The sequence below is a fragment of the Hibiscus syriacus genome, unplaced genomic scaffold, assembly GCF_006381635.1.
Source record: "Hibiscus syriacus cultivar Baekdansim isolate YM2019G1 unplaced genomic scaffold, ASM638163v2 tig00110895_pilon, whole genome shotgun sequence".
In the NCBI taxonomy this organism is placed as follows: Eukaryota; Viridiplantae; Streptophyta; class Magnoliopsida; order Malvales; family Malvaceae; genus Hibiscus; species Hibiscus syriacus.
The window spans coordinates 3,750,312-3,811,966 of NW_024062903.1; the positions used below are offsets into that span (position 1 = coordinate 3,750,312).

The 61,655-nt window shown below is 33.9% G+C and overlaps 2 protein-coding genes and 1 pseudogene across 5 annotated transcripts; 1 reads left to right on the forward strand and 2 right to left on the reverse strand.

The window, feature by feature from the left end:
• Window positions 1-6,866: 6,866 nt before the first annotated feature.
• On the reverse strand, window positions 6,867-11,845 carry LOC120146018 (ubiquitin carboxyl-terminal hydrolase 7-like). 2 transcript variants are annotated; one of them, XM_039159682.1, is made up of 10 exons: window positions 11,768-11,845; window positions 10,775-10,921; window positions 10,562-10,597; window positions 10,352-10,459; window positions 9,587-9,687; window positions 9,366-9,489; window positions 8,889-8,947; window positions 8,743-8,810; window positions 7,474-7,524; window positions 6,867-6,957 (listed from the first exon to the last, which is right to left on the reverse strand). In XM_039159682.1, exons 2-9 carry the CDS (start codon window positions 10,796-10,798, stop codon window positions 7,505-7,507), a joined length of 540 nt encoding a protein of 179 aa, XP_039015613.1. In that variant the 5' UTR covers window positions 10,799-10,921; window positions 11,768-11,845; the 3' UTR covers window positions 6,867-6,957; window positions 7,474-7,504. The 2 variants fall into 2 exon arrangements, with proteins under 2 accessions (XP_039015613.1, XP_039015614.1); XM_039159683.1 differs by lacking the exons at window positions 6,867-6,957; window positions 7,474-7,524 and adding an exon at window positions 7,607-7,899.
• A 7,668-nt stretch (window positions 11,846-19,513) lies between these two features.
• Window positions 19,514-23,410, forward strand: LOC120145834 (calcineurin subunit B-like). Of its 3 annotated transcripts, XM_039159562.1 has the most exons (7): window positions 19,514-19,600; window positions 19,926-20,014; window positions 20,112-20,236; window positions 20,422-20,518; window positions 20,702-20,811; window positions 22,138-22,212; window positions 23,232-23,410. In XM_039159562.1, the coding sequence occupies exons 2-7, from the start codon at window positions 19,945-19,947 to the stop codon at window positions 23,280-23,282; spliced, it is 528 nt and encodes a 175-aa protein (XP_039015493.1). In that variant the 5' UTR covers window positions 19,514-19,600; window positions 19,926-19,944; the 3' UTR covers window positions 23,283-23,410. The 3 variants fall into 3 exon arrangements, with proteins under 3 accessions (XP_039015493.1, XP_039015492.1, XP_039015494.1); XM_039159561.1 differs by lacking the exon at window positions 23,232-23,410 and having other exon boundaries at window positions 22,138-22,349; XM_039159563.1 differs by lacking the exon at window positions 23,232-23,410 and having other exon boundaries at window positions 19,536-19,600; window positions 19,926-20,018; window positions 22,138-22,349.
• Window positions 23,411-24,168: 758 nt separating this feature from the next.
• Window positions 24,169-56,663, reverse strand: LOC120145966 (annotated as a pseudogene).
• Between the last annotated feature and the right edge of the window lie 4,992 nt (window positions 56,664-61,655).

The following is a 61,655-nucleotide window of genomic DNA, read 5'->3' on the forward strand; positions in this document are numbered from 1 at the left end:
CTTAGCTTGATTTGGAGTCCCAAGAAAAATGAAATCTCCCCCATCATGCACATCTCAAATTCACCTTGCATTAGTTTAGAAAATTATTGGCAAAGAGCATCATTAGTAGAACAAAAAATTTTATCATCAACATAAATTTGTACTATTAATAAATCTTTACCTTTTCGTTTTAAAAACAATGCAGTGTCAACCTTCCCTTTTGAAAAACCTTTTTCAATTAAAAAATTTGACAATCTTTCATATCAAGCTTTAGGAGCTTGTTTTAAACCATATAGAGCTTTTGTTAATTTAAAAACATGATTGGGAAATTTTGAATCCTCAAAACCATGAGGTTATTCCACGTACACATATTCTTTTATAAAATCATTTAAAAATGCACTTTTAACATCCATTTGATATAATTTAAAATCATGAAAACATGCAAATGCCAACAACATTCTAATTGCTTCCATCCTAGCTACGGCACCATATGTCTCATCAAAATCTATTCATTCTTCTTGAGTATACCCTTGAGCAACAAGTCTAGCCTTGTTCCTCACTATATTGTCACTCTCATCTAGTTTATTCCTAAACACACATTTAGTACCCATAGTAGATTTATTACTTGGCCTTTCAACTAATTTTATACTTTACTTCTCTCAAATTGATTTAACTCATCTTGCATAACCATAATCCAATTTTCATCATTTAATGCTTCTTTAACGTTCTTAGGCTCTATGCATGAGATAAATGCAACATAATTATAAATATTTCTAAGAGAAGATCTAGTAGTTACCCCTTTGGATGGATCACCTAAAATCTCACCATCCTTGACATAGTTGTACTTCCTTGGGTATGTGACTTCCCTTTCTTCAATGGTTAGATTCTCTAAGGCATCTTGAGTTTCCTCATCCTTCACTTCTTCTTTTAATGATGATTTTCCCACGTCATTTGCATTCAATATACTTACGTCATCATCAATATAAGTATGCTTCCTCTGAAGGGGATTATCATAGAAAACATGGATAGACTCTTCTACCACCAAAGTTCTTTTATTAAACACACGATATGCTTTAGAATTTAAGGAATAACTCAGAAAAATTCTTTCATCACTTTTAGCATCGAATTTGCTAAGATTGTCTTTACCGTTGTTTAAAACAAAACATTTACATCCAAAAGGATGAAAATAACTAATGTTAGGATTTTTATTTTTTAAAATTTCATATGGTGTTTTCTTTAAAATAAGCCTAATTATTACTCTATTTATCACATAATAAGCGGTATTTGTGGCTTCCGCCCAAAAATATTTTGGCAATTTGTTTTCACAAATCATGGTTCTAGCAATTTCTTCTAAAGTTCTATTTTTCCTCTCAACAACTCCATTTTTTTGAGGGTTCTAGGTGCTGAAAAATTATGGCTAATTCCATTTGAAATACACTCCATTTTTTTGAGGGTTCTAGGTGCTGAAAAATTATGGCTAATTCCATTTGAATTACAGAAATCAATAAATCCAATATTTTCAAATTCAGTTCTATGATCACTTCTAACACTTGAAATTGATTAACCTTTTTCATTTTGGATTACTTTTGAAAAAGTGATAAAATTTTCTAAAGTTTTATCTTTAGTACTTAAGAAAAGAACCCAGGTAAACCTAGAATAGTCATCTACCAATACAAAAGAATATTGTTTTCCCACCAAGCTAGTAGTTTTAATTGGCCCAAAAAGATCTATATGGATCAATTGTAATACTCTACTAGTTGATACATCATGAATAGGTTTAAAGGAAGTTCTCTTATGTTTTCCTTTTGCACATGCATCACATATTTTATCATGATCAAATTTCAGTTTTGGCAAACCTCTTACTAAATTGCCTTGATTAAGTCTTTGCAAAACACTCATACTAGTTTGTCCTAGCTTCTTATGCCATAATCAACAATCATGCTCATCTTTGGCTACTACGCATAAATTAGTCATGTTGATCTTATCTAAATGCACCATGTATATGTTCTCTATTCTATGACCAATAAGCATAATCCTATTAGATGCAATGTCAATAATTTTACACTCATTTGATTCAAATATGAAATTGTATCCTTTATCACATAATTGACTAATACTTAAAAGATTATGTTTTAACCTATTCACATATAAAACATTTTCAATTTGTATGGAAGAGGTATTACCAATAGTACATATACATTTTATATGACCTTTTGAGTTATCACCAAAGGTTACTACTCCTCCATTTTTTTGTTAAGCTCTGAAACCCGGCTCTTATCTCCGGTCATATGTCTTGAGCATCTACTATCAAGGTACCATGAATTTGATATTATATTTGGTGCCTTGTAGCAATGCACCTTTGCCTACAAACATATATTAAATTTTGATTTTTGGTACCCAAATTCTTTTGGGTCCATATTCATTAATCCCTAAAAGCTTGGTCCCCTTAAGTATCCATTTACTTAGGATATCATTTTCTTTAGTAGCAATGAGTCTTTTAAGGACCCATATACTCTTAATGATCTTACTATTTGAATTTCTTTGGGGACCTCTATGATTGTAAGATTTAAAATTCTTTCTAACAGAGTTGGAATTAGAATTTTGTCCTTTTTCAAAATGTTTTGTTCCAACTCTATCAAAAGAAACTTTAAGATCATCAATTTTCTTTTGATGATCATTATTAACACTTGAAAGTAAGTTTTGCAAATCAAAATTTTTCTTTTCAAAATCTTTTATTTTGACTTGCAAGTCTTTAATCTTACTTTTGAGTTCACTATTGGTCTTGGATGAGAGATCTTTTTCATTTTTCAGTTTTGAAATACTTTTCTTGTATTCTGAAAATAAGATCTCATACTCCAAGGCCAACTCATAATATGCCTCTAATAATTCATCAAAAGAATAATCTTCTAACATGGATGAGTTAAAGGTTACCTGAGATTTCTCCTCGGTAGCCATTAAACACAAGTTAACTACTTCTTGTTCCTCTTCATCGGATGATTCATCATCACTCCAAGTATCCACGTGTGTTTGATGTTTCTTCTTGGAAAGATCTTTTTTCTTCAATTATGGGCAATCAAATTTAATATGCCCAGGATTTTTGCACTCATAGCATATTATTGGGTCCTTCTCCTTGGACTCATTTTTGAAGCCTTCATTTCGTTGGAATTTTCTTCCTCTATTTGACTTCATTAAGCTTCTGAGTCTTTTGGCAAATAATGTCATTTCTTCATCTTCATCATCATCATCATCTTCATCATCATCAGAATCACTCTCATCTTTTGTGGATTTGAGAGCAACACCAATGTTCTTCTTCTTCTCTATCTCCTTCTTTGCATCGTCTTTCTTCTCTTGAACTTCCTCGTCTTTAATCATCATTTTGTGAGTGAAAAGAGAACCAATTAGCTCATTGAGAGTTAAAGACTTTAGGTCTTTAGCTTCGATAATTGGTCTTCTTTGATTGCCAAGATTTTGGAAGAGAATTGATCATCTTCCTTACGAGCTTCTCATTGGGAATTATTTCTCCGAATCCCTTGAGACCATTTACAATTACAAAAAATCCATCCGTCATAGCTTTGATATCTTTGTCTGGTTTCATCTTGAAATTTTCATAGCTATGATTAAGAAGACTTATTTTGGTTTCTCTTACCTCGTCAGTTCCTTCATGTGTGACTTGGAGCTTATCCCATATCTCATTTGTGATTGAACAAGATGATATTCTCCTGTATTCATCAGGTCCAAGTGCGCAAAATAGAATATGTATTGCTTTTGAATTTAACTGTAATTGTCTCGTCTCTTCTTCACTCCACATCTCCGTGTTTGTGGATGGTGCATAGTAACATTTCATCATGATGTTCCATGCTCCCAAATCACTAGCTTGAATGAAGAACTCCATACTATTCTTCCAATAGGCATAGTTAGCTCCATTGAAGAATGGAGGCTTATTGACGGGTTGAGAATCAAGAACGAACTCGAAGTTTGATGTAGATGCCATAGATGATTTAGATAACAATTGAACTCTTCTAAGATCTTCTCAAGATGAGGTAAAACCTTCAAATGTGTAAGGCTCTGATTCCAATTGTTGAGTCAATATTGACGGGTTGAGAATCAAGAACGAACTCGAAGTTTGATGTAGATGCCATAGATGATTTAGATAACAATTGAACTCTTCTAAGATCTTCTCAAGATGAGGTAAAACCTTCAAATGTGTAAGGCTCTGATTCCAATTGTTGAGTCAATCGATCGGATGAAATAACCAAGAGAAGGTGAATTGGCAATTAAAGATTTTGGTGGAAGCTTGACAGAAAATAGAAATAATTTACACAATGATTTAGAGTGGTTCGACTTTCTCAACCAAAGTCTACGTCCATTACCTTAGCTATCCACACTAAGGATTTCTACAAATTCATTATTTTTTCTTTCTTTTGAGGACAAAGAGTAACCTTACAACTCCCTCAAGAATTATACCACAAATTCTTGAGACACTCTCTCTCAAAGAGAAATTTACAAATTTTGCAAACTTAAGGAAACCTCACAAGGAAATATGTTTGCACAATTCAAGAACAAAAAAGAACACTCAATAAATAAATACAATAAGCACAAGTAGTGTTCTTTGGAAAGCAAATTGAATATTGAATGAATGTTGGCTTGATTTGCTCAAACAATAAGTTTAAGGCTTTCTCTCTTGTTTCTCTTTCAATTCTTGTGTATCTCTTGGTCACCAATGGCTTCAAAGCTTGTTTAAATACTCTTCAGATGATTTAAAAATGTTGGAGATGTGGGAGTCAATGAAGCCGTTGGGATGTGTTTTCCACTCAAAATAGTTGTTGGGAGCATCTTGGTATCGGTACTCCACTAAGGGGTATCGATACTACCTGTTATAAATTCAAATATTTTAACTGTTGCAAGCCAGTGGTATCGATATCGTCCAAGGAGTATTGATACTACTATGTATAGTAGTATCGATACCGAAACATGGTATTGGTACCATTTTGGCATTCTGTTAAAATTCGGAGTCAAAACCAAACGAGTAGTATCGGTACCGTGTTTATGGTATCAATACTACTATAAGGCAATACCGGTACTACCTCTTTGAAAATCCATTTTTGACTTTATTCAAGTTCGAAACACTTTGTAAAAAATATTTCAAAAATATTTTTAATGTGAATCTCAATTTATCATTTAATAAGGAGTAAAATTGATATTGTAAAACTTTGAGTAATATTTGTAATATTCAAATAATTTAATCAAATATAAAATCTTAAAATTCATTAACACATTTATTTGTTATCGAAATATCAAAATGTTTTCAACAAGAAGTTTCAGTCATGGTTTGATTTTGCTTTGTCATACCAATTAACAAGCTGCTAGGAAGAGTGGAGAGTGGCTCTGGATACCAATTGTTATAGCTAGAGAGAATAGAGAATTAATCGAGAGAAAGCAGAAAATAACTAGAAAATTCAGAGGAAATGGAGATTTCATTCATTCAAGTCATATGAAAAATGCCTCAGCAGTACAATGTTTTATTTGTTTACAATAGTATTGAATCCAACAGCTCTGCTAGCCGGTTGTCTTGGTCATAACAAATTCTAACGGTCATGTATTGTGCCATCTATTTCCTTTGGGCTGGAGGATTACATGCATGTTCTTTTTTCTTCTTGCTGAATAGGTAATGGACTTCCCTTTTGTATCTATTGTTTTAATAATCAAGTGATTCCTACGTCTCAAATTTCCTCATTGATTTCCTCGCAATCCCTAACCCTTCCTTAGTAATTCTCAAATTCCTTTCCTCGAGTCTAACTTCCTCTTCTTTGCCTTCTCTCTTATGCATGACAAGAACTTACTTATACTAGGGATCTCTGTTGCTCGGACTCGCCAAAATGAGAGTTGCATCCAAGTCAACACGGCATTACAAGTATATGGGTACAAAATATGATTCGAATTATCGGACTGTCAGTGATTGGGAGTTGAACATTACAACCTCTTAGTTTTGGGTTTGAAGCCCTAAAGCTTGTTACTTAAATCCATCCAAATAATAAACATTATGGTAACTATTATATTTGTTTTCAATATTTATTTGCAATTACTAATGGTTAAAAAATAAAAATAATATTTTAGATATAAATATTGGTGTATTATAGACATATATCATATTTAAGTATATATAAAACGAGTCCCAACACCCATGTCCTCTTGGATCCTTTTGTGTCGTATCATCGTGTCTTGAGTTTAACTCAATTGATGAGTCCGACATATAGACACGTACCCGAGTAAGACACCCGTACTCATGTTTGAGCAACATAACTAGGTCACACAAAGATTTAATCCTAGCCCTAGATTTAAGACCCTAAAGATAACTAATAATCCTAGCCCTATATTGAAACCATAAAGATATCTTATAATCTTAGATGTCATGTCTGGTAATTAAAAAATAAAACTGAAACAATAAAATCTTATGAAATAATTAAACACTCATGCATCACCAACACATGTTAAATTTTTTCCAAGTTTTTTCATGTAATTGGGGGATCCTCTAAGTGTAATATATCCATACCATGTCTGGATATGTGTTGAACACAAGTTTCAAACATGGGTACTTCAAGCAAAATGAAAAGTTCAAACAACAAAGGAATTATAAACATTCTTTATTAGGATGTCGATGTAACTACAGAAGAATGAACAATAATAGACATTATCATAAATTTGTAAAATGATATACATGATAAAACCCTCGACAGAAAATTATTTCAGTTTGGCCACAATGTTAAAGAACTTTATATAGAACAAACAATTGAATATAGTTAATAATAGATAGAATAGGAACTGTAAATAACTAAATAATCATGTATAGACCAGAAAAGAAGGCAGCAGATATAACCTACACGCTTTAGACCTTCATTCACTTCTTGTGAAATGTGGCATTTTAGTGAATAAACTGATTCCGTCTCAGAACTTTCTTCACCACTCTCTTGGCAATGAATCCTAGTAATCGAACACGGTGGATGATGCAACAAGTGTACTTTATCAAGAACCAGATGAAAAAAAGCAGAAAAAATATGAAAGCAAATTTAACAATGTATTCTAGGTAATACAAAAACTTGAGCACATGGAACTGTGGACAAATCAGCCAAATATTGGGTAAATAACTATCTTAGAAGTAACATACACCAAATAAAGAACACAAAAATCTTAACATCCCTTGAACTTAGAAACTGCAAGAACTACTCCAATGTAGGCATGAAAGTAAAGCGTGTTCTGGCTTTGCTTGTCTAGTGTAGTTGAAACTTGATATTCTTCGTCGTTTTTCCCAGTTTGCAAAAGATGGCTTACTTTTATACGTAATTCTTCCATGAACCAGTAGTATTTGACATTTTGAATAGTGGAAACAATCATCGAACAATTATAGAACATGGCATTGGAGCATATAAACTGCCTAATTTGATAATGTCAACAGTAAATAATAATAATAATAAGACCATCAAATTGGTAGATATCTACCTGCTTGCAAGTTCAACACCAAAAAGGTCATTTACAGTATTGATATTTTCACTGTAAAAAGAAGAGAGATTAGTATTAATTTTCTAAATAGATAAAGGATAATTATTTGAAACATTGGTAAAGGTTTTAAACTCAGTTAAGAAATGGCAATGTGTCCTTAATGGATATTTAAAAAATAAACATAAATAAAGGAGTCACATGCCAGTTTCTTAACCTTGCTGGTAATGTCAAAAACACTCCAAAGCTAGTAAAAAAACATAATCTTGATGAGCAAGTTTGATACAATGAAGTGACGGCTTTTGTGAAGCTGTTTTAATTACCAAGTGCACCATAACTTGCTCAAACTTACACCAATAAGTATTAACTTTGTATTAGCAAGGTTGTCACAGGCGCTAGGCACACTCAAGGAGCAAAGACTTCTTTAGTCTGAGGCACAACATGCAAAAGAAAAATACTCGCCTCAGTAAAATAAGACACATATATATAAATAAGATATATATTATATATATATATATTGTAATAATAATTCATTTTATAAAAAATAACTAGTAAATTAAATTTTATAATATTTAATGCTAATAATTCATTCACTAATTAATTACAAAACATAATGTGATATGTAATTAAAAATTGACACTTACTAAATTTATTTCACTACCATGATCTCTTGAATAGTTTATCTTAGGTCCATGTTTTTTAAAAAAAAAACTCTAGTCGGGTCTCAGTTCTGATCTATCTATTTACAAATCAATGTCGGGTTCAGGTGTCTAAAATTTGAGATTTTGTTTTCTCCAATTGTCTAATTACCCATTTTTCAAACATGCAAAGTGGCTGACAGTCTACGATGACAGATTGCAAAAGTAATGAAAAAATTACTAGAGAAGTTTTAAAATAGACATAGAGCAGAAAAAGCAATGACAAAAATCTACAAGAAATTTTTTAAAAACGTGGCAGACACAGACGTTCTGTTTTTTGAAAACTAAAACAGAGTAGCTTCTCTGTTTTTAAACAATGAGAACAGGCTTCAAAGAGGGAGAAAATAATTAAAAGAAAAGGGTAAAAGAGATATTTGGTTGTAAGATAATAAATATGGAAATCAAGAGTAAATACCATATTTTAATTTTCAAAGTCAGGAAAAAAAAGGAAATTACAAAATTGAAGCTAGCTTTTCTGTCGCCTTGGAGGCTTTGAAGCATTTTTACATTTTATGGCTGCGCCTTGACAACCTTGAGTATTAGTGATCCAAATGGAAAAGAACAAGAAAATTACCTGGAACCTGGTGATCGAAGAGACTGAGAGATGGTATATAAAAGTTGGGTCCAACATTCTTCGGCGTCCTGAAGAAAATTCCAAATTATATATCAGAATATAAACAAATCTAGTACAGGAGTATTATGTACAGTTGTGTAAAAAACCTGCTGCATGAAGACACCATTATGCAACTGGACGAATTGAGATACTTTTTACGTAACACCTGAAACCAAGATACATAAAAATAATAAATTTCCATGCTTTTCAGACGAAGTGCCATATAGCAACAAAAATCAGAAGAGAAAATCTTTTAATGAACTTTGGAGTACGGTACAACAATTCAGTTGACAACAGCATAGAAAATATTTGCATGAAGATCCGGCAATAAATGATAAGAGAGATTAAATCACTAAGGAAATTCAACAGAATCGGCACAAAATGTAAGATAAGTCACAATATCACACAGTTTTCATGAACTTAACCTTGTGTAAATATTTACTGAATATAAGTGAGTACACCGACAAAAATCTCACATCACTAGCAGATATGTTTCTGCCACCTAGTCATATTCCATGAGCTTCACAGATTAGATAGAGCAGGGGGATCCAAATAATATATAACTAGGAAAAAGGGAAACAAACCATCCAGAATTGCATTGGGGCAACTGACTTCACACTTTTATCAAGTTCACCAAATAAATCACGAGTTGCAACAGTCAACATATGAGAAGTCTGATCATCAGTGTTTCTTCCATGATGTGAATATCTGATCACAGTTAAGACAGTAACATTATGTCTACCTCATACAAACCTAGTGCCATATTCTCACATAATGCATTGTTAGGTACAGATAACATACTTACTTTACCAAAGCAGACTTCAACTCTGGAACAGAATGCAGGCATTGAACAGTAGAATTCATGTAGCAGGTATTTCCCATATTAAATAGCCCAGCACTATGACCCTAAAAGTACCAACAAAAAAAAAGAAAATAGGTAAGAGTCTTCAGTTGCAAGGATAAGGAAAAGGAAAAAATTATACTAACACAAGATGAAGGAAAAATAATAGTAAAAAAAAATGCATAGTCAAGTTATTGCAACCAATCCGTAACACCCCAAAAAAGGAGACATAATGCTATCAATAAACTTCAGGTCAGATAACTGAAAGTCAGGCTAGCCTAATATGAGAATATTAATAGTTAGCAAATAATAATAGGCAAATCCATCGCTATTATTTTGATATGAGGAAGAGCTACTTTGTAGCCATATTTCCAGGACAACAAGAGTGGTAAAGCTAAAAACAATGTAGAGGATGATTTCATCCAAGTCTCACTATAATCTTTAATAGGCTCCCCCATTAACTATAATCTTTAACAAGTAGCCGTTGACTAACAATTAGCACGTAATCATGTTCAATGAAATCAAAGGAAAGATTCCAAACACTTGATTAATGCGTAGATCACAAGTAAACAATTCGATACAAGCTGGACTTACAATGAAATCAAAAGGCATCCATGACACTAAGGCATACTACAATAATGACATATTATATTCTTTATATAATCCCCAATGCAAGAACCTATATTTCATTTGAAAGGGGAAAAAACATGGAATTAAATTGGCACTTACTAAAGATACCGCTTGCTCTTCTTCTGGAAGATCTTCCATAAAAACAGGGCCCTTTTCTGGGGCCTTAACAATCTCATCAGCAGTTCCCATCATCATCAGCTTTTGACCCTAGCAAATACATTATTGCAGAAGGTGCGGCATTCTCATTTGAAAACTGTCGATACGCATGAGATGAAAGGGAAAAAGGTAAATAGTACCAAGATTGCTCACCTGTTTCAGTCCAACTGTAGACCAATCAGCATCATCCTACATTGTCAAGGGTAAACTTTAGAAATTCATGAATCACACTGAAAATAAATATGTTAGAAAACCATAACTTGACAAATAAAGGATAAGCAGCACTCAACTTTGCAATAAATAAACAAAGCATTTTTTACAGTAATTATGCCAGCTATTTAAAAAGAAAAGAAAAAAAACAAGTACCATCAGCAAGCCACCTTTAACCATTATTTTTCTGCCTTTCAGGAGGTACTCCAGTCAGATCATACAATTGACACTTGAAAACATATGGAGGCTGACTGGTGTCAATTTCCACAGCCTTCAAGAGTTCCTTTTGCCGTTTCACACTAACTACAACATTCAAAGAGTATACTTCAGAGTAAAATAATTATAATATCAAATACAAACACCATGACTAGTAGGATAAAAGGGAACCATGGAACTGGTAGTCTGGTAAAACCTCAACAGTGATAGTTGATTCCTTTCCTAACTAACCATCAGGCAAACCCATGCTGTAATTTGCAACCAAAAGCATCAAAGTTTGAATGTAGTTCATAGTTTTCACCTTTTCTCAAATACCATCTACCTAAATATCCCCATAAAACTTATAAAACTAATTATTTATACAGTTAAAAATATAGGCTTATGAGCAAAACTCTGTTGATAGAATTAAAGAATTAGATCTTCTCAAATGTTCAGTGGATCTAATGTCTGCAGAATTCAAGTATATGAAGCTCATTTTTTTTTAACGAAATATAGACATCTTAATCAATCGGTTTACTTTAATATCCAGAACTCAATAATTTAATTCCATCAAGCACACTTTACTGTAAAAATATATATGAAGATTACACCCCTCAAAATTAAACACTGAGACAACGGAAACCCGGATAATCTTTATTCAATATCAGATAGTATAATCCTAACATACAAAAAAAAACACCGAACTCAAACATCAAATAAAGGGACAAAAATAGAACAAAAGAATCGAACACCGCCTCCAGGAAGAAAAAAAATAAAAACATATCGGGGGTAAATTGACCCATTTAAAAAAAACAAGTTGAAGTCCAAAAAAAGCTGCAACAGTTCCATTCAAAAATAATAATACTAAACCGAATTGAAAGCCCTTTATAGTTAAATCAAAACGAGGCATTAACTATGGGCGACACTGTAAGAAATCAGCAAAGAGTAAGGAACCTGTCAACATGATTGGATTACTATTGAGGACGACCGAGAAGAAACGATAAATTTTGGGGGGAGGTGGGGTTAGCTTGGAGAAAGTGAAATGTATTTTGTGTTGGGTATTTTGATTTTATAGAGGAAACGTCTACAAACCCGGTTCCAGTTGGTTCGGGTTGGCTCCGGCAGTTGTGGATCCAGGTCGGTGCTTTTCAACAGCGGAAAGTTTTATTTTATTTTTGACTTAAAATTTGTAATTTACCCATATTTATAAGAGAAAATAACCTCAGTGACCAAAAATGTCTTATAATATACGATTTTAACTAATTTTTTTTAAATTTACCAAAATGACCAACTAAATCGCAATGCGATCGATAATTCGCAACGCGATCTCCGGTATCGCAAATCAGTTTCCAGATTCGCAACGCGAACTTCGACTATTGCATTGCGAACTTGGAGCGAACTTCGACTATCGCATTGCGAACTTGGACTATCGTAACGCGAACTTCGACTATCGCATTGCGATTTACATATTCGTATTGCGATAGTCCAAGTTCGCATTGCGATAGTCGACTATCGCATTGCGATAGTCCAAGTTCGCATTGCGATTTATTCCAAATTCGCATTGCGATTTATTCCAAATTCGTTGCGATAGTCCAAAATCGCAACGACTGGTGGTATTGCATTTGTTTCTTAAAAATTTTTCTCTAAAAAGATAGTATTCGCGCGGACGTGTCGAAGACACGTATTACCACGACCACGACCACGACCCAACCCGAGACGAGACGAGACGAGACGGACGGCGGCGGCGGCGGGCGCGAGAGTCCCCCTTGTTCTCTATCACTCAACAAGGAAGTGGGAAAGCCAAGCCTTAAATACTATTCCCAATAGTGTTTCCAATACTATGTGGAATTGAACATTACCAACACTTGTTTCCAATACAATGTGATTATTCATGAAACAATTAACAATCATGCACCTTAAAACAACTGAATCAGCAACCAATTGCATTAGTATTATACGATTAAATATGTCATAATTAAAAGTCAATCTACAATCAATCGTGATTATTGCAATTTTAAGCAAAACATTCAAAAATAATATCACTATTTAAGGCTCAATCCCACATAGTATTGGGAACAAGTGTTGGTAATGCTCAATCCCACATAGTATTGGAAACACTATTGGGAATGGTATTTAAGGCTTGGCTTTCTCACTTCCTTGTTGAGTGATAGAGAACAAGGGGGACTCTCGCGCGCCGCCGTCTCGTCTCGGGTCGTGGTCGTGGTCGTGGTCGTGGTCGTGGTAATACGTGACTTCGACACGTCCGCGCGAATACTATCTTTTTAGAGAAAATTCTTAAGAAACAAATACAATATCGTCGTTGCGATTTTGGACTATCGCAATGCGAATATGTAAATCGCAATGCGATAGTCGAAGTTCGCATTGCGATAGTCCAAGTTCGCATTGCGATAGTCGAAGTTCGCGTTGCGAATCTAGAAACTGATTTGCGATACCCGAGATCGCGTTGCGAATTAACGATCGCATTGCGATTTAGTTGGTCATTTTGGCAAATCCAAAAAAAGTTGGTTAAAATCGTATATTATAAGACATTTTTGGTCAATGAGGTTATTTTCTCTATTTATAATATAATTTTATGAATATATTAATTTTACGTATTATTTATAATTATGTTTTTAAAATAAAAAAATATCTATAATATACATATATCAAATTTATTAATATATATAGTTAATATAAAATATATTTGTACAAAATTTATAAATAATTACTAAGCACATTTGGAGGGAAGCAAATATAATCATGGATCAAATTGTGAAACTCATCGTATCCATTGTTGATAGCTATCGATTATTTATGATAATTTCTTTAGTTGATGTTAGTTATTTACTTGAAAGATACTTAAATACTCATGGTTATATTATATATAATGTAACACCCCAATTTAGGGGCTAAATTTAAGAAATTATAAAATGGTGAATTTAATTGGTTTTTGGAAGAAATTTGGGGATTAAATTGTAAGATTTCAAAGATGGCAGACCGTTTTAAGAAGTGCAGGAAGTTCAGTGGCTAAACTCTTGGTTTAGCCATTTTTAATTATGAGATGTTATAAACCCCCAGACTGCCGTATGTTTCTGGAAAATTTTCCAGTTTTCCTCTCCCGTTCTCCCTACTTCGAACTCCGATCTACTCGTCGTCCGACCTCCAAACGACGAGCCAAAACCACCATCGTGTTCGTTGTTAACCGAGGAACAAAACCCCACAAACCTTTCGTCGTGAATCATCGCCGTTCGTCGTGAATTTCAGTCGGAAGTATCGTCGGTAATAACTCGGTTTTAGTTGGTTTTTCATCGATTCACGACGATCGGGTCATCCGTTTACGACACCTCCCGCACCATCGTGTTCGTTGCATCGTTCCGAGTTTGCCGGTGTCATCCTTGGTCTCCGTCCACGGCGGCGCGTGAGGAGGTGAAGCGGTCAAAGTTTCTGATTCGTTGAAATCGAGCTCTCCGCCGTTCAAAATTATGAACCGAGCTTTGTAAGTATCTCGAAATTGCTCAAAATAATTTTTAGAAATTTTTCCAGGATTTTATCACTGTTCACGCGCCCCCACGCGCCGCCACTGCGCGTGGGGAAGGGAAAAGTGACCGGTTTGACCGGTTTTGGAACTGTTTTGACCGGTTTGACCGGTCATAACCCGACCCGACCCGTTGACCCGACCAGACCCATTTACCTGACCCGTTGACCCCACCCGACCCGTTGACCCGACCCGTTGACCGTTGACCCGTTGACCGTTGACCGGAGTTGACCACTGTTGACCAAAACTTTGACCGGCTTTGATCGGGCATTAAACGACCTTTGACTTCGACCGAGTATACCTATCCTGACATTTTTTGACGTTCCAAATCCGATTCCGCTGTCCGTTTTTCGAAATTCGAAGCCGAAGGCCTCGAAATTGTTAGTCAAACCCGTTGACTTTGATTTTGACCGAAAATTCCAAATTTCCAAAAAGTCATATTTTATGCTTTCGACGTCCTGAATCCGAATCCGAAGTCCGTTTCGCCAAATTCGAACCCGGTAAGCCGTATTTCACTAATTTATCACCCGATTCGATCCGTTTATCGTAATTAAGATTCGTTTATGATATAATTTATGTTGATATGTATCTGAGGAATTATTGGAAGCTGAATTGAGGATCAAAGGCATTCGAATGGAATTTTTATGGTCGATCAGTATTGCACAGAAATCGAGGTAATACTTTACTACCTCTTTATGCTTATGGAACATGTTTATATTGATAAATGCATGAACAAGATAATGTTGGACACTTTGGTGGAGTTGAATAATTTACACTCGATGATGTGGTAGAATTCTGTAACTGATTACGGTTTGAATGACTATATAAGAGATTGAGGAATTGTTAGATTAAATTACAAGTTTGTGATGTGATAAAGAAATCAGCCCTGTATCTGCAATTATAATTTATTTCATCAAAGGTTAAATGTTAAAAAGTACTTGGATGAGAAATTGTGAGAATAATCTGGTAGGGTAAAATTACGAAAATACCCTTATGTGTAAGATGATAAGAATTATCCCTGGAAGTTGGTTAATAACTCTGAAAAGACATATTGATCTGGTAAAACTATTGATGTGCATAAGAAATGCTAGTTTTGATTAGGAAATGCGGATAACCGGTTTTTAGTCTTATGAGGGTTTTTGAAGGATATTAGAAGTCTGTTAAGGAAATCATTTCAAGATCAGAGAGTGTTCACGAAATCAATTAATCATAGGATCTCTAAATTATAATTATTTTCGTTAAGAGCTAATATCGAAATTATCTGGTTAAGAAATTACGGAAATGCCCTTAAGAGATAGAATAGTCTGAGTTGACTCTGAATGAGAAAATACTTAGGGGATTCGTACTTAACTCGATTAAGTACAGATTTAATTATTAAGATCATGACTTTGTATAGAAAATTCATGATTTCCGTTTGTAAAATATGAGAAGACACTTGACTCGAAAAATCCGAATAATGAGCAATACTTGAAGAATAATTTATAGGGGGTATTCTACTGTTAGAAATTATTCGAAAGGACTAAAGTAAATGATAAGATTGAATTAAATAATAAGACCGGATGGAAGGAAAAGATTGAAATACCGTAGATCTGTAAAATGACCAAAATACAATGGAAATGACCCAAGAATATCACCAAGCTCAGGAATGATTGGATATCCTCGAGCTCTGAAATGATGGAATAAAAATGGACATCAAGTTACCAAAATACCCTTTTGGCCTAAATTAAGTAAATGTCTTGGATTAATTAAGGAATCCAAGTAAGCATAAGTATTGGACTACCTTTAAAGGTAATGGAAAACAATTTAAGTGAATAGATCAACCTTAAAGCTATGTCTACCTGAATGACATAGATATTCTAGAACATGTGTTCGTCTTCTCAAGTTTGGCTCGATGATAAATTTTGGAAGTATTCAACTCAGCTCTAGATTGTATTCAGTACTAAGAATTGAACGTTTGTTCGACAATCAACCATGAAGACCAAATTGAATGGAATGGAAGTACAACATGTATCTGAATTCAGGAACGTTTGAATTACTCTGGAAAATCCTGAAGTAACTGGAATGGAGATTACTACTAAATGAATAGGTAACCTCAATGACTGAGGATTTAGTAAGTGATTTGGATAAGTCTGGAAACTCTGATAAGTTACGTAGTGTACAATTACAATGGGTTATGAACAAATTAATCAAGTACGTCAGTATTTCATGATATTGTGGAAGTGTGGAAATGAAATAAAGACATTGGAAGATCTATTCAACGATGATTTCGAAAATGGTCTATGGATAAGAATTGTGGTATTAAAGAGTAAATACCTGGAAGAACAATGAATTGACCAATCGACAGGCATTAGTTCTGGAAACTATTCATCTAAGAGTTGTCCGATAATTCGATCAATCGATAGATAATATAAATGTCCTGAACCTTCATTTCTTCCTTATCAGCTCAAGTCACTTTCTGAATAACTGATGATTCTGTCAGTTATTGAACTCTTTCAATAGTGATTCTGAATTCCGATATTCTATCGGTATACTAAAGATCCGTGTTCCCCTACTTGTTAAGATTATCCAATATCTTGAATACTATCTGTAAATTCTGGTGTGTTCCCTAACATGAATATTTTACCTGATTTTCGATTTGATTTCTGATCTGATACTTGACATGGATTCTGATCTGATATCTGACATGGATTCTGATCTGATACTTGACTTGGATTTGATCTGTTACTTGACCTGATTTCTGATATGATACTTGACCTGATTTATGTTTTGATTTTTGATATATCCGTTTACGGACGGACATATCTTACTTGGGGGGGGGGGGGTAATGTTGGAGGAAGTATACCTGGAGGCTCCTCGGCTGTGTGCTCAGGGCCTTATTTACCGGTTCCTCGGCTGTGTGCTCAGGGCCAACTGGACTTGATGGTGGGTGTATGGTTCTGGGGAACCTACACAACTTGGACTTGTTGGATGGGGGGGTATATTATATATGTTTTTAAAAAAAAAAAGATCTGAAAAGTTACATGATTTTTGGGAACACACTAGAAAACCTGTTCTGATCTCCTGACCTAGACATCCGAAATATTTCCATCTGAAATGAATACTATTTGTTACTACATGCGATATCAATGGACCTCAGCTCAACATAAAGATCTGTAAATATCTGAACCAATAAGGAAAATATGTTTATCTGTATCTGCACGTTTTTCAGCATCATCTGGTAGTTCTGTATTACTGAGCTTTTCGAAGCTCACTCTATTACTCACCTTTCAGGTTAAAAGAATTGTACCAGTGCATCTATCGACTTCAGTAAGGGAGTTCTTCCGGCGTTGTTGCAGAGTATGGTACATGTGATTAGGGGCATGTAATTGTATTTTGATTTATATACGAGTGGTAATATGTTTTATTTTTAAATAGTGACAAATGATTTATAAGTTTTACATGTTCTGATAAAAAGATTTAAATTTTGAAAATAGATGGTTGATATTAACAATAGAAAATGAGAAGATATTCATTGGAAAAAAAAATAAGGAGTCAATCTCAACTATCTATTTTCACTCATCCAACGATTTTAAATATGTGTAGAACTAAAGAATCTTACATTGGGTAAGTAAATGCTAACCCTATAAATATATATAAGTAATATATTTATAAAATTAATCTATATAAATAATATATTTATATTATAAATAATATTTTATCATATTTAAAATAAATTATAAGATATATATATAATATTATAAATATTATAAAATTATATCTTTAAATAAATGATATCAATATCAACTGTAATTTAACATACATATATGGATGTCCCTTGTTCTAATGTGTAATGGGGTAAGGAGGAGGTAAGATAGTAGGCTACCCCTAACACCAGGTTGAGAGCAGCTTCCGTAGAAGACCTCCGAATTATGAAATGCCTTCCGTGGGACTCGATCCCACGACCTCAAGGTTAAGAACCTTGTACTCAATATCAACTGTAATTTAACATACATATATGTATACACTAATTTTGTTAAAAACATAACAATTTATTAAGTTGATCTAGTGGTTGGATGTTTGGTCTTATTTAGAACCAATGTAAGATTTTCTGTTAGGGAGATGAATTTTTAAAATTTTAGAGATGATACATTTATAAAATTTTAAGAGGCAAAAATACATTATCAATAAAAAATTAAAAAATATCTAAAATATATTATAATTTAAATTTTTGGGAGGTGACTCCGGCCCCTTCGATCTATCCCTATTCTTATTTACCAAATACTTTAATTTAATCTTCATGGAGAGCATTAATATTTTCCCTCAAGTTATGTCATTTTAAGTACTAAATATTCACACCAAAATAACAATTTCATGACCACATGTATTTGACTTATTAATCAATTAATTTGAATCTGGTATTGTAACATTATTTAAATTTAATAATATTTAGCGTAAATTGTACATTTAGTACCTAAACTATAAATTTTGTTTCGCTTAAGTACATAAATTTTTATTTGTTTTAAAATCATGTCTAACGTTTATTTTTTGTTTCATTTTAATTAGTATCATGCCATTTAAAACTTAAAAAACGGCTACACGTGGAAATTTTTATGGGTAAATTACATCATCTATCACTTAACTATCTTCTCACTTCTATTTTAGTCACTAAAGTTTAAAAAAATTCAATTTAAATGCTCAACTTTAATTGCTCATGTGTTAATCACTTTAATATATTTTTTTTAATAATTTTTGTGATATGAAATTTTTTATTATTATTTATTAATATATAATTACAACAAAAATATTAAATTTAAAAGTTAGAGTGATTGAGTAATTTGAAAGTTAAGTAATTAAATTAAAAAAAATAAACTTCAAGGTTAGAATAGGAGTAAGAAGATAGTTGAGCGATAAATGATGTAATTTACCCATAAAAGATGCCTTATTGTAATAATTTCACTAAGTTTTTATGGTCGAGGTACCAAAACTAGACAAAAATAAACACTAGGTATAATTTTAAAACAAATGAAAGTTTAAATACTAAAACGAAATAAAATTAATAATTTATGTACTAAATATATAGTTTACCCTAGTATCTACTTATAACATAGTACATTGCTGAAAATTAAGTCAAAGTACAAGGAAAAAAATAGGTATTTAGCCAAAATGGAGAGAGAAAATAGGTATTTACTTTGCACTTCAAGTTAGACCTGTTCACATAAATTTGTATTTTCTTCTTGTTTATCGCTGTTTCTCTGGAACCAAAGTTTTCAAAGGTTTGTTCCCCTTCAATTCCTTGAAAAGTAGGGTTTTTTTTTATGGTAATTAATGTTCTGATTGATGGGTACTGGGTAAATTTGGTGTAATGACTGATGGGCTCGCTTTTGTTTCTCAAAATATAGAGGTACCTACTTGTAGTTAGCCGATTAGAACTTTTAACAAGCCTAGTTTATTGCATGCGCATCTTGAGTTCTACCTTTCGGTTTCTTTGTATCCGTTAAAGTTAAAACATAGTTTGTATATTTATTGATTGAATGATTGGCTTTCTTTATTCAGTGTTAATGATTAGTTGGTTCTTTTGCATTTGGTGAAAAATTGTAGATTTTATCAGTGAGACACGATGGGCAATTCTTCTTCAATGCTAACTCAATATGATATCGAAGAAGTTCAAGAACACAGCCAGAGATTATGTAGGTTGTCTCTATATGCTTTATTTTTCCTACTGGTTCTTCCATTTTGTTGTTTTATTATACAAATTTTGATTTGTTCTTGACTGTGGGAATGCAGTCTCTCAGCAGGAAATTGTTTCTTTGTACCAAAGGTTTTGTCAGTTAGATCGAAATGCAAAGGGATTTATATCTGCTGATGAGTTCTTATCGGTTCCAGAGTTTGCAATGAATCCGCTCTCTCAGGTAGTCTTCCGGTTGATGTTATTGGAGTTATTAATTAAATTCTGGGATGTGAATATAAATCGTTGTCCAATGTCAGCGTTTGCGTGCTGTGTTAGAGTTTTATGCAAAGGATTGAGTTTGTTCTGTTTTTCTTTTCTTTGATCTAAAGTTTGTCTGTTGATGTATTGGATTTGTTGCATTTACAGAGGCTGCTTAAGATGGTGGATGGTTTGAACTTTAAGGACTTTGTTGCATTCTTGTCAGCGTTTACTGCTAAAGCAAGTGTACAACAGAAAATTAAACGTGAGTTTTCACTGTCATTTCCCTAGAGCAATTGTCTTTGTTGGTTTATGTACAATCTGATTTGGAATTAATGGTCACAACAAGTAAAAGAGTTACGATGATTACCTTTGGGGTTCCTTTTTATCGCCCCTTGCTCATAGAAGTTGAAAAGCGTTTCAAAATTAGATTTTCTCTCTGTTTCAGTTATCTTCAAAGTGTATGATTCCGACGACAATGGAAAAGTGTCTTTCAATGACATACTAGAAGTGTTACGTGACTTGTCTGGTTCATTTATTTCGGATAAGCAAAGAGAGGTAAAACCAATTATTTTTGCCTCTTATGATTTTCCCTTTTATTGTTATGTCATCCAATTGTAAAGAACATAAAAGAGCAAGTGAGCGTTGATGATTACTTGTATTCTGATGATAATTTACTTTTCCCTGGATAAAATATGCATAAATTAACCTATTTGATATGCTGATAGAGTATCCATTTTGGGATATCCAGTGCACTTTTTCTGTTAGCATGCTGAACGACAATGAAAACATCAATTTCAATGAATGAATTTAATTCACATATCCTATTAGTAATATCTGATTGTGATGCAAAAGAAAAGTGAAATACCTGTTAAAGAATCAGCAATAAGAGGAGAAATGGAGAATCATTGTGCAAAAAAGGCAAAACAGTCTTATTTGTAATTAATTTATTTACATTTTTTCGTTGCATATGAATTCAAATAACATTGAAGGTGAAAAAGAAATTTATACAATATTTTTTGTCTCAAGTTGACAATTTGACTACCTACCAATATATGGAAAAAGAATTAACTGGTCGCTCCGACAATATGTCATAGAGTAAAAGGGAGCAAACTGATCTTGTACGGTCCCTTACATTTTCTTTATTTTCTTTCTGAAGCAGATGATTTTCATTTATGATGAATCTTGTAAAGGTATTTGCATGATTGGTTTGACTTTCTGGATCTTCCACTCCAATTTAGATATGGAGGGATTTAAAAGAAGCGTTTAATTTGTTCATTTTTTCTTCATCTGATTAATATATGCAATGATCACCTTCATTATTAGTTCAATTGAGATTACCCTAACTGAAGGTCATTTTCATGCAAAAATTATTTTTGGGAAATGTTTTCTGCATTTTTCTTTGGTTTTGTAGAAAATAGCTTGGTAGACAGAAAATCTTTACTCAGGCTGTTGGTGAATTTATACACTTCTACTTTAGTTTTTGTTGTTCGCAAAATTTCCCATGGTAGTTGTAAACTCCCATTTTATCAAAGCTGTCTCAAGTAGGGTGTTTGGTTTTGAAAAGCATGCACCGGGCAAAAGTGGCTACTAGCTAATGACTACTAATGATTAAGTGGTTGCATCGTATGATATACTATTTGACTGGTGCCATTGACTACTGCGTTGTTAAGATTTTCTTTAAATTATTGAATAATGATTTTAGATTTAAACATCATTCTGTATTTTATATAAGTAAATATTTCAATTTCATTTCGGTTTTAACATTACTTTGGATGAGATAGACTGTTTTATGGTTTCTCTATTAAGGGTACCATCATGTTAGATTAATCATATGCCAGCAGCGTGCGATAACATCTTACTCTTTTGTTCTTTCTTTTGCAGCAAGTCTTGACCCAGCTTTTGAAAGAAGCAGGTTACTCAAAGGACTCTTACCTAACATTGGAAGACTTCGTTAAGGTGCTTTCCATTCTGTTTATGTTTATTATTATAGTTTTCATTCTTCTGTTTTCTGCATAAGAGTTTAATTTATTAGGCTGGTCAAAGGAAATCAGTTTCAGGGAGAGACCAGTCTGATTAAAGTTGAGAGGATATAGTAAGAGATCAATATAGTCAATTTCATGTTGGCAAGATACATCTCAATATATGGCATAAAAAATCCAACATGCTTGCACCTAGATCATACTTGTCTAAATACTTCAAGCAACGTTAACGGCATGCATCACCAAAATCGAACTTGTAAATCATCAATGCATGAAGTCCATCCAAAATCAGTCTAATGTCCAAATTTAAAATGTCTAAACAATAAGCAGAATATCTAATTCCCAATGACCAAGTCCCACATTGCCAAGATCAGGTCATTCAAAACACTAGTCTTTTATTTATCAAAGGCCCTGGAAATTGCCTTCACTTACGTTCCTTCCACTCTAATTAGTCTTAGGCTCTGCATATACTGTAAACAATGAGTGATTCTCCCAAATACATTCACCCACCCTCGATTCAGGATAACATAGGCCTTACATGCCCCAATTACCTACTTAAAATTTAAATCATGCTTTCTCTTGATTGATTATTTGGTTGTAATATGAATGATGGGACTTTTATTAATGATGAAAGACCTCGGACCATCAATTACTATGCTATATTTTAAAGTTTCATATTCTGTTGAGCAAAACTTAATTCTGTTATATTTGTTTCCTGCATTTACTGCACGTCCTGGAACTAGCGACAAATTCATAGGAATTTGGCACTTCTAATAAAGAGAAGATGAGTTCATAAATATTTGCATATTCTGCAATGTTACAATGCGATTGAGAAACATTTATAAAACAGCGGAAACGATCTAAAGTGATGTGCATGTTTATTACATTATCGAAAAGCTTGTTTAAGTAATTTTCCAAGATAGGTTTCACTTTCTTAGCAATTTTGCTTAAATAACGTTCTTTGGTGATTAGCATTGCTTTGTATTTATGGCACAGGTTTTGGGGAGCTCTGGACTAAAAATGGAGGTTGAAGTTCCGGTTGACTAAGCTAATTAGAGAGGAGCTTTAACTGCATGAATGGTATGCATTTTAGAAGAGCATACATGTACTATTGGCTTTCCATGTTTCCATAAATAAATCATCACCTTGTATCAAAATAAGCTTCAGGTGTTGGTAAATTCTATTTTTATAATTTTAGGTTCATAGAGTTCTATTTATATTGGAATTCATTGTTTTGCTAAAGTGGTTACCTGCTTGTAGTCGTATTCAATATTTGTTTATATAAATTTATAGAGTTCTATTTTTATCCGTTTGGAAACATTGGTTTGAAAATTTGGATTTTCAGCAAAAAGAAAATGAATATTATGGTATATAGATAAATAGTTAAAAAGTTCAATGTAATATTATAGTTTTAAAGAATAAAAGCATAGACTTGTCAAATATAAAAATATATTAGGCATTTCAAATTTTATATTCCATGAATTTGAGAAATGATCATGAAGGGAGAAAAAGGCAAGGTGTATGTTCTTGGAGGTGCAACTTGCTCCCAACCAAAATTATAATGTGAAATAGATTTGCAAAATTGGTAAGTTAATTGGCTCTACTGTTCTTACGAACCCTGAAATTGTGTAATAACGGACTTGGATACAGTTGTAGATCAAAATAGGGAATGACCTGCATTATTTTGGAATTCAATACCTAACAATAACACTGAGTGGCCTTATTGGTTAAATGAAGTGTTGTTCTCTCTTAAGGTTATGAGTTCGAGAAGTTATGTCTTCAGAATGATCGTAATATTAATAGATTAAAAATGATTATGAATATATATTACCTTATAATCACCGCGTATTATTAGAAAAGAAACTAAGAGAGGATGGGCACGCAAGCCAAGCATATAAAACAATTTGTGCACTGTCACCCGTTTTCATCATCATCATCTCGACGCTTGTTCCGATCCTTGAGCTCCAACTGAAGGTGTTGCTGCTATAACTGCTGGCTGACCCGTTATCCAACTGCGGAGGCAGTGTCCATATGTTTTCAGACTCAAGGGGCTCGAAGACATGAACCCCACCATCGGAGAGTCCCACTGACATTAATTATAACTTTTTTTTTTCTTTCTATTTTGGCCATCAGCTTAATGAGTATGGTGACATGATTTTTTATTTTATTTTGTATGTGTTATCATTATATTAGTTAAATAAAAATATAAAAAAATACATATAGATTTATTAAATGATATTGATGGTAAAAGATAATGTTATACTCTAAAAAGGAGCCGAATTTGAGCAACTATAGTATGCTGTCATTGTTTGTTAACCGTCTTAATTATTATAATATTTATTTTATATTTGATGCATTGGCATTGTACAAATTTTATATACTTTAGTGAAATAATTGATGCCGCGTCATTATAAAAATCTGAAAATTAAATTCACTTATCTTATGTATCAACGATGTTAGAACATTCATAAACACTAAGATTACAAACAATCAACCATTTTTTAATGAATAAATCAAATTCCAATCAAACTAAGAAATGACAGTGAATTGAACACCCTTCCTTTTGATGCACATATATCACGAAACCAAACAAAACTCAATATACCCTCGAGAAGAAAAAAAAGAAACAAAGGATTTGGATTTTGTTTACACAGATCCGAATTCAGAAAACCATTTTTTGTGTTTCTCGATATCAGCCTGAGAAACACTTCTCTGGACCTTTACCAACGCTTCTTCTATTAAAAGTCATCATGGGCGGCTAATCTTCTAGATGGCAGCCAACTACTTTGATTTAATTCAAAGATGGTTGCATTTTGTTGAAAAAAAAGGATAATTATAACATTTTAATCATTAAACTTTAGGGTATTTACAAGATTAAGTCCTTAAGATTTAGCTATAAATACCCTATCTCATTTCGCTTCAAAATCATCCCAAAGCATTCCAGCTTTCTTCCAATACTAGAGAGAATTTAGAGAGTTTCTTGAGAGTTGTTTTCTCCTTTTTATCAAGGGAGAATTATCATTGTTTTCTCCTTGGTAGATCGAAAGAGGTTGTAATTCCTATTTTCTCATAGTGAAATTCTTCTACCGTTGTCTGTGGTTTTTACCCTAAATTTTTTAGGGGTTTTCCACGAAAATTTTGTCTCTTTTATCTTCATTTTTATTTTCTCAAATTATCAGTTGCGATTTTGCTCTATCCGATAGCCGTCTTCCGCAACAATTGGTATCAGAACCAGGTTAGAGTGTGTAATATCTGCTTATTGTCTTTGTGATTGCCACCAAAAGGTGGATCCTCCAACATAAGAAAGTAAGAAGTTATTACCCATTCTTTGAAGGTTCCAGAGAACTATTCACGATAGTGAAATAGTAGGAGCTATCCGTAAACGAAGCAATGGCAACAAAATTTGATATTGAAAAGTTCAATGGGAGAAATTTCTCATTGTGGAAATTGAAGATGAAGGCCATCCTGAGGAAAGACGATTGTCTAGCAGCTATCAGCGAAAGGCCAGTAGATTTCACAGACGACAACAAATGGATCGAAATGGACGGAAATGCTATGGAAAACTTTCATCTAGCATTAGCAGATGAAGTATTGTCAAGTATCGAGGAGAAGAAGACAACTAAGGAGATATGGGATCATCTCACCAAACTGTACGAGGCCACATCGTTGTACAATAAAATTTTCCTTAAGATAAAATTGTACACTCTCCGTATGCCAGAATCTACTTCAGTGACGGAGCACTTAAATACACTGAACACTTTATTTTCTCAGCTTTCATCCTTAAGCTGTAAAATAGGAGAACAAGAACGTGTTGAACTTCTACTTCAAAGTCTACCGGATTCATATGATCAACTCATCATCAACTTGACAAACAGTAATGTCACCAGTCTAGTCTTCGATGACGTTGCAACTGCTGTTCTACAAGAAGAAAATCGGCGCAAGAACAAGGAAGATAGACAAGTAAATCTGCAACAAGCAGAAGCGTTGACAACGATGACAACGATGAGAGGGAGATCAACAGAACGTGGCCAAAGCAGCAGTCACAAACATGGTAGATCGAAGTCGAGAAGCAAGAAGAATTTAAAATAGGAAAACTCCAATCCACAAGGCAATACCGCAAACACTTCAGATGATGGAGATGCTCTATGCTGTGAAGCGTCAACCACCGTGGAAGGAAGAAAACGATTTGCAGATATATGGCTCATTGATTCGGGAGCAACATATCACATGACCTCAAGAAGAGAATGGTTCCATCATTATGAACCTGTCTCAGGAGGATCTGTGTATAGTTGCAATGATCATGCCTTAGAGATCGTTGGCGTGGGAACCATCAAATTGAAGATGTATGATGGAACAATTAAAGTTGTTCGAGATGTGCGGCACGTGAAAGGTCTGAAGAAAAATTTATTATCCTACGGATTGTTGGATAATAATGCTAGCAAGATTGAAACACGGAAAGGAATCATGAAGGTGTTCCGTGGAGCGCTTGTGGTGCTGAAAGGTGAAAAGATAGCTGCAAACTTGTACATGCTGAAGGGAGAGACATCGCTAGAAGCAGAAACCTCTGTTGCCTCATGTAGTTCAGATTCTGCAATGCTATGGCATAAGAAACTTGAACACATGTCAGAACAAGGAATGAAAGTCCTTGTGGAGCAAAAGCTACTTCCAGGCTTAACAAAGGTATCACTTACTTTATGTGAGCATTGCATAACAAGTAAGCAGCACCGGTTGAAATTCAACACATCAAATTCTAGAGGCAAAAGTGTTCTAGAACTGGTTCACTCTGACGTATGGAAAGCACCAGTTACATCCCTAGGCGGAGCAAAATATTTTGTCTCATTTATTGATGACTACTCCAGGAGATGTTGGGTGCACCCTATTAAGAAGAAGTCAGACGTGTTTTCAACTTTCAAAAACTTCAAAGCACGGGTGGAACTTGATTCTGGAAATAAGATCAAGTATTTCAGAACAGATAATGGAGGAGAATACACAAGCGAAGAATTTGATGACTTTTGCAAGAAAGAAGGCATCAAAAGACAGTTCACAGTAGCGAACACTCCTCAACAAAATGGAGTGGCAGAGCAGATGAACAGAACCTTGTTAGAAAGAACAAGAGCAATGTTGAGGGACGCAGGCCTAGAAAAATCATTCTAGGCAGAAGCAGTCAATACCGCCTGTTATTTGGTGAATCGAGCTCCATCAACTACAATAGAGCTGAAGATACCAATGGAGATGTGGACTGGTAAACTAGTTGATTATTCAAACCTCCATGTATTTGGAAGTATTGTGTACGTGATGTACAACGCCCAAGAAATTTCAAAGATGGATCCAAAATCCAGGAAATGCAAATTCTTGGGGTATGCTGATGGAGTAAAGGGGTATCGCTTGTGGGATCCCACTGCCCGCAAAGTGATCATTAGCAGGGATGTTATCTTTGTAGAAGATAAGCTACAAAGAAAAGAAGACGATGACAGCGCTGAAAAGTCAGAGACTACACAGATACATATGGAAAATGAGTTTGAACAAGGAGATTCTTCTGAAGCAGAACAAGAACCAGAGAGTTCTGAAGCTCCAACAACTCGTCAATCAGATCGTGTGAGAAGACGTCCCAATTGGCACTCAGATTATGTTATAGAAGGAAATGTTGCATACTATCTTTTAACAGAGGACAGTGAGCCATCAACATATCAGGAGGAAATAAACAGCTCAGATGCTTCACTGTGGATGATGGCGATGCAAGAAGAAATCGAAGCCCTTCATAAAAATAATACATGGGACCTTGTGCCACTACCACAAGGAAGGAAGCCAATTGGTAACAAATGGGTTTTCAAAATCAAACGAAATGGTGACGATCAAGTGGAGAGGTATCGTGCAAGACTGGTGGTCAAAGGATATGCTCAGAAAGAAGGTATTGATTTCAATGAAATTTTTTCTCCTGTGGTTCGACTAACAACAGTTCGAGTAGTCTTGGCAATGTGTGCTACATTGAATTTACATTTGGAACAGCTAGATGTTAAAATAGCTTTTCTTCATGGAAATCTTGAAGAAGAGATTTATATGCTCAAGCCTGAAGGTTTTGAAGAAGACGAAAAGAAGAACTTAGTTTGCAGGTTGAACAAATCTCTGTACGGTCTAAAGCAGGCGCCGAGGTATTGGTATAAGAGATTTGATTCCTTCATTATGTGCCTTGGATACAACAGACTTAATGCATACCCTTGTTCTTATTTCAAGAGGTCTGGTGATAACGATTTTGTTATATTGCTGTTGTATGTGGATGACATGTTAGTTGCAGGACCCAACAAATATCATATTGAAGAATTGAAGGCACAACTGGCTAGGGAATTTGAAATGAAGGACTTGGGATCAGCAAACAAGATTCTAGGGATGCAAATTCACCGAGACAGAAGTAATAGGAAGATTTGGCTTTCATAAAAGAATTACTTGAAGAAAATCTTGTCATGATTTAGCATGCAAGATTGTAAGCCAATTTCTACCCCTCTTCATATTAACTTCAAATTATCCTCCAGTATGAGTCCTATCAGTGAAGAAGAGAGGATGGAGATATCTCGAGTACCGTATGCATCAGCAATGGGAAGTTTAATGTTCGCTATGATATGCACAAGACCAGACGTTGCACAAACAGTGGGAGTGGTTAGTCGGTACATGACGAATCCAGGAAAAGAGCATTGGAATATTGTAAAGAGGATCCTAAGATACATCAAAGGGACCTCAAATGTTGCATTATGTTACGGATGATCAAACTTACTTATAAATGGGTATGTCGATTCTGACTATGCAGGGGATTTGGATAAAAGCAAATCTACTACAGGATATGTGTTCAAAATTGCTGGTGGAGCTGTAAGCTGGGTTTCAAAATTGCAGTCAGTTGTGGCTACATCCACAACAGAGGCAGAATATGTAGCAGCTACACAAGCCAGTAAATAAGCAATTTGGTTGAAGATGCTATTGGAGGAGCTTGGGCACAATGAAGAGTTTGTCTCTCTATTTTGTGACAGTCAAAGCGCCTTGCATCTAGCAAGGAATCCAACATTTCATTCAAGGACAAAACACATACGAGTTCAATACCATTTCATTCGTGAAAAGGTGGAATAAGGGACGGTAGATATGCAGAAGATCCATACCAAAGACAACATAGCAGATTTCATGACGAAGGCGATCAACGCTGATAAATTTACCTGGTGTCGATCTTCTTGTGGCCTGTCAGAAACGTAAGCAACATGAAGGTACAAGGTAGAAAGAATAGTGTGAAGATATTATTGTTCCAATCAAATCTTCAAGTGGGAGATTGTTAAAAGTCATCATGGGCGACTAATCTTCTAGATGGCAGCTAACTACTTTGATTTAATTCAAAGATGGTTGCATTTTGTTTAAAAAAAGGGATAATTACAACATTTTAATCATTAAACTTTAGGGTATTTACAAGATTAAGTCCTTAAGATTTAGCTATAAATACCCTATCCTATTTAGCTTCAAAATCATCCCAAAGCATTCTAGCTTTCTTCCAATACTAGAGAGAATTTAGAGAGTTTCTTGAGAGTTGTTTTCTCCTTTTTATCAAGAGAGAATTATCATTGTTTTCTCCTTGGTAGATCGAGAGAGGTTGTAATTCCTATTTTCTCATAGTGAAATTCTTCTACCGTTGCCCATGGTTTTTACCCTAAATTTTTTAGGGGTTTTCCACGTAAATTTTGTCTCTTTTATTTTCATTTTTATTTTCTCAAATTATCAGTTGTGATTTTGCTCTATTCGATAGCCGTCTTCCGCAACATCTTCGAAATCACACATCGCAACAGGATCATTTGAAATCTCATCTTTCGACATGTTTTTGATCTCGTCTCGTGTCTTTCCCACTATTTTTCGTCTCATGCCATTCAAGGAAGCATCAGGACAAACATTTGTAAGGTCATCACCACTATATCCTTCTATTCGACGAGCCACTTCATCAATATCCACATCAGTAGCCACCTGCCAAATTTACTACCAATATCATTGCATAAAACACAGCTTACATTATATTAGTACGTTCGTACATTCATACATAGTGCAGACATTATTTGACTCCAACAAGTAAGATTTTAAGTTACACCATCTCCAATGCTACCAAAAGCGGGAATTTTAGCTTATTGATCCATCATATGAATAACTTATAGCTAAAATACAAACAAATCAAATGTGGCGTAACAAAAGTCACAAATAAAGAAAATAATCATATCATAAACCCTAAAAAATAAACAAGACAATGCATATATTATTTAGAGTAAATTACCTCAACTGTTTTTAAATTGATGCGATTAAGCTCCTCACGACTCTCAAAATTAGGCAGAGGAATGTAAATATGCTTTCGAGTCGCCTCCTACATTGTGTGAAGAAGTATAATGAGATAAGTAATTTAACCTAGTAGATCGACTGATAAGATGCATTAAAACATGTAACTTGGTGCAAAAAAGAAATCCAATCAATTGAAGAAAACCAAAAAAAAAAACATCAAACTTAAATAAGACCTACCTGAGAGCCTCATCTATGTCCCATGGGAAATTAGTCGCTACCAAAACCATCACTATCTTACGGCTACCATCTTCATTTGTTCCAGTATTATTTACACCATCTACGTGAACAAGAAGTTCAGATTTTACCCTTCTAGATGATTCATGCTCACCAGAAGCCCTAATTGACAACATTGCAACAAAGGAAGTATGAAGAGTCAGAGACCATTTAGCAAAGAATAAATCGGTGGGTACAACATCCAGGACTTCATTTAATGGTAAAAAACTAATGCCCTATAGCAGGAGGGAGAAAGAGAGAGGGGGGTTTAAAGCGTAAATAAATGAATGAATGAATATTTAGAGATAAAGGAATAATCTCCATCTACCATGAAATATCAAGCTAAACATTAAAATATCAGCACATACATGGCCCTCTTCTCCTTTCATGCCAGAAAAATGTGCACACATATATGAATTCTAAACATCAAGAATAAACGAAAGCTAATAGCCAAACTCTAGAGCAACATACAACAAACTTACCCACGAGCATTGCAAAGGGAGTCAATCTCGTCAATAAAAATTGTACTAGGTGCATAAGCTCTTACAAGATCCAACAAACACCGAACCATTCGTTCACTCTCCCCATGCCACTTTGATAGTGTTTGATTTGGGGGACGACACTGCTCATAGGTGATGAAGAGGACTGGTAGTCCAAGGGTGACATGGTTGTTGTGACACTAAGTTGATCCATTGGGCACGATATCTTTCTTCCTGAAGTTGAAATCGTGGGTGACTCCTTCGTTGTGAAGTTGAGTTGAACTGTAAAATCTTGAGCATGATATCCTTCGTCGTGAAGTTGAAATCGTGGACCTCTTGAGCGCGATAACCCTCATTATGAAGTTAAAACAAGCTAAAAGTATTGGGAAGTAACTCCTGGATTGTCTTCTAGCCTAATATACTTTGTCATGGAGCTGAAATTTGACCTGAATGAAACATGTTTTTCATTGTTGTGTCACAAATGACTCATTCGTCATGAAGTTGGGCCAACCTTTTGGGTACGATATCCTTCGTTGTGAAGTCGAAATCGTAGGTGAATCGAATAGTGGCTCTTTGTTGCCAATCTTGGTTGACCTTGGTCTTTTTCTCGATTTAAAGACCTGAGTGTGAAAATTTGACCGAAAAATAGTTCCTTGTTGCTACCTTACGGTAAATACATCCTCAAGCTGAATGAAATTGAACTCGAAGGTTCTTGTTAACAGATAACTCTTCTTACCTTGAGTTATGTTGTACTAGCCTGGAAGATAGACCCCTGTTGTTGCAGATGACTCATTTGCTGTGAAATTAAGTCAATCCATTTGGGAACGATATCATTCTTATGGAAGTTGAAATCGTGGATGGCTCTTTCGCTGTGAAGTTGAGCTTTGAATTGGATATCATTCGTTGTGAAGTTGAAATCCAATCTCGAGTTGTATTGTTTCACCAAATTGGCTTTGAGTTGGATATCCTTCATTGTGATAAATTCCAATTTGTGTAAGTTGCGTTGTTTTGAGTCCAATATCATTTGCTGTTAAGTTGAAACTAACTCTAGCATAAATATGCAAAATTATGCACATAAGCGATGCTATGGATGCAATGCTCTTATGTGTGCCTAAAATGTATATGTGAAATATGTTATTTTAGGATTTAGAGAGAAATCTCAATCTCTGGTTGTCAGTCTTGATGACTCTTGATTTTGGAATCTTGACTTTTTTATTCTTGATCTTGGATTCTTCAACATGCTTAAATTTGATGTACAGAATGTCGTTTTTAGTCTTGATTTGGGTGATGCCCTTCAAATTTCTCAAGTATGGTGCATAAGCCTTGACCTAAGACAATTTCTTTTCCTTGCCCCATCAAATTTTTCCCAAAAAAATGGTTTCCTTTGCCCCAACTTCAATCTTGAGCTTCGAAAAGATATATGTTGAATTCCAAGATACTTCCAAAGAACTTATCTTATTTGAACATAATTTTCTTCCTTTGAATTTTTTAAAATTTTGAAACATATCAAAAGGAATCTTGAAACGTTGCCTCCTTCTAAGTTTCACAATTGAAACGAATCATAAAACATGAGTTCATTGGATATCAATATAATCAACTGCTCTTTAAATCTTTGATAGCTACAAATTTGTTGACAAATATCAAGATCACAAATGTTGGTTTAGAGATTGGCTACCTAAATTCTAAGGTTTGTTACATCAATTCGATCACCTTGAAGATGGAATGCCCCTCTTTCTTAGTTTGACATTTTGATCGGATGCGAACAAAATGTTGCAACTAGCATAGTCAATTGCTAGACTCTTTAGAATACTTTTGTTTCAGTTCTCTGAAATCTTCCATTTGTTCAAGCTTCGTAGATTCATCTAATCAAGATAGTGTAGAAATATCGGTCTAAAAATAAGATTTCTGAGTTCTCGTATGAATTCGAATATAATAGGTGTTCCTCGACTCCCTTAGTCTATATTCACCGAACCTCCTTATTTAGTAAATTTGACTTAACTTACCATTGTTTGGCTAGCTGAATATATCTTTTAATTGCCTTTGTTTGGCTAGCTGAAGGATTCATGTTGTCACAAAGTCTTTGACTTGAGTCTTTGACTTGACAACCACAGTGGAGCAAACATCGAATTGCCAAGTACCCGATCAATGTCATGGTTTAAATATAATCTATTCATAAAGCCATGGCTTTCGAGTTTCTTCCATAACCAATTGCTTTAGTGGAATAACTCAACTTTATTGTATACATATATATATATTTGTCAAGATATATGGATTCTATTTCTTAAGCTTGTTGAAGAGAACCTATTTTAGTCCTGGTGTTTTTTTAAGGTCAAAAAATCTCATCATTAGAGTTCAATTCCCAAGCAACTGACATAAACTAGATTCAACTACTTAACCATTCCATATGAGAATATCATGATCATCATTGAACGTCGTTAACAGAAGTAAAAACCAATTATTTTTGCATTTTCATGTGCTAGTTGCCCTATTTTGTCCGCTCCTAACACATACTTGAATACCAAATACTTGATGAACTCTTCACGAGAAGAGAAAACTAGCTAGGCCCCTGCAAGAGAATGGTATATATTCAGGTGTATCTTTTATATTAGGGTCAATGGGTCCTTGTTTTGCAGGGTTCAATCTTATCATTTGTCAAAGATTTATAACCTCAATTATTTAAAAACTTTTAATTAAGGTGATATTCAAGGAATTCAAGATTAAAATGTCCTCATTGCTCAATTCCTCATAATGGAATCAAACTTGAAGGTTTTTGTTGATATATAACCCTTCTCGCCTTGAGTTATGTTGTAAACTTGACTGGGATATAGTTCTTTGTTACTAAATCGCAGCCAACTCAGGTCTTCTTCTTGACTTAAAGACCTCAGTTTAAACTTCAATAGGAAAGTAGTCTATCGTTGCTACCATGCGGTTGATATGTCATCGAGCTGAATGAAATCGAACTCAAAAGTTTTCGTTGACAGATAGCCCTTCTCGTCTTGAGCTATGGTGTGAACAGTTCCTTTAAGTGAAGGATGACTCCCCTTCACGGGTCTAAACTGATCATAATTTTTTAGGTGGTTCCCCTTAGCAGGTCTGAACCAAGTGAGATGATCTTTGGATGACTCCCCTTCGAGTGACGTTGAAATCTGGCTTGAAAACTTTAACTGGAAACTAGCCACTCGCCGTTGAGTCAAGCTAAACTAGATTCACTCTGAATTAACTCTCGAACTTTCCATAGTTCAAGTTGGTTGAGGTGCAGCTCTTCGCCCCTGAGTTAAGCAACCATCATCGAATTTTTTAACGCTATTTTGAATCGGGTATCTTTTGCCTTGAAGTTAAAACTTGACTCTAAAGCTGCAAAAATTATGTATGCAAAAAATGATAAATGTGATGCTTTTAAGTATTTCTAAGATGTATGCACAATGAATTAGTTCTTATTTTATTCCTCGGACATAATCTCATTCTTTGTCTGTTGGTCCTGTCCTTGGAATCAATCATGCCCTTGAATAGATCAAATCTTAGTCTTTGCGCTTCAATGCCCCACAATTCTCAGTGGTATGCCTTGAGCCCCCTATATGATAATTGAATATGGCGTTAATATCATGACCTTCAGGATATGGAGCTTCTTTTGGTTTGGATTGAGTTGTAATCACAAGATTTCTCTCAACTAGCTTTGGGAGCAATTTCTCATACGTCATTGGAATTGGATTGATGCAAGTCTTTTCACGATAGACATTAGGAGGTCTAGTCTCCATATTAGCTAGGTAAGATCCCACGGTGTTAATCTTAGCTTTTTCCTAAGTGTGACCTTTTTGGCCATTCTTGATAGCTCTATCGATCATTTCTCCACACATGACGATGTCAAAGAAACTCTTAGTGGCAGTTCCTATCATCTAGTTGATATATGGAGACTTTAATAATGTATCGATGAATATAGTGATGAACTCTTTTACATTCATTGGTGGATGCACTTGAGATGCGACATCCCTCCATCGTTGAGCATATTGCCGGAAGCTCTTACCACTTTCATATCCATATTCTGCAGCGTTGTACGATTAGGTATAACCCCCCTTAGACCGATGCGAATAGCCCGATCCGATCTAGAGTGTCACATTAGGACCACCGGAGCGACCCACCGTAAAAATAGCGAAAAAATTAAAACTTTTCTTAAAACATGTAAAATCATAAAATGATTTATTATTATTATTCAGAAATAAGACAGGTTTTTCAAACTCAGATATAAAACAAAATACAATCTACATGCCCCCTAATCACATGTACCGTACTCTGCAAGCAACGCCGGAAGAACACCCTTACTGATATTGATAGATGCACTGGTTCAATCCTTTTAACCTGCAACGGTGAGTAATAGAGTGAGCTTTGGAAAGCTCAGTAATACGAACTACCATATGATGCTGAAGAACGTGCAGATATAGATAAACATATATTTTCTTATTGGTTCTGAACATCTATGGATTTTCATGCAGAGCGGAGATCCTACTGATATTTCAGATAGTAACGGACAATGACTTTTTAGTTCAGATGGAAATATTTCGGATGTCTAGGTTCAGAAGATCAAAATAAGTTTTCTAGTATGTTCCCCTAAAACCAGTAAAAATATACATTTCTTTTAAAACAGTAGTAGTTTAAAACATATTTACCATGTGCACAAAGCAGAGGAGCATAAATGATAAGGTTTTATCCTTGCACATAGCAAAAGAGCCTGGGGAAAATATAAGGCTTACCCTTGCACACAACAAATAAACATGGGAAACTGTAAGGCTTACCCTTACACACAACAAAGGAACCTGGGAAACTGTAAGGCTTACCCTTGCACACAACAAAGGAACCTGGGGGAAACTGTAAGGCTTACCCTTGCACACAACAAAGGAACCTGGGGGAAACTGTAAGGCTTACCCTTGCACACAGTAAAGAGACCTGGGGAACTGTAAGGCTTACCCTTGCACACAACAAAGGAACTTGTTGTAACAATAATTAATCCATGAAAATATGAAAATGTTCCATATTTAGAAATCATGTACAAAAATACCATAACCCGAAACCATATCAAAATATGTGGTAAATCAGATATCAAAATAAATTGTATTCAGAACATCGGGTGTTGTCTCATAAAAATGTTCAGTATGTGATTTATCAAGATCATATTTTCCAATGAAAATAGGAAACCTGATAACATATTTCAAGAAAACATAGTTCATAAAACCAGTAGATTCCATGATGTCATAAATCATGAATAATTCATATTTTTCGGTGAAACTCGTAATCGAAAAACATATAACATGTTGCCATGATTCATAAACCAGTAAATCAATAATTTCGGTGAAACTCATTTAAAATCATATAAAATCGTCATGTGGTACATGTGGAAAACACTAGGATATCCAAGTATTTCTGAGAGACACTTAGTAGTTATCAGAATGGATAACATGAAACTGATGTAATTTGATTAGATTCTAAAAATGAGGTCCTATTGAAGGGAATCGATTGCTAACCAAATCTAATCCGATATTTAAGGTTGATACTTTAGAATTCCGCTATGATTCATGTGCATCAGGAAAGTGTTCAGGAGCCTTTATACAACATATGTCATTTGATCTGGTTATCGAACAACTCTTAGATGAATAGTTCCTAGACTAATGCTTGTCAATTGGTCAATTCATTGTTCTTCCATGATATTTACTCTTTAATACCACAAATTCTTGTCCATAGATCATCTTCGGAATCATTGCTGAATAGATCTTTCAATGTCTTTATTTCATTTTCATGCTTCCACAATATCATGAAATGATGACATGCTTGATTTGTAGTTCATGACCCAGAAGTACAATACATCATGTAAGTTCATTAGCATTCCCAGACTCATCTAAATCAATTTTTAATCCTTAGTCCTTGAGATTACTTAGTTCATTTAGTAATCAAGTCCATTCCTGTTACTTCAAGATTTTCCAGAGTAATGCAGACGTTTCTGAATTTCATATACATATTGTACTTTCATTCAATTTAATTTGATCTTCGTGGTTGATTTGTTGAACAAATATCCAATTCATAATACTGAATACAATATAGAGTTGAGCTAAGCTGAATACTTCCAAAATTATCATCGAGCCACACTTTAGAAGACGAACACACATTCAAGTAATATCTTTGTCGTTCAGGTACTGACATATCCTTAAGATTGATCAACTCACTTAAGTTGTGTTCCATAACTTCTAAAGGTAGTCCAACACCTATGCTTATTTGAATCCCTTAATTAATCCAAGACATTTACTTAGTCTAGGTCATAAGGTTATTTTGGTAATTTTGGTGTTCAGTTTTATTCCATTCATTTCAGAGCTCAAGGATATCCAATCATTCCTGAGCTTGGTGATATTCTTGGTTCATTTCCATTACAGAGGTATTCTGGTCATTCTAAAGATCTAATGTATTTCAATCACTTCCTTCCATCATGTCATATTATTTAATTCCAATTTACCATCTATTTTAGTCTATTCGAACAATTCTGATAAAAGAGCACCCCGATAAATTATTATTCAGGTATTTACTCGTAACTCGGATATTTTCGGGTTAAATGCCTTCTCATATTTTTACCAACGGAATATCAAGAATTTTTCTACACTGAGTCAGGATCTTAACAATCAAGTTCGTACTTAATCGAGTTAAGTACAAATCTTCAAAGTACTTTCTCATTAGGGTCAACTCGAACTATTTTACCTCTCAAGGGCATTTTCATAATTTCTTAACCAGATAATTTAGATATTGGCTCTTAACGAAAATAATTATAATTTAAAGATCCTATGGTCAATTGTTTTCCCGAACATTCTCTGATCTTGAAATTATTCCTTTAACATACTCCTAGATTCTTGCTCAAATCCTCTTGGGTTAAAAACAGATTATCTATATTTTCCAAGCAAAACTAGCATTTCTTATGCACATCAGTAGTTTCATCAGATCAAAAACTTCTTATCCAACTTCCATAGTCAAATCTTGTCTTTTTATAACATAAGGGTATTTTCGTAATTTTTACCTTACCGGAGTATTCTCATAATTTCTCATCCAAGTACCTGTAACATTTGACCTTTGATGAAATAAATAATAAGATATAGATCCAGGTTGATTTCTTTATTACCAAACACATAACTTGAAATTTAATTCTAACAATTCCTCAATTTCTTATAAAAGTCCTCTGAACCATAATCAGTTACCAAATTTCTACTGTATTCAGATCGAGTATAGAAATTAATTAACTATACAAATGAGACCAACATTATCTTATTCATGCATTTACCAATATTCACATGTTCCATAAAGCATAAAGAGGTAGTAAAGTATCATCTCGATTTCTGTGCTATACTGATCGACCATAAAAATTCAATTCGAACGCCCTCGATCTTGAAATCATCTTCCAATATTTCCTCAGATCCATATCAACAAAAATTACATAAAAACGGAGCTTAATTCTGGAAAACTGATCAAATCGGATGATAAATCAGTGAAAAATAGCTTACTAGGCTCGAATTTGGTGAAACAGACTTCATATTCGGATTCAGAACGTCGAAAGCATAAAATATGACTTTTCGAAAATTTTGAATTTTTGGTCAAAATCAAAGTTAACGGGTTTGACTAGCAATTTCAAGGCCTTTGGGTCAAAATTTCAAAAAATAGACTGCATAATCGGATTTGGAACGTCGAAAAACGTCAGGATAGGTATACTCGGTCAAAGTCAAAGGTCGTTTAATGCCCGGTCAAAGCTGGTCAAAATTCTGGTCAACTGTGGTTAACACCGGTCAACGGTCAACAGTCGATCATTTTACACAAATATCACCCTAACAAAATTTAATTACAAAATTAGCCACCTTCTGCAAATATTTACTAAACTAACACCCTAATTTTACATAAATAGCACCCAAATAGAAATTAATTACAAAATTAACACCCAGACGATGCCCACTCTTGGGGAGTGGCGCGTGCGGCGCGTGAACAGTAACCCGTGTCGGAAAATTTCCGAAAAATTCCTAAAAATTATTTTAAGCGATTTTGAGACACTTATAAAGCTCGGTTCACAATTTTGAACGGCGAAGAGCTCGATTCCAAAATGTCGAAAACTTTTACGGTCTCACCCCTCCATGCACCAGTGACGACGGAGAAACGAAGAACACCGGTGGACTCGGACTGATGCAAGGAACACGATGGTACGGGAGGTGTCGTAAATGGATGATCGGATCGTCGTGAATCGATGAAAAAGAAACTGAAATCGAGTTATTACCGATGATACTTCCGACTGAAATTAACGACAAACGACGACGATTCATGATGAAAGGTTTAAGGGGTTTTGTTCTTCGGTCAACAATGAACATGATGGTGGTTTCTGTTCGTCGATCGGAGGTCGGACGGCGAGTAGATCAGAGTTGAAAGGAGGAAAACTAGAAATTTTCTGCTGAAACATACGAGAAATAGGAGTTTATATTATCTCTAAAAGAAAAATAGGTAAACCATGAGTTTAGTCACTGAACAACCTGCACTTCTTAAAACGGTCTGTCAACTTTGAAATTTTACAATTTAATCCACAGTTTCTTTCAAAATACCAATTAAATCCACCACTTTATAATTTCTTAAATTTAGCCCCTAAATTGGGGTGTTACAATTTTCCCCTCCTTAAAAGAATTTCGTCCTCGAAATTCACTCATGTCACATAATTGCAGAAATAAAACTTCCACCAGTTCTCTCATATCTTTAAGTAGCTATTACAAAAGTACGGATCCTCCACTAATCCTTAACCAGCTGAGCATACATTCTTATCATAATTTTTCCTCATTTCAATAAAAGAATCCGAACGAAAATTTCCTTGAGTAATTAATTCAGTCTTTGTCATGAGAATAGGCTAATAGAGCAGTAGCATACCCCAATTTAAATTCCGGAGTCAAGTCAGAATTTTTCAGATAAATAACTGTCACATGGCTCGTGAGGTACTTCACAGCGTTTAGACAGATGTTACTGGTATTCCATTTTGTACAAGTATAAGCTTAACGGATAGAAACTTCGATTTACTCGTTAGAGATAGGGACTCAGCCTTGGAGTTTCGGCTCAGAGAGGTACGATTGTAGTCTAGGGGCAAGTATTGATCAGACATTTTTTTGACATTCAATCGGTCGGTCTAACTTGAAATTTTGACTCAAACCATAGCTCTAATACCATTAAATATAACCCCCTTAGACCGATGCGGATAGCCCGATCCGATCTGGAGTGTCACATTAGGACCACCGGAGCGACCCACCGTAAAAATAGCGGAAAATTTAAATTTTTTCTTAAAACATGTAAAATCATAAAATGATTTATTATTATTATTCAGAAATAAGACAGGTTTTTCAAACTCAAATATAAAACAAAATACAATCTACATGCCCCCTAATCACATGTACCGTACTCTACAAGCAACGCCGGAAGAACACCCTTACTGATGTTGATAGATGCATTGGTTCAATCTTTTAACCTGCAATGGTGAGTAATAGAGAGAGCTTTGGAAAGCTCAGTAATACAGAACTATTAGATGATGCTGAAGAACGTGCATATACAAATAAACATATATTTTCTTATTGGTTCTGAACATCTATGGATTTTCATGCAGAGCGGAGATCCTACTGATATTTCAGATAGTAACGGACAATGACTTTTCAGTTCAGATGGAAATATTTTGGATGTTTAGGTTCAGAAGATCAAAATAGGTTTTCTACTATGTTCCCCAAAAACCAGTGAAAAGATACATTTCTTTTAAAACAGTAGTAGTTTAAAACATATTTACCCTGTGCACAAAACAGAGGAGCATGCAAAAATGATAAGGTTTTATCCTTGCACATAGCAAAAGAGCCTGGGGAAAATGTAAGGCTTACCCTTGCACACAGCAAAGGAACCTGGGAAACTGTAAGGCTTACTCTTGCACACAGCAAAGGAACCTGGGAAACTGTAAGGCTTACCCTTGCACACAACAAAGGAACCTGGGGGAAACTGTAAGGCTTACCCTTGCACACAGCAAAGAAACTTGGGGGAAACTGTAAGGCTTACCCTTGCATACAGCAAAGGGACCTGGGGAACTGTAAGGCTTACCCTTGCACACAGCAAATGAACCTGCTGTAACAATAATTAATCCATAAAAATATAAAAATGTTCCATATTTAGAAATCATGTACAAAAATACAGTAACCCGAAACCATATCAAAATATGTGGTAAATCAGATATCAAAATAAATTGTATTCAGAACATCGAGTATTGTCTCATAAAAATATTCAGTATGTGATTTATCAAGATCATATTTTCCAATGAAAATAGGAAACCTGATAACATATTTCAAGAAAACATAGTTCATAAAACCAGTAGATTCCATGATGTCATAAATCAAGAATAATTCATATTTTTCAGTGAAACCCGTAATCTGAAAACATATAACATGTTGCCATGATTCATAAACCAGTAAATCAATAATTTCGGTGAAACTCATTTAAAAACATATAAAATCGTCATGTGGTACATGTGGAACACACTAGGATATCCAAGTATTTCTCAGAGACACTCAGTAGTTATCAAAATGGATAACATGAAACTGATGTAATTTGATCAGATTCCAAAAATGAGGTCCTATTAAAGGGAATCAATTTCTAACCAAATCTAATCCGATATTTAAGGTTGATACTTTAGAATTCCGCTATGATTTATGTGCATCAGGAAAGTGTTCAGGAGCCTTTATACAACATATGTCGTTTGATCTGGTTATCGAACAACACTTAGATGAATAGTTCTTAAACTAATGCTTGTCAATTGGTCAATTCATTGTTCTTCTAGGATATTTACTCTTTAATACCACAAATTCTTGTCCATAGATCATCTTCGGAATCATTGTTGAATAGATCTTTCAATGTCTTTATTTCATTTCCATGCTTCCACAATATCATAAAATGCTGACATGCTTGATTTGTAGTTCATGACCTAGAAGTACAATACATCATGTAAGTTCATTAACATTCCAAGACTCATCCAAATCAATTATTTAATCCTCAGTCCTTGAGATTACTTAGTTCATTTAGTAATCATGTCCATTCCTGTTACTTCAGGACTTTCCAGAGTAATACAGACATTTCTGAATTTCATATACATATTATACTTTCGTTCAATTCAATTTGATCTTCGTGGTTGATTTTTCGAATAAATATCCAATTCATAATATTGAATACGATATAGAGCAGCCACACTTGAGAAGACGAACACGCATTCAAGTAATATCTATGCCGTTCAGGTACTGACATATCCTTAAGATTAATCAACTCACTTAAGTTGTATTATATAGCTTATAAAGGTAGTCCAAAACCTATGCTTATTTTAATCCCTTAATAAATCCAAGACATTTACTTAGTTTAGGTCATAAGGTTATTTTGGTAATTTTGGTGTTCATTTTTATTCCATTCATTTCAGAGCTCAAGGATATCCAATCATTCCTGAGCTTGGTGATATTCTTGGGTCATTTCCATTACAAGGGTATTCTGGTTATTCTAAAGATCCGATGTATTTCAATCACTTCCTTCCATCCTGTCTTCTTATTTAATTCCAATTTATCATCTATTTCAGTCCATTCGAACAATTCTGATAAAAGAACGTCCCGATATATTATTCTTCAGGTATTTACTCGTAACTCGGATATTTTCGGGTCAAATGCCTTCTCATATTTTTACCAACAGAATATCAAGAATTTTTCTGCACTAAGTCAGGATCTTAACAATCAAATTCATACTTAATCGAGTTAAGAACAAATCTTTAAAGTACTTTCTCATTCAGGGTTAACTCGGACTATTTTACCTCTTAAGGGCATTTTCGTAATTTCTTAACTAGTTAATTTCTATATTGGTTCTTAACAAAAATAATTATAATTTAAAAATCATATGGTCAATTGCTTTCCCGAACATTCTCTGATCTTGAAATTATTCCTTTAACATACTCCTAGATTCTTGCTCAAATCCTCTTAGGTTAAAAACCGATTATCTATATTTTCCAAGCAAAACTAGCATTTCTTATGCACATCAGTAGTTCATTAGATAAAAAACTTCTTATCCAACTTCCATAGTCAAATCTTGTCTTTTTATAACATAAGGGTATTTTCATAATTTTTACCTTACCGGAGTATTCTCATAATTTCCCATCCAAGTACCTTTACCATTTTTCCTTTGATGAAATAAATTATAAGATACAGATCCATGTTGATTTCTTTATTACCAAACACATAACTTGAAATTTAATTATAACAATTCCTCAATTTCTTATAAAATTCCTCTGAACCATAATCAGTTACCAAATTTCTATTGTATTCGGATCGAGTATAGAAATTAATTAACTACACAAATAAGACCACTCGAATTTTACATAAATAGCACCCAAACAGAAATTAATTACAAAATTAACACCTAGACGATGCCCACTCTCGGGGGGTGGTGCTTGCGGCGCGTGAACAGTAACCCGGTGTCGAAAAAATTCCGAAAAAATTCCTAAAAATTATTTTAAGCGATTTTGAGGCACTTATAAAGCTCGGTTCACAATTTTGAACGGCAAAGAGCTCGATTCCAAAATGTCAAAAACTTTGACGGTCTCACCCCTCCACGCACCGGTGACGACGGAGAAACGAAGAACACCGGTGGACTCGGAACGATGCAAGGAACACGATAGTGCGGGAGGTGTCGTAAACGGATGATCGGATCGTCGTGAATCGATGAAAAACAAACTGAAATCGAGTTATTACCGATGATACTTCCGACTGAAATTAACGACGAACGACGATTATCCACGACGAAAGGTTTGAGGGGTTTTGTTCCTCGATTGACAAAGAACACGATGGTGGTTTTGGTTCATCGATCGGAGGTCGGACGACGAGTAGATCGGAGTTGAAAGGAGGGTTGTTGAAGAAGGAAAACTGGAAATTTTCTTCTGAAACATACGGGAAATGGGGGTTTATATTATCTCTAAAAGAAAAATGGGTAAACCATGAGTTTAGTCACTGAACTTCCTGCACTTCTTAAAACGGTCTGCCAACTTTGAAATTTTACAATTTAATCCATCGTTTCTTTCAAAATACCAATTAAATCCACCACTTTATAATTTCTTAAATTTAGCCCCTAAATTGGGGTGTTACATTAGGGGCCATATCAATCATGTGTATGTATTGGCCTAGAAATGCATTTTCTAAATCCTTCCAGGAGTAAACTTGAATATGACTCAATTGATTATACCATCTTGAAACGGGTCCAATTAGATTGTCTTGGAAGCAGTGGATCAACATCTGATCATTGTTGGTGTATCTAATCATCTTTCGAATAAACATCGTGAGATGAGCATTAGGACAACATAGTTCCATCATATTTTTCAAAGTCAGGCATCTTGAATTTGGGTGGAAGCATCAGGTCAGGAACTAAAACTAGTTCAGTTGCATCCATTTCATTTTGAGAGTTTTGTCCTCTCATTCCCTTGAATGTATTTTTTGCACCATTTTTTTTAAATTCTCAAGGATCTCATTCTTGGCTTTTCTTGTTGCCTCAGAAGTGGATATGTTATGATCAGTGACAGATAAGCCTAATGGGTAACTTATAAGCATATAAGGTGAAACGTGTATTGGTGGATTTTCATGTGCACTCACACATTCAGAGGTTCATCTAGTCGAGGAAATCTTCTCTTTGCCTCTTTCTTGGTTGAGCCTAGCTAATTTTTCTACCACTTGGTCAACTAGGTCTTTTTGGTTTTGCAAGATACAATCCATGGTAGTCTTTTGTGCCTGCTCCATTTTAGCTTCCCACTCTGCTTGCATCTTTTGCAAACTCACTTCCAGCTCTTTCTTCAATTTATCAAATTTTGCTTCCATTCTCAGTACTGTGTGAATGCAATTACCATTATAAGCACTTCCTCAAAGTTCCCCACAAGGTATGATTATTGCATGTAAAAATGTTTAAATGAATGATATGCAAAATGCAATGATGCATGAAATGTTTGAGGCATTGATCCAAAAACACGTCTGTTATTATAAATAATCTTTATTGGGACAAAATTGTTATTTCTTAAGATACAAAAACCCTCTAAAGGTACATTTTGACTAAATCTTCTAGACCTCGAACAGCTTCTGACAAGTTGACTAGTCTTCTGCCTTTGTCAGTCACCAGTTGAATACTCTGTCGAACCGCTCCGGCTTCTCTGGCTAAATCGTGCAAGTGTTGAGTTGTTCGAATGACTGTATTTCTAGCTTTCACCCTTTTTTGAACATGTTCCCTAACGAAAATGCCATTAGAGCCCTCCATCAAAGGGACTATCTGAAGTTCATTTGCTTGTTTTTTGAATTTGTCAACAATGACCTCAAATTTCAGCTATCGCTTTGCCATCTTGTTCTTGTTATCTTTGAAAGAACTCTCCAGGTCAATAACCTTTTTCTCGTCTTGCCCCTGTAACCTTTACCAACTCATTTTTGAAAAGTTGACTTTTGATGTACTTGATTACGAGCACCATGTCTTCTTGATTGAATGTGACACATAGTTGGCTTGCAGACTGTCCTCCTTTCCTTCTGAGCCTTTTTCTGACCATAGCTGGACCTCTACGTTTTTCATCTCTTGTATTACAACCCCTTTGTCCATTAATGCAAACTATTTACATTTAATGAACACATTTTTGTGGATCAACACCTCTTTTGAATGATGTAAATGATAAAAATAAAATAAAAGAGAACAAAAAATGAAATGAAAGAGTTAGTGAGGTAAAGATAATAATCAAAACAATAATGAAAATAAAAAGTCCTACCCCACATGCTTATTATTCTTACCCGGACATGATCTCTATCCCGCATGTTAGTTTTTTACAAGTCCTAACCGCATATCTTTCTAGTTTGCATGCTTTGAACAGAAAGTAAAACAAGAAATAACTCAAGATAGTCTAGGTTTTGAAATGAAGTTTTGGGGTGGGCTCTAATTCCTTGTAGTCTCCCAGTTTAGGTTCTAAAGAAAGGTACCCGAGTTCTCCTTGCTGGTGCCCCCTTGGGCTTGCCAGACCCTTAGTCCTAAGCACATTACAAGCTTATGTGGACTAAGTTAAACTCGAGATGATACATTCCCTTATGTCCACACTGAGAATAAATTCACACGAAGACATAAGGTATATGAATCCTGAAGGTTACTTGCTAGGCCCACACGAAGAATAAATTCTCACGAAGGCGTCACTTTCACGCCCACTTAAAAAATGTTTGGAGCTCGGGTATAGAGCCAAAGATGAAAATTTTAAAAATCTGAAATCATTGAAAAAACGTTAGTACAACTATTTATTTGAAAAAAATAATCAAAGATAAACAATATGAAACGAATAAATAAATTAAAATTTAAACTTGTTTTTCGATTAAAATACAACCGGAAATTAATTCTGGCCTGACTCACTTACATGTCCCCAGCAGAGTCGCCAACCTGTCTCAACCGTCTTTTGGGTGAGCCCGAATTGGGCTTCGACTTAAATAAAATTGTTAGAGTCACCACTGATCATTTTAAAAAAATATTTAGGCTGATCGGACACCATCTTACCTGATCTGCCGGTTACAATCAAGGAAGGATTAATACCCTTGAACTGCCCTTTCGGTACCATTTTAATTTTTTAGCTGTTTTAATCGCGGAAAGTAAAAGTTTAAATACTAATTTAAATACAATATGAATTATTTACCTTTGATAATCGTTTGAAATTTAATTGGATTTCCTAAAAAAATAAAATTAGAGTTCATAAAGAAAATAAAATAAATAATAATAATAATAAAGCAAATAAAAATATACAGAATTAGAAATTAAAAGTGTAGTTTTGATTAGAGGGAACTGAAACAAAACAAAAGAAAATAGTTGAATTAAACTCTAAATAAATTTAAAAATATAAAAAAATGAAAGTATAATAAATTAGAAAGTGTAAGCGAATTATAGTCAAGATGAAACTAAATAATAAAAAGATAAAATAAAGATAGGTTCTTTAATTTGAGGAAACCTAAAAAATTAAATAAATACAAATAAATCCAAAAAAATTGATACGAAAGGAATCTGAAAAACACACGAACAAAACAGACATTAATAAATATAAATCAAAGATCTAATATAATAAATACATATAATAAGACGATGAAGCAAAATACAATAAATTATAACCTGCAAGCTAAAACCAAAAATAATTTTAGAATTGCAATAAATGGATAAAAGAAATCAAATAAATAATAAATTAAAAATTAAAAATTAAAATAAACGAAATAAAAAATGAAGGAACCTGCGAAAAGACAAAAAAATGTTAGTGAATATAGAATATTAATTAATTAAAAATATTAAATCAAATCATAAATAAAAATAAATTAGGGGTTACATTGACAATAATCAAAGTTAAACATCAAAATTAAATTACAAAGAAATTGACTATGTTATGTGGTGCATCAAAGATAGTGGGACCAGAAGAAGAATTTAACCACAATATTTGAAGGGCTATGGAGGAAATTTACCTAGAAAAATCAATAAAACCAAAATTGTGGCATTTCCATTCATTTGCGCGAGTGCTTCTACCTTCTCCCTTCCCCACAGCCAGACGTTTTACAACCGATGATCTTTGTCGGTTGGTCGTCAGTCGCTGTCAACGGTGGCTGTTACAGCCCAAATTACACGGAGAAGCTCATCTCGATCTCAAGAACTCGAATTTGGGACATGTTTCTCCAGAAAATGTCTCGGTTTCTGTAAAATGGGCAAAAACAGTTTGGTTTTTCGCTCTCTGATCCACCGTTGTCCGTCGTTAGATCGTTCGGATTTTCAGAATACTTTGCTCCCCATCCTTCATTCTCTGTAAAATGGTAAAATTCCATCGTTCCCATTTTCACTTTTATCGATCTTCCTCACCTCGATTTTTAATCATGTTCTTTGTCTCTTTTTTTAGAAAATATTTTGATGTTTCGATATAACAAATTAAGTTAAATGAATTTTAAGATTTTACAAAAGATTTTCTAAAGTATATTCGATATATTTATTCGAATATCAAAATATTACTCCAAGTCTTTCAAAATTCAATTTTAATCCTTACTAAAGTGTAAAGTTGTGCTTTAATCTTAAAATGTTTTTGAAACAATTTTCACAAAGTATTTAGAACAAAAAACGAGCCAAAAATTCAATTTTCAAAGAGATGTACCGATACACTAGTCCATGCATCGATGCACTAGTCCATACATCGATGCACTCTTAATTAAATTGAATTTCGAATGCATTTAGTGTACCGATGCACTCTCTATGCATCGATGCACTCTTGAACAAATAGAAACATCGAATGCATTCAATGCACTATTGCACAAGTTATGCATCGATGCACTCAGGCTATTTTAAAACACCTAATGTATTTTATGCATTGATGCACCCTCAATGTAAAATGTTTTTGATACAATTTTCACAAAGTATTTCGAACAAAAAACAAGCCAAAAATTCAATTTTCAAAGAGATGTATCGATACACTAGTTCATGCATCAATGCACTAGTCCATGCATCGATGCACTCTTAATTAAATTGAATTTCGAATGCATTTAGTGTACCGATGCACTCTCTATGCATCGTTGCACTCTTGAACAAATAGAAACATCGAATGCATTCAATGCACTAATGCACAAGCTATGCATCGATGCACTCAGGCTATTTTAAAACACCTAATGTATTTTATGCACCGATGCACCCTCAATGTACAGATGCACTAAGTCTTCCAATGGTCAAAATATTTGAATTTTACACATAGTGTATCGATGCACTAGCTCTATGCATCAGCCCTATGTATCGATGTACCATACGCTCCCACCTATTTTATTAATTATTTTCACACTTAAACGGCTCTATTGACTCCACTAATCATCCCCAATGTTCAGAATCAATTGAAGGAGTATTTAAGCAAGCTTAGAAGTCATTGATCAACAACAAGAAACAAGAATCAAGAGAGAAAGCATCAAACCTCAAGTTTGAACAATTTCAAGCCAAATTTCATTCAATATTCATCTTTGCTTTCAAGAACACTTATTGTGCTCAGTTGTATTATTCTTGAGTGTTCTTTCTTTGTTCTAGAATTGTGCAAACATCTTGCCTTGTGAGGATTTTCTTGTAAGTTTGCAAAATTTGTATTGTTCTCTTTGGGGAGAGTGTTCTCAAGAATTTGGGGTATAATTCTTGAGGTATTTGTAAGGTTACTCTTTGTCCTCAAAAGAAAGACAAATTAGTGAATTTTTGGAAAATCCTTAGTGTGGATAGCTAAGGTAGTGGACGTAGACTTTGGTTGAGAAAGGCGAACCACTCTAAATTGCTGTGCAATTACTTTCAATTTTTTGCAAAAACTTCCACCAAATTTTTAATTGCCAATTCACCCCCTCTTGGTCGATTTCGTCGATCGATTAACTCAACAATTGGTATTAGAGCTGGACTCATTTGAAGGTTTAATCGTCTCTTGAGTAGATCCGGGAAGAGTTACATCGATAATCAAGTCATCAATGGCCTCTACTTCAAACTCCGACTTCGGTCTTGATTCATTGCCCGTTAACAAGCCTCATTTCTTCAATGGAGCTAATTATACTTATTGGAAAAATAGGATGATTTATTTCATTCAAGCAAGTGACATGGGAGCATGGAATATTATAGAACACGGATACATCAAACCTTTCACTCATCCAAGATTGTGAAGTGAAGGAGAAACAAGAATGTTCTAGCTCAACTCCAAAGCCATCCATATTATCTTTTGTGCTATTGGACCGGATGAATACGGGAGAGTTTCATATTGTACAACTGCCAAGGATATATGGGACAAACTACAAGTCACTCATGAAGGCACCGACGAGGTAAAAGAATCTAAAATTAGTTTTCTAACTCATAGCTATGAAAATTTCAGGATGAAACCGGATGAAGACGTCAAAGCTATGACGGATAGATTTTCCACGATTGTCAATGGTCTCAAATCATATGGAGAGATCATTTCAAATGAAAAGCTTGTGAGGAAGTTGGTTTACTCACTTCCAAAATCATTGCAATCAAAGAAAACGGTAATCATCGAGGCTAAGAACTTAAAGTCCTTAACCCTTGAAGAACTAATCGGTTCACTCCTTACTCATGAAATGATGCTTCAAGATGAGGTAAACCTTGATAATATTGATGAGACACCAAAGGAGAAGGAGAAGAAGAAGAAGAAGAACATTGAAGTTGCTCTCAAATCCACAAAAGATGAGAGTGATTTGAATGAAGATGACAATGACGAGGAAATGGCATTATTTGCCAAAGGGTTCAGAAAATTAATGAGGCCTAACCGAGGAAGAAAATTCAAATGAAATGAAGGCTTCAAAACTGAACCAAATGAGAAGGACCCGATCATTTGCTACAAATGCAAAAAACCGGGGCATGTCAAATACGATTGCCCTCAATTAAAGAAAAAGAGTCAATCCAAGAAAAAACACAAGGCTCATATGGCTACATGGAGCGATGAAGAAGGTTCTGATGAAGAGGAACAAGAAGTAGCAAACTTGTGCTTGATGGCATCCGGGGAAGATTCTCAGGTAACCTCCACCTCATTTAATTTTGAAGATTATTCATTTGATGAGCTATTAGAGGAATATAATGGGTTGGCTTCGGATTATGAGAAATTATTTTTAAAGTATAAAAATGATATTTAAAAATTGAAAAATGAAAATAATCTCATATCCAAGACCAACAATGATCTTGAAAGTAAAATCAAAAATTTGCAAATCAAACTAGAAGAGTTTGAAAAGAAAAATTTTGATTTGCAAAATTTACTTTCAAAGGTCAATGATGATCATCAAAAGAAAATTGATGATCTTAAAGCTTCTTTTGATAAAGTTGGAACAAAACGTTGTTAGAAAAAGTTTTAAAAACTACAATCATAGAGGTCCTCGAAGAATCTCTAATGGAAAAATCGTTAGAAGTATATGGGTTCCTAAAGAACTCATTACTACTAAAGATAAGGATATCCTACACAAATGGATACCTAAAGGGACTAGGATTTTGGAAACTAATGAATATGGACCCAAAAGAATTTGGGTACCAAAAATCAAAAATTAATCTATGTTTGTAGGAAAAGAAGCATTGCTATAAGGCACGGGAAATAAATTCAAACTCATGGTACCTTGATAGTGGATGCTCAAGACACATGACCGGAGACAAAAGTCGGTTCATAGAGCTCAACACCAAAAATGGAGGAGAGGTGATTTTTGGTGATAACTCAAAAGGTCACATTAAAGGTATAGGAACTATAAGTAATACCTCTTCTATACAAATTAAGAATGTCTTATATGTGAATGGTTTAAAGCATAATCTATTGAGTATTAGTCAATTGTGCGATAAGGGATTCAATGTTATGTTTGATATTAATGGTTGTAAAGTCATTGACATTGCATCTAATCAGATTATGCTTATTGGTCATAGAATAGGAAACATTTACATGGTGCATTTAGATTCTATAGATATGACAAATTTATGCCTAGTTGCTAAGGATGAGCATGATAGTTGGTTATGGCATAGGAGACTAGGACATGCTAGTATGAGTGTTTTACAACGGTTAATTCAAGGAGATTTAGTTCGAGGGTTGCCTAAACTAAAATTTGATAATGATAAAATATGTGATGCTTGTGCTAAATGAAAACAAAAGTGAGTTTCTTTTAAATCCATTAATGGTGTATCCACTAGTAGAGTATTACAATTGATCCATTTAGATCTTTTTGGGCCATCTAGGACTACTAGCTTGGGTAGAAAACAATATGCATTTGTATTGGTAGATAACTATTCTAGATATACTTGGGTTCTATTCTTAAGTACTAAAGATGAAGCATTAGAAAAATTCATCACGTTTTCAAAAGTAATCCAAAACGAAAAAGGTTACTCTATAACTAGTGATAGGAGTGATCATGGAACTGAATTTGAAAATCTTGGATTTACTAAATTTTGTAATTCTAATGGTATTAGCCATAATTTTTCAGCACCTAGAACTCCTCAACAAAATGGAGTTGTTGAGAGGAAAAATCAAACTTTAGAAGAAATGGCTAGAACCATGCTTTGTGAAAACAATTTGCCAAAATATTTTTGGGCAAAAGCCACAAATACCACTTGTTATGTTATTAATCGAGTAATGATTAGGCCTATTTTGAAGAAAACTACTTATGAACTTTTTAAAAATAAAAAGCCTAACATTAGATATTTTCATCCTTTTGGATGTAAATGTTTTGTTTTAAACAACAGTAAAGACAATCTTAGCAAATTTGATGCTAAAAGTGATAAAGGAATTTTTCTGGGTTATTCCTTAAATTCTAATGCTTATCGAGTATTTAATCAAAGAACTTTAGTTGTAGAAGAGTCTATACATGTTGTTTTCGATGATAATCCCCTTCCGAGGAAGGATTCTTGTGTAAATGATGATTTAGGTATTATAAACATAAATGATGTTGGACATGACGTTGGAGAACCATCATCAAAGAAAGAAACGAAAGATGAGGAAACTCAAGATCCTCTCGAGAATCCAACCATTGAAGAAAGGGAAGTCTCTTACCCAAGGGAATACAACTATGTCAAGGATGGTGAAATAATAGGTGATCCATCCAAAGGGGTAACAACTCGATCTTCTCTTAGAAATATTTGTAATTATGTTGCATTTATCTCATGCATAGAGCCTAAAAATATTAAAGAAGAATTAAATGATGAACATTGGATTATGGCTATGCAAGAAGAGTTAAATCAATTTGAGAGAAGTAAAGTATGGACATTAGTTGAAAGGCCTAGTAATAAATCTACTGTAGGTACTAAATGGGTATTTAGGAATAAGCTTGATGAAAGTGGTAATATAGTGAGAAACAAGGCTAGACTTTTTGCTCAAGGTTATACTTAAGAAGAAGGCATAGACTATGATGAAATATACGCTCCCGTAGCTAGGATGGAAGCAATTAGAATGTTATTAGCATTTGTATGTTTCAATGCATTTAAATTATATCAAATGGATGTTAAAAGTGCATTTTTAAATGGTTTTATAAAAGAAGAAGTGTATGTGGAACAACCTCCTGGTTTTGAAGATTCAAAATTTCAAAATCATGTTCTTAAATTGACAAAAGCGCTTTATGGTTTAAAACAAGCTCCTAGAGCTTGGTATGAAATATTGTAAAATTTTTGATTGAAAAAGGTTTTTCAAAAGGGAAGGTTGACACTACATTGTTTTTAAAGCATAAAGGTAAAGATTTATTAGTAGTTCAAATTTATGTTGATGATATAATATTTGGTTCTGCTAATAATGTTCTTTACCAAGAATTTTCTAAGCTAATACAAAGTGAATTAGAGATGAGCATGATGGGGGAGCTCTCATTTTTCTTGGGACTCCAAATCAAGCAAAGAAAAGATGACATATTCATAAATCAAGCTAAGTACGTCAAAGATATGCTCAAGAAGTTTGGACTAGAAAATGGGAAACCTCATGACACTCCAATGAGCTCATCAACAAAGCTTGACAAAGATGAAGAGGTAAATGTGTGGATGTTAAATTATATAGGTTAATGATTGGCTCTTTGGTTTAATTAACCGCAAGTAGACCATATATTATGTTTAGTGTTTGCTTATGTGCTAGATTTCAATCATGTCCTAAGGAATCACATTTACTAGCTGTTAAGAGAATCTTTAGATACCTTAAAGACACTCCTAGTTTATGACTTTACTTTCCTATAGACTCTAGCTTTAGCTTGCATGCCTTCTCTGATGCGGATTATGGAGGATGCAAATTAGATAGAAAAAACACCTCTGGTACTTGCCAATTCCTTGGAAATATGTTGATTTCTTGGTTTTCAAAGAAACAAAATTGTGTTGCATTATCTACCACTGAAGCGGAATACATTTCAGCCGGTAGTTGTTGTGCACAAGTTTTATGGATGAAACAACAACTTTTTGATTATGGAATTGAAGTAGGTACCATTCCTATCAAGTGTGACAATACTAATACTATTTGTCTCACTAAAAATCCCATCCAACACTATAGAACTAAGCATATTGAAATTAGACATCACTTCATTAGAGACCATGTCACTAAGGAATATGTAGTTCTAGAATTTGTTGATACTTTGCACCAATTAGCGGATATCTTTACAAAACCTTTAGACAAAGAAAGATTTTGGACACTTAGAAGAGAATTAGGTTTAACTGACCTATCTTCACTCAGTGTTTAAAATAATTTTAGCACTTTTAAATTAGATTTGAAAATGCTTATAATAATAATATTATTTGATTGCATTCTTTGCTATTAGTTAGGGGGAGTTTATCATCTTTGGTGAAAATTAATTAAATGTTCAAATGTAGTTTAAGGATAAAATTGATTGATTGAACATAATTAATTTTCAATATATGAGTTCCCAATACCACTAAAGCTAAATTATTTAGCATTTTAAGTGTTTAAAATGGATTTTTGATATTTTTGTGCATAATGTATCGATACACTATGAAGTGCATCGATGCATCCCTTTAAATGTGCATCGATACATCATGAAGATGCACCGATGCACTCCTTGAATGTGCATCGATGCACAATGACATGCATCGATGCACAATGACATGCATCGATGCACAATGACATGCATCGATGCACAATGACATGCATCGATGCATAATGACATGCATCAATGCATCCGTCGGGTTTTAGGATAAAATGCTTGTTTTCCTTCATTTTTCTCAAACCCCTAAAACACCTCTCAAACCGTCGTTCGTCCCTCTCTCTTTCTACTCTCAAATTTGACTCAAAAACAACTGTTACAAGTCAGATTCTTCGTGCATTACATCTCCAAATTCTGCTAATATCATTGAATCGTGCAAAACAACATCTCATTCTCACAAATCTGAATTTTTCAAGGTATTTTTCTAAAAACCCCCCATTTTATCAAATTTTGATTTTAGAACTAGTTTAGATTAGTTCTATGATGAACATTATATCGGGAATTGATGATATTATGATTCTAAACTATATTTTACAATCAATTTCGTCAAAAACAAACAATTTTTCAAAAATGTTCTTTGAATTTCGAAATTTAAAAAAATAATTAGTTTCGAAAATTATTAATTTGTTTTTATTTAATTGTGTTGTTTTCATGAAAACTATATGTATTTTTTTCAAATATTATTTTCAAATAGTTTTCAAAATCTTGCCCATTAGGATTCGGTTTAGAGAACCTTGAATTATTGCGGACTCACTTGAGTTTTGGGATTGATCATATTGCATACATGCTTTTCAAATTGCAGGATATCTATCCCATTACCATGTCTAATCCAAAACGACCTAGGTCATCTTCGAGTCGTTCTAACCGGCCTCCTAATCCTATTCCTCCTCAAACTTAAAATCCAAATCCAAATAATCCAAATATGACCATTCTAAACTTCTGTTTTAATGTACCTGGTCGTCATAGAGAAGAGCTATACCATAGGTACCATAACACTTTTGAGTCTTATAGAATCCGGGAAGAGCGTATACCCTTAATTCATGCTATGGAAGATATCGACTTCAAATATCTTTCAACCCTTCGCTCATGGAAGTTTGATAAACTTTGTCACCTTCAACCCATTGTCTATCACCAATTAGTCCGCATTTTCTACTCTAATGCGGTATGTATTCAAAATGAGAGTCAATATGGGACTATAGGAAATAGATCATACCTCTTAGGCCAATTTGTTCATGTTGACTCCGAGACTATCGCTAAACAGTTTGGACTAGATGACGATGATTTATATAATGAGAAAGAGACTGTGGCATCTCCTTATCTTCCTAATGCTAGTGTTAGTACCTTACGTACACATCACGATCATTTTCTGCATTTAATGATCTCTTGGTGGTTTAGACCATCCGGAGGTAGGTACTCCACTCTTCGTGTTAAGGATTTATGGTGGATACATTGTATCCAACATAAAAAGAAAATAAATTTACCTCAAATTATCTTTAGTGAGCTAGTGGATACCATCAACATTATTCATTCCAAACATGTCGAAACGTTAGTTTATGGATGTCTACTTAGTAATTTGTTTATCAAACTCAGTCTTAGGGTCTCTCTCGACATTTTCATCCCTCTTCAAAACAAAATCAATCTCACCTCTTTGAAGAAAGCCGATTGGAAACAAGATAAGTAAACTAGTCAATGGGTCTTTCGACCCAATAAACAAACTTCGAGAGCCAGTTCTTCACGTGCTCCACCACCTCCGGCACCGGCTGCTGACGATGATCCCGAGCTTCAACAACTTATACAAGATATTGACGATCACGTACCAGACGATGAGCCTGCTCCGAAGCTAGCACAGCAAGAAGAATAAATGCCTCCATATTTTCGCTCATTTATGAAGTCATTTGATATGAGGTTTACCTCCATGGAATCTCAACTGACTAAGTTTCAACGAGAGATGCGTGAACGTATGGATGCTCTCACTCTTGAAGTACGATCACATTATCCTCCTCCTCCCAATCCTCCGATAGAGTAGATCTTTATTTGCCATGCTTTCTTCGATTTAGAACTTGGATTGATAAACATTTTGATGTTCTTTGGTTGTTTGATTTTGGATGATTATATGTTTGGATTTATGTTTTGGATGCTTGGATATTTGAACTTAATACATATTTGGTGTGTTTGAATTTTTATCTTAATTATTGCATCATTTAGACATATATGACCAATTCTCCATTACACATTTTATGTATGAATATTGAATTATGCAACTAATGGCTAACCTTTCTCTTGATTGTGATCTTAGCATCTTAAGCTTTAAATTTCTAAATATCAATTGGCTAATTTTTCAAAACCTTGTTTAAAAATGTTTTAGAGTCTTTTTGATTTAACAAAAAGGGGGAGAAGTGTTAAAGTAAGGGGGAGTAATTTCAATATTTGATTTCAAAATTCATTAGGAAATCTTAAAATTACTAAAATGTTTTGTTATATCAAAAAGGGGGAGATTGTTGAAAACATTTTGATGTTTCGATATAACAAATTAAGTTAAATGAATTTTAAGATTTTACAAAAGATTTTCTAAAGTATATTCGATATATTTATTCGAATATCAAAATATTACTCCAAGTCTTTCAAAATCTAATTTCAATCCTTACTAAAGTGTAAAGTTGTGTTTTAATCTTAAAATGTTTTTGAAACAATTTTCACAAAGTATTTCGAACAAAAAACGAGCCAAAAAATCAATTTTCAAAGAGATGTACCAATGCACTAGTCCATGCATCGATGCACTCTCAATTAAATTGAAATTTGAATGCATTTAGTGTATCGATGCACTCTCTATGCATCGATGCACTCTTGAATAAATAGAAACATCGAATGCACTCAATGCACCGATGCACAAGCTATGTATCGATGCACTCAGGCTATATTAAAACACTGAATGTATTTTATGCATCGATGCACTAAGTATTCCAACGGTCGAAATATTTGAATTTTACACATAGTGTACCGATGCACTAGCCCTATGCATCGATGCACCATACGCTCACACCTGTTTTATTAATTATTTTCACACTTAAACGGCTCTATTGGCTCCACTAATCATCCCCAATGTTCAGAATCAATTGAAGGAGTATTTAAGCAAGCTTAGAAGCCATTGATCAACAACAAGAAACAAGAATCAAGAGAGAATCAAAGAGAAAGCATCAAACCTCAAGTTTGAGCAATTTCAAGCCAAATTTCATTCAATATTCATCTTTGCTTTCAAGAACACTTATTGTGCTCAATTGTATTATTCTTGAGTGTTCTTTCTTTGTTCTAGAATTGTGCAAACATCTTGCCTTGTGAGGATTTTCTTGTAAGTTTGCAAAATTTGTATTGTTCTCTTTGGGAGAGAGTGTTCTCAAGAATTTGGGGTATAATTCTTGAGGGATTTGTAAGGTTACTCTTTGTCCTCAAAAGAAAGACAAATTAGTGAATTTGTGGAAAATCCTTAGTGTGGATAGCTAAGGTAGTGGACGTAGACTTTGGTTAAGAAAGTCAAACCACTCTAAATCGTTGTGCAATTACTTTCAATTTTCTGTAAAAGCTTCCACCAAATTTTTAATTGCCAATTCACCCCCTCTTAGCCGATTCCATCGATCGATTAACTCAACACTTTTGGATTTGGGTTGTCGTTTGCAAGCGACTGGTTCAATGATTTGTTTAACTATGAACATATAGAAGTAATGAAGGTTTCAGTGTTAGTCTCGAGGGTAGGATGTTATATCGGTGATCGTAGGGTAGCGGGTTTAGACTTTAAGTTGATGAGTGATGGTGGCTTTGGGTTATGCTAGGGTCCCGTTTTTAGGGCAGTAGCATAGGTTGACCATGAGGCGAGATGCCTCCAACGATGTAGTGGGACATGCTCTATGCTTGTTGGGGTTACCAGTAAGATGAATGGTCGTGTGGTGAGGTAACATCGTGTGTATGATTTATTGTGGGTGTATATGCTTTGATTGAGTCATAGCCGAGAGGCCATGATCATTCTTGGTTTTATGCTATTTTTTCCTCGATTATTGGCCTCCCTAACTATAACTCTCTCTATTTTCCTCCTCGTCCCCCTGTTAAACATTGCTTATGATTTATATAAGGTACAAGTATAGACGTTGGAAGCTTGCAGCTGCCAGATATTAAGGGTTCTAGCCAGATTTTCGAGGGTGGTTAAAATGGTTGAGATACGTGTGGGAGAGGTTGGACGAGTTTGACTTGGGTTTTTGACCAGATCTAGATTTTAGGGGTGAATGGGTCTTGGTTTCTAAGTTTGGGTTTGCAGCTGGGCTGGGATTAGGCCTGCAAAATATAATTTAATTTTATTAATAATAATAATAATAGTATAATTTTTTTGACCCGGACAAAAACGGGTATCTACAATACTAATAAATTATTTCTTCTATTATTTTATTAATAAATTTATTTCCTATTAATAACAAAATAATTTATATCAATTACTTCTAAAAAGACAATCTATAATAAAGTATCATATGTTTTACATAGTCTATGTATTGAGTTGAGGAATTAATGTGAATATTTTTTAAATGTCTAATATAGAAAATAATTCTTTAATTAATTTAAATAAATAATTAAATATTTTTTATCTTAATAAATTCAATATTTTGAATAAATTGAACATATTTTTCTTTCATCTTACATAAAAAGCATTCTCTTATTAATAGATCATCCATAAACTCTAGATTTCACAATTCATAAATTAATTTATTTTTAATAAAAAAATATTTGTTTCCTTTATCTAATTAATTTTTTCCTTATTAAATCACTTTTACTATAACATTAAAATGTGTGCTTAATATTTGCAGAAATAATCATTTTGTATTAAATAGTAATTAGTGCAATATATTATTAATCAATGATAATTTAAAATAATTACTATAAAAGTTATTAAACCTAAATATTTTATTTTTTATTTATATTTTAGTATTTGTAGTAAGTATTACAATATAATTAAAAATATAAAATATAAAATTTTAAATTTTAATATATTATAATTGATAATTTATTGCCATAGTAACAATTTATAGTAACTACTATTTTTCATTTTAATATTTTTTAATAATTATAAAAATGCATTACAAATATGACGGTAATTTTTTATGCAAATAGAGGTCGCTAGATTTATTGGAAAAGAAAATATTTGACATTAAAATAAACATATGGTTATGACATATTCCTATAACCATAATACAAAAACTAATCACTTGAGATCATATAAGGACCATACAAGGAAAAGATTCAAAACTCATCCAAAAAAAAACTCGAACAAAAGATAAATAAGAATAGATTTGATTGCATTAGCAAACGAACCACGACATGAGATCAAACTATTAAAAGACTACCGAAAATCACAAATCAAAGTCGAACATCGTGAGAAAACTATCTTCCAACACAAATCGCATATCCAAATCTAATTCGAGGGTTCAGAGCAAGGAAGATCAATGTGATAATAAATAAGCTCTATCTTGATCAGTCGGTGCGTCGTCAAATCCAACTATGAGAAAATTAAAAAAAAACACGGCCAAACAATTAAAAATGTGTTAAAAGATATAAGAAAATATGTCATAAAGACGGATAAAAGTGTATCATAGAAGCAGTTATTGAAAATTAAAAAACCAAAACAAAAAAAATAATATAGGATATAAGAAATATATATGTATATATATAATACAGACTCTGTTAACTATTAGCATCAAGGTTGATACTACCCCTATCAAGCAAAAAAGAAAAGAACAATAACAAGAAACAAGCTACTACAAAGAAATTATTTTTAGGATTTTGCGGCGCAAATATGATATAGTAAATCTATATATTTAATGTACTACAATAATTAATAAAATATATTATAATTACTAATATATTATCACTGGTAATAATATTTTACAATAAATTATAATATATTGTAATAAGTGGCCTGCTATCCGTGTAGTGTGTCATTGCCTTAGTTTTTTTTTTAATGGTTTGAAATTTATAAATATTATTTGTTTATAATTTTTTTAATCATTGACAATGACACCCTATAAACATAACTGCTCAAACCATAACCATAATAGAAAATAATATTTTTTTAACCACTGAGACAACTCAATGAGTTCATTGTCTCAATTACTTTTAAGTTAAAGATTTATTTCGTAGAAATTCTGTCAATATAAAAAAAACTTTTATATATTCATTTCTAGAACAAAAAAATAGTTTTTAAGAATGATTTAGTTACAAAAAAATTGATAATTTAACTTTTGAACTTCAAAATCAGAACTTAAAACTTATAAACTGTTGTACTATGTCACGCTAAAGTGGTAAATAATGTATTATTGTATCCTCAACCCTAAATTCCAAAAAATAAAGGCTAATTACTTTTATGAACATTGATTTTTAAATTTCGTAATATCACTTTTTCTAATTTCAAAGAATTACTCGTATAAAGGCTAAAGAGTTGCTTACTGTTTTGAGAACCATCTTCAATCTGAAATGGAAACACCCCTGTGCAATCTCCTCTTTTTTCCTTTTGCATGTCCCCCCAAAACCCCTTTCTAGTTTCCAGTCGTTAATTACCATTCAAAACTGACTCTTTACGGTTTTTAATTGCCCAAGTATCATGCTCCTCTCCACTTCCAATAATGGCTCCCTATTTTTGTTAACTCCCTTCTCCCGTTTATTAACTCCCTATAACCATTTTACTTTCCAGGTTTCACGTGGGCTATAAGCTGCTCTGTTGGGTAATTGGGCTTGAGTTAGGCCTCCAATAGATTTAGGGTCGGGTTAAGTTATCATTGCTTCGGGTTTGCTCCGACTTAGCCCCGGACAAATCGAGTATATACAGGAAA

Bases quoted from the DNA above. Each gene is read 5' to 3' on its own strand.
- LOC120146018 (XM_039159682.1), bottom strand. From the start codon at position 10,798: ATGGTTAAAGGTGGCTTGCTGATG. The intron at 10,598-10,774 runs GTACTTGTTTTT...TTGACAATGTAG, and splicing joins TTAAAGGTGGCTTGCTGATG to GATGATGCTGATTGGTCTAC. The intron at 10,460-10,561 runs GTGAGCAATCTT...TGTATTTGCTAG, and splicing joins CTACAGTTGGACTGAAACAG to GGTCAAAAGCTGATGATGAT.
- LOC120145834 (XM_039159561.1), top strand. From the start codon at position 19,945: ATGGGCAATTCTTCTTCAATGCTAACTCAATATGATATCGAAGAAGTT. The intron at 20,519-20,701 runs GTGAGTTTTCAC...TCTCTGTTTCAG, and splicing joins TGTACAACAGAAAATTAAAC to TTATCTTCAAAGTGTATGAT. The intron at 20,812-22,137 runs GTAAAACCAATT...TTTCTTTTGCAG, and splicing joins TTTCGGATAAGCAAAGAGAG to CAAGTCTTGACCCAGCTTTT.